General features: G+C 53.3%; 1 protein-coding gene, 1 long non-coding RNA gene and 1 pseudogene across 5 annotated transcripts; 1 reads left to right on the top strand and 2 right to left on the bottom strand.

The window, feature by feature from the left end:
• Positions 1-10,064: 10,064 nt before the first annotated feature.
• LOC119250128 (uncharacterized) lies at positions 10,065-15,364 on the bottom strand. The gene is made up of 3 exons (XR_005126236.2): positions 15,257-15,364; positions 11,168-11,216; positions 10,065-10,294 (listed from the first exon to the last, which is right to left on the bottom strand). It is a non-coding gene; the product is annotated as an uncharacterized LOC119250128 (long non-coding RNA).
• Positions 15,365-24,033: 8,669 nt separating this feature from the next.
• INCENP (inner centromere protein) lies at positions 24,034-46,384 on the top strand. 4 transcript variants are annotated; one of them, XM_054697558.1, is made up of 19 exons: positions 24,034-24,177; positions 26,845-26,999; positions 27,353-27,466; positions 28,275-29,053; positions 31,924-31,975; positions 32,150-32,216; positions 32,297-32,414; positions 33,563-33,614; positions 34,006-34,123; positions 34,194-34,328; positions 34,693-34,704; positions 37,770-37,879; positions 37,951-38,071; positions 38,398-38,520; positions 39,368-39,579; positions 40,890-40,968; positions 41,169-41,276; positions 42,525-42,675; positions 43,558-46,384. In XM_054697558.1, the coding sequence occupies exons 2-19, from the start codon at positions 26,860-26,862 to the stop codon at positions 43,770-43,772; spliced, it is 2,706 nt and encodes a 901-aa protein (XP_054553533.1). In that variant the 5' UTR covers positions 24,034-24,177; positions 26,845-26,859; the 3' UTR covers positions 43,773-46,384. The 4 variants fall into 4 exon arrangements, with proteins under 4 accessions (XP_054553533.1, XP_037373595.1, XP_037373593.1 ...); XM_037517698.2 differs by having other exon boundaries at positions 24,034-24,181; XM_037517696.2 differs by lacking the exon at positions 24,034-24,177 and adding an exon at positions 24,212-24,468.
• A 7,774-nt stretch (positions 46,385-54,158) lies between these two features.
• LOC119248825 (vacuolar protein sorting-associated protein VTA1 homolog) lies at positions 54,159-54,888 on the bottom strand (annotated as a pseudogene).
• Between the last annotated feature and the right edge of the window lie 14,574 nt (positions 54,889-69,462).

The raw sequence follows: 69,462 nt of genomic DNA, 5'->3' as shown, positions 1-69,462 counted from the left end.
TTCTACCACGGGCCACAGAGTGAGGAAAGAATGTGGTGCTGAGTCCATCATCTGGCAGCTTCTGGCGATCAGCTGGGCAGACAGATCCTGACTTGGCGATTAGGAAACAGGGTAGAGGATGAACCCCTGGGCTGGGTCATCAGCAAGGCCACGGGTCGATGCAGAGGCGCGTGGACTCCTTGAAAGTTTAAAGGCCAGTGGGATGAGGTGGACAAATTCGTGCTAACAATGAACATCCACGCGGCACCATCGGGAGCAAGCCAGGAGTGCAAGCCAGGAGCCAGGGCTGCGGCCTCCTAAGGTGGAAGCTGACCAACATGTGTTATTGTTGCCTAACACAGAACAAATCTCCCTTATCATCTCAGGAACATCTGGCCCCAGATGGGCCCCTGGGTGCCAATCCTATTCAACAAGTAGCTCTTGGCTCTGTTCCAGGCTGTTCTCCAGAGAAGTTGCAACACAGGGAGATAATGTACTCCTGTAAAAGGTCACACCATCCAGTTAGTTGGCTGTTGGAATTCTGGAGAAAAGAAAAAAAGGAGGATGGAGGAAGGAGAAGAGGAAGGAGGAAGTGGAGCTACGTGGGGGTAGAATTTGGAAAGGACAGTTTTTTTTTTTTTAATTATAAACGGGTTATTATATTACTTACAATAGTACAATAAAGAATATGTTTTATTAAGACACAGCCAATCATTCCAAGGTGGGTTGCCCCCAGGGCCACAAAATTACCAGAGACAAGGCTGGTAAGTGAGCCATTACCAGTGATACAGAAATCGAGAGAAAAATTTTAGGAAGTTTCATAGCAACACAAGAGAATACGTTTCTGACTGCGGTGTCTAATAATGCAAACTAGACTTGTATTTTGTAAGTCCTAAGTCTTTTTTAAAATTTCATGTACCTGGCCTCCCTGGTGGTTCAGGGGTTAAAGTTTCAGCGTTACCAAGCTATCGCCAGCCACTGCAGCCTGAGTTCAATCCCCGGCCAGAAGCTGACCTGCATGGCGCAGCAGACCTCTCCTGTCTCGCCCACTGCTCCCCTCAGCAATGTATTTCAGTAGATCTGCCTGTTCTGCTCCCCACTCTGTCTCTGGTGGATCTTCTCATCCCTCACGCCTCTGGCCTACACCCCAGTTCTTGTATGCATAAATAAATTTAATTTTTTTTCATGTACCTAGTGAGGAGGAGACAAATTTTCCCCTACGCTCTCTGGGTTTTCAGCTGGGTGTGAGAATTAAATTGACATAAGATAGATTAGCAGGAGAAAATCATATTTTTATAGCAGAGAATCACAGATAGATTCACAGGGGGAAAAGCAGATCTTTCAAATATATTTTACATGACACAGGCGCCCTCACAAGGAAAGAACCTAAAGAAGTGACAAAAAGCAAAATGTTTTCATGTTAAGCTCAGATCAGAGGCAATTGTAGAAAAGTATTTAAAATACATGAAGTGGATGGAGGAAAATAAGCATTAATTTTAACCAAATATATAGAATCCTCTTGTTTTCAAATCCTTATATTTATGGTAAGAGCTGAGGAGGGAGAAAATTAGGAGAGAATATCTTTCTTGCCCTAGGAAGAACATCTTCTACTTGGGGATTTTATCTCGTTTAGAACCAAAGAGGAAGTGCCCGAGCTTCCTGCACCTCCTGTCTTTTAAAGTGCCGGTAGGGTAGACAAAGAGGCTCAGGCTTTTGCATGCAGTTGACGTCTGTGGCTATCACTTGCAGTCTTGAATGCAGGGGGAGCTTGGGAGCGTGGGCGCAGGGCACCTGGAGTTTGGCGTGGGCATGGGTGAGTGGGCGCACCTGAGCCGAGAGACTGAGGCGCAGAGGCTGAGCATATAAGGGCAGCGTTACAGAGGACGCTGCGGCAGAGAGCAATGGAGAGCTGCAGAGAAAGCACGAGAGCCCAGAGAGCGCGTCTACAAATGGTGTAGAAAGTTCACTAAAAGCCTGAAAAAGCCACTCACTTTGGGCTCCAGGACTCTCCATTTCTGCTCTGCCCTACAGTGCCCTCAGCTCTAAGTACTTCCTACACCAAAGTCATATTTTGGCATGGCATGTTCTGCCACCCTTCATGTCCCTCTTTGAAGTTTCTCCAAGAAGTTTCGCAATGCGGAAGCCGAGCAGGTAAATGGTGTCGCGTCTCACTGAATGGGTCTCTTCTTCCTGAGAATGAGCTAGAATATCTGAGATCATCTGTTGAGTGAAACAACTGTGTCCCTTTTAGGAGGTGGTGCTGCAGGTTGGGTACCCCAAAATCAGATTTCTAGGTGGGGTGAGCAATCGACATTGCAGGAGAGGCCTTTATGAAAACAACAACAAAAAATAAAGGTAATGGTTGGAGCAAATGATAAACAGTGTTCTAGTCCAGGGGGCACTCAACTGAGTTATTTATGTATTTATGTGTGTGTGTGTGATTATGTACGTATTTATTGAGGTAAACTTGGTTTATAATGTTGCTTGAGTTTAGAGGTACAGGATCTCCCCTTTAGGTGTTGTTACCCACCGCCCAAATACCCATAGTCCTCCACCTAAATCCATTCGTTGAGATTTTTAAATGCTGGTCTCGTAGCATCTTTAGATGGTGGAGTTAAGACAGGCAGTGGTAGGTTGACGACCTTTCTGGTTGGTGTTTAAATGTCTCCAGTGATGGCATCCGGTGTTCTCAGGAGCTTTGTGAGGGACCTGGAGCAGCAGGATGAAGGGGGTCCCCACACAATCAGCTGTGATGCTTTCTCTGTCTGTTAATTTCTCTGGCTTCACAGCCTGCAGGCCTTCAGGCAAAGGGAAGTTTTGGTTTTTAATGATTACAAGTCAGAAGGATGGGAGAAAAGTTTGAAATGTTAATTATTGATAAAATAAAAAGTGGCAGGAGCAGGTTTACAAAGAAGGCAAAGTGATCATAGCACTGTTGATAACCCACAAAGGTGATACAGACCAGATGCGTGGGAGGGTGAGAGGATTCACCAGAGACAGAGCAGGGAACAGAACAGGCAGACTGATGAAATACACTGCCGAGGGAAGAATCAGGCGAGACAGGCAAGGTTGGCTGCGCCATGTGGGATTCTCACCGGCCGGCCGGGATCGAACCCGCACTGCGGAGACCGTGGACAGCTTCACAGTGCTGCACCAGGGAGGCCCGACAATGAAAGATTTTAAAGGCAAATACAGGAAGCAACATACTCGAGGAAAAACAACTTAGCTCCAAATTGAGACGATTCAGCCTTTCCAAGTAATCAAAGACCTGATAAAGACACCGTGAGATTCGGGGCACTAAAGAGATGATAAAGCAGAGGACACAGCGTCGTTTCCAAGGCAAATCACTCAAAAAGGAAAGAATAGCCTCTAACAGTCTCTTCTTTAGGACAAACCAGTCAGTAGTAGGAGAGAAGAGAATGGATTGAAGACGAAACTTCAATGTATTCGTCTATTACTGAGCTCATTTAAAAAACCCATAAATTCATCTAATCTAGCCAGCTTTGACCTTGCCACGTAATTTCCTTTCTACCTACCTTCTGTAACTTTCTATAGTTATTTAGATTTTCTTTTCTCCCATTTTTTTTGAATGACTAGTCATTGTATTATAGGATAAAATGAGTCTTTTTTTCTTAACAAAAATACATTCTGCATCCTTTGCATACGTTTCATATAAAAACATCCTATTTTCCTCCAACAGAAGTTTGTTTTCTTCACTTCTTGTGTTCCTAGTGGTTTTATTTTTACATATTGATTTTATATTTTAACCAGTAATAGCAAGTTGTTACATATTAACAGGCAATAATTGATTAGCCAATGTATGACTACACCATGTCATGATTTTGAGACATATGCTTTTTCAGAGTGAAGTTTTAAAAGTGGTAGAAAACATGTTTATTGACAAATATCTTTAGCTTCTCTGCACCATCCAAAAGTAAGAAGCTGAAAGTATGTAAGCCTATACTTAGGCTTAATAATGAATGTCTGGGGCCTCCCTGGTGGTACAAGGCATTAAGACACAGCACTATGAAGCTATCGGCAGCCACTGCAGCACGAGTTCGAGCCCCTGCCAAGGAGGTGACCCACATGGTGTAGCAAACCTCTCCCGTCTTGCCTGCTGCTCCCCTCAGCAGTGTATATCAGTAGATCTGCCTGTTCTGCTCTCCTCTTTGTCTCTGGTGAATCCTCTTACCCTGCCACATCTCTGGCCTGCACCCCAGCTCTTGTATGTGTAAATAAATAAAAGAAAAATAATGAATGTCTCAGTATTTAATTTGGGAACGATCTGGTTATTTAACGCACATTCGTTATGTAATTGGACTTATAACTTAAACGGACTTAATATAACTCAACTTACCAAAATGAATTTGGAAATTATTTGTAAGCAGACATATTATAAAACATAATTATAGTTGGAAAGTTCACTTATAAGCATGTATCTTACATCTATTTAATTTACTGGCTTTTTAAACAATTATGCTTGGATGACTCATGGAAATTTAATAAGGTAGTCATCATCTTAAATTATTTTCCTTTTTTTTTAAAGATTATTTATTTATACAAGAACTAGGGTACAGGCCAGAGGTACAAGAGGGTGAGAGAACTCACCAGAGACAGTGGGGAGTAGAACAGGCAGACAGACAGAAATACACTGCTGAGGGGAGCAGTGGGAAAGACAGGAGAGGTCTGCCCCACCATGTGGGTATTCCCCAGCTGGCTGGAATTGAACCCTTGCTGCAGAGGCTGCGGATAGCTTCACAGCGCTGTACTCAACAGCCTGCGCCACCAGGGATGCCCTTAAGTTATTTTTTGCTGATAAATTTTGTAGCAAAGAGGTGACATGAGCTTATGTGAGCCGTAAAGTAAGGTAGAGTTCGTCTGCATAAGCATACTGTGGACAAACTGAAGATATGCCTGCTTTAATCAAACTCACTCAAACCAGCTTTTATTTATCAAAGATGATTCCAGATCACATTAAAAACATTTCAGTTATTTTCTTTATTTCTGAGAGTTTTAGGAACAACAACTACTTATTTTTCTTTAAGTCCATGAAATAGAGCTTTTACAAATCAGCACTGGCCATACCTTATGGAGGCAGAAAAACGCTCCTGACCTATAGATACAGAAACCCTGAGACAGACAAAATGGAGACCTTATAGGTTCATTTGAAAATCGCAGCTGGGGCCTCCCTGGCGGCACAAGGGGTTTAGCTTCAGCACGATGAAGCAGTCTGCAGCACGAGTTCAATCCCTGACCCAGGAGGTGACCCACATGGCACAGCAGACCTCTCCTGTCTCACCCGCTGCTTCCCTCAGCAGTGTATTTCAGTCAGTCTGCCTGTTCTGTTCACTCTGGTGAATCCTCTCACCCCCCACATCTCTGGCCTGTACCCCAGCTCTTGTATGCATAAATAAATCAATCTTTAAAAAAAAAGAAAAAATTGAGCTAGGAGACAGGTACGATGCTACAAGTCTCACTGGTTCAGAACCCCCTGAGCCCCCTCTGAGGGACAGCCAGGCAGTGGCAGACAAGACTGAGGAAATCCTCCTGTTGGGCAGTGGTCATTTCTCGGGCTCTGCCCCACTCTTGTACCAGGACGTGATGGGGCCCGTGTCTGCTGCTCCCTGAAGAGGCCAGCAATGCCATCTGAACGGCCTCCCGACTGCAGGCCCCACTCCAGTAGGCCAGATGGGACTTCCTGACTAGTGTCATCTCCAGGGTGTTGACATAACGGCCCCATTTGTTGGTGCTGGAGCCGCCGAGTTGGGTGGCCGGTCCGGGCGCCGGTGCACTGGACGGTATCCTGCAGCCCCAGTGTTGGTTAAGCAGGAACCTGCCTCTCAAAAAACAGTTCTTCCCTGTGCCACGCTGGGCTCTGCCCTGTCCAAGGCCAGCGGGCTCTGCTGTTTGATCCTCTTAGGCAGGCGGGGCTCTGTGGGGTCACCATCAACCCCCTCCTACCCACCCCCCCGCCCTAGCTGCCTGGCCCAGGCCACACCAGGTGCTGGAGGTGCTGAGCTCTGCCACGAATATGCTTCTCTAAAGGAAAACAAAGATTCTCACTAGTTTAGAAAAGAACAGTTGGATCCAGTTTGTATTTCTGGCAGATGGAACACGTGACAGTTAGCTGCTCAGGTGGCTAACGATTTTCCTAAAGTTTGTGGAGATTTTAAGGATTTTTTTTCATTTGCCAGTTTGTTTCCAAATCGTTCCCTGTTATTTTTTTTTTTTTTCCCCTCAGTTGAAAGTTACCTCTCTGGAAGTTTGTGTTTCAGAGGGACAACTCCCAGATCTGGCTAAGATGGGGGTCAAAGATTTACATCTGCAAGTCACCGAGAAAGAATGGAAGTTTTTTCCAAGGAGTTTTGGGGCATATTTATTATCAGAGATCTAGGATAATCTTTCTTTTCTTTTTTTTCCTTAAGAGTAGGACAGGCCAGTGAACTACTCCCAAATATGGGAGGCCTGGAGCTGAGAAGTTTGATTTGAGGGTCTCAGGAAGTAGGAGGAACTGTGACACGGTCCAGCAAAGCAAGACTGACCCATGCAACCTGCACCTCCTGAACCCTAAAAGCACCCGAGTGTGTTCTGTGCAGGGAGAGGGGTGTTAGAGCAGGCAGCTGGCCATTCAGGGGTTAAAGGAATTTGCTGAGAGAGAAGACTGGATTTTGAGGAGTGTGCTTAAGCTCGCTCCTAGGGAGCAGGGAATGGGGTAGTACAGGATGCGGACTGAGAAGGGCATCTTACTTCGGTTTTCTTTCTGTCTTTTGAAGGGAGAGTCTGGGAGGGACTTGCCATTTCTTTGTCCTCTTTTTTACCTGGTCTTCTTATAGGTCCCCGCCGAGAGGACATTTGTTTGGGGTGAGAGATCTCTATAAAAATTCTTTTCAGGGCCTCCCCGGTGGCGCAGCGGTTGAGCGCTGGGTTCCTCTGCAGCGCCGGTTCAATCCCCGGCTGCTCCCAGGCCACTGGAGGAGGGTCCCACATGGCTCACAGACCTCTCCTGCCGCCCGCTGCTCCCCTCAGCAGTGTATTTCATCGGTCTGTCTGTTCTGTTCCCTGCTCTGGCTCTGGTGAATTCTCTCACCCTCCCGCGCTTCTGACTGTACCCAGTGCTGTATAAACAAACAAACAAACAAATAGAAAGGTAAATTAAAAAAAAAAATTCCTTTCAATATAAAAGTCCAAATCATTACTGACACCCCTTTAAATGTGATTCAATCAAACAGTCTTTTTATACTTTCAAATCAATGAGCCTTTTATGGCTAAACCATGGATGCCAGCGGCACCCCCAAAGAGAGTGCAAAAGAGGCTGTCGTGTCAAGATTCAGACTTGCCCAAAGATAGCTTCAGAAAGCAGACTTCTGTTGATAGAGATGGTAAAAACCCAACCCAGCCCAACTCACTAGTCTGCACCAGACAGCTGGTCCTGGAAATGTCCCCAGCAAACAAGACGAGGGGTGACAGCCAAGGCCTCTTTGGGTCTCCTATGAAAATGACACAAAATGCAGAGACCAGGAAAGCCATGACTGTTCCTGGGAGGCTAGGGACCCATAACCAATGGGCACTCCAGGCCAAAGCTGCAAGTCACATTTTAAAGAATTCATTTTTATAAATGTTTTTCTCCAGCCAGTCTGGACTTGGAAAGGAAGGGACAGGAGAAAGCTTTGCCTTCCTCTCGCTCTAGGCGCTGTCTAGATCCAGGAGGGCTGGCTTCACCAAGAAGCCTCACCTTCAGCCAGCTTTGGTGCGGACTCCCATGGCCCAGCGCCAGGCTCTGGAGCAAGTAAGGCATCTCAGCACTTTAGGGTGTCTTCATGGCCACCAGAGAGTGTTAGCTGAGGCTGAACGGCTGGTAGATGTTTAATAGGGATGTTTGTTTTGTTTTGAACAGAAGGTAAAGCATGTGAGAGATTAGGACTGGCCAGAGTCCCAAAGGTCTTCTGGGTCATGTGTGCACATTACCTGACTCAGGTCTGTATTTCAGCATTATTTACACCCCAAGGGTTGTAAAACCAGACTCAAAGAACACCCTTGGCATTGCCCATAATTGCATGGCTGAGAATTATGACGAAGTCAACCAGAGTGATAACAGTCCTGGTGAGAAACAGTGGAGCAGCAGGAACCTCCACATATCTGGGGAGACCAATCAGTGTCTTTAAGATGAAGGCTAGGTCTCCCCAAGATGCCCAGAACAGGCCTCCCCACTTTAGCATGTGCATTATTTCAAAATGTAGTCTATAGAGGTCCCGCTGTCCCATCTAATCCGTCACCAAGTCCTCTCAGCCTCCCCTTCCACAACCTCTCAAATGCATAATGCGGATAACCAATGAATGGAATGGGATACAGAGAGGTTCATTCTTTTGTTCTCTCAACCTGTGTGTGAGTCTCAGTGTTTCTAAAACAGAAAGTGAAATTTAACAAGAGATAAAAGTTCTCAAATGGGTCCGCTCTCCTTTGTTACACCCTGAGTCCAGACTGACACCATCTCTTGCTGGGATGACATGACCGCTTTGAGGTCTCTGCCTCCTGCCCTTGGCCCCTCAGCGCCCAGCCTCCATCTGCTCCTATCAGCACCCAGATTGGTGACTCTCGCCTCAGCTGTGAATGTGCACGGAAGCAGGCTCTCCTTCTCCTAGACAATGGCTTAAACTGCTTTGAGTTTTATTTTAATTTATACATTTTCTTTTTAAGATTTATTTATTTAGGGGCCTCTCTGCTGGCGCAAGGAGTTAAGACGCAACCTATCAAGCTATCCGCTGCCATTGGAGTGTGGGTTCGATCCCTGGCCAGGGAGCTACCCACATGGTGCAGCAGACCTCTCCTGTGGCCTGTACTCCAGTTCTTGTATGCATAAATAAATAAATCTTTAAAAATAAAGATTTGTTTATTTATACAATAGCTGGGGTACAGGCCAGAGGCACGGGAGGGTGAGAAGATTCACCAGAGACAGAGCGGGCAGCAGAACAGGCAGACTGACTGAAATACAGTGCTGAGGGGAGCAGCAGGCAAGACAGGAGAGGTCTGCTGCACCATGTGGGTAGCTCCCTGGCTGGCCGGGAATCGAACCAGGGCTGCAGAGGCTGAGGACAGCTCCATAGTACAGCGCTCAACCACCTGCCCCACAGGGGAGGCCCTACATTTTTTAAAATGAAAGTACCATTGTTTTATTCCCTTGTTAGTGTTTTTACAGTATAGGGTTTCTCCCCTCAGATGTAGTCACCTTAGGGCTCCCACCACCATGGCACCCATCGTCCTCCACCATAGTCCACTCTGCTCTCCTCCCCCTTCTCACTGCTCCCCCTCCTCCCCTGGATGCCTCAGACCTAGGGTCAGATTTCAAGGGGTGGCTTTAAAGTTTGTCTTCGACCCTTTGTTTGGGTTCTCTATATCCACATGTAAGTAACATTAATAGGTATATATTTTTCTCCTTCTGGCTTATTTTATTTAACATAATCCCTTTTTTAAAACACCATTTAACACCATCCATCTTGCTGCAAATGGCTTGAGTTTATCTTTTTGATCGCTGTGTAGTATTCCATTGTAGACATAGTCCAGGTCTTCTTGATCCACCCATGTGTTTTGGGTCACTTAGGTGGTTTCCATATCTTGGCTGTTGTAAACAGTACTTCAGTGAACCTAGGAGACCTGAGGCACCATGAGGCATCTGCTAGGCATGCTTTATCCTGGGCTGGGGGCCAGGATCCAGGTTCAAGACTCAGCACCGCCACCAGCCAGGTGGGAGGACAAGAACAAAATGCACCAACATGCTACCAGTCCTTGGTCAGGGTTGTCATTTGCAAAGGGATTGGAAGAACAGTTTCATCTTGTTTGAACCTCAAAACAGCCCTCGCAGGAGGAAGGGTGTTTTTTAAGGTTGTCTCACCCGGTGCGTTCTTGGCATGGTACAAAATGAGCACCTTGCCTCCAACCCCTCCCCAGAGAAGACTGACACACGTCTGGCTCAAGCAAATTACTGACCCCCTCTCCACTGACTCATCCGACTGCAACACGCATACATGCCAAGGCCAACAGAGGCGGAGACACCTTATAGGAAGAAGGAAAGCAGACACATATTTCAGCATATAAGGGTGTCATTTTAAAGGCCTGTATTTTCAAACAAGGCAACAAAAAGGACAGATTCTTTGGATGACCAGCCCAAAATTTACAGGGGTGAATCGACCTGCCCAGCACCATCCTTAGCAGTCACCCTAAAGTAAATACCCCCGCAGCCTCCAATGTCATCTGCCAGGAGCCGTGAAAGAGCGTTTCTGATGGAGTCTTTGCAGTGGCCGGTCAAGGGACAGCTTTTCCTCTGCACAGATGAGAAAACAGGCCCAGAGAGGGGTGGACCCCGGCTTGCTGGACGCTGAGGCCCACGTCCCTGTGACCCCCTAGCTGCCCCAGGTCGTTTCCCAGCTGGTGTCAGAGGTGACTTGGGTACCTGCCCAGGGGCCTTTCCAGAGTGCCTGCTGTGCCAAGGGCTTTCTCAGCACCATGACAATCGGCTGGCAAAATCCAGTGGTGGGAGATACTTCAGCCTTGACACTGAGACATTGTAGGGATGGGAAAGATTTCGGGGGGAACCCCAGAGGCTAGAAGGACACAAACCATTAAAAAATGGGCAAGGAAAAATAATCTATAGTGTCTAGTGGTGCACACCTGGGTGATAAAACTAGAAAACGTTCCATTTTGTGATTCCTATGAATGTCAGAAGAGGGGCAACAGTTTGGGGGCAAGACCTGGGTTTGGGGGCACACAGAAGAGGCATGGGGAGTGGCTGATAAAGCTGTGCTCTTAGATCTGGGTAGTGGTTATAGAGTTGCTCCATTTATAATAATTTATTAAAGCCATACATCTGTTGTGTGTGGTTTTGTGTACCCATGTTTTATTTTATTTTAAAATTTACTGTTATGGGTATACTTGTGTTTTGTTAGACAACAAAATAATTTTTGAAAGTTGACCCCGGGGCTAGTCCCAGGCCCCACACAAATAAGGCCACCGGCCCAGTGTCCAGTCCCTCAGCCGTCATGGTCATTCAGGAACTTCCTAAGATAAGCTCAGGCCCGCACAGACGCAGGTAAGCCTGAGTGTGTGTGTGAGAGCATGTGTATGTGTGTGCCTTCGGAACACACACCCCTCCTCACCTCTCAGACTACACCTTCCAGGGCAAATGAAAGCCTCTCACCTCTCAAGTCCATTTTCTTCCATGGCTACTTTCAGTCTTCATAAGGAGGCTGAGAAAATCAAGCCGAGGCGGGATTCTACTTACCAGATGGACCCTCCTCGCGTCCACAGGTGGACTCAGCCACCTGATGACCAGGTAAGTCCCGCGTTCTTACCACCTTCTAACCTTCCTCTGTTTTTTTCTTTCTATATTTTCACTTTTTGCTTTCACACTAAGTTTTGCTCCTTTCTGTGTTTGGAAAGAAAGTGGGGGGAGGGGTGCCCACAAAAGAAAGCAAAAAGAAATGGAAAATTGAGAGACTCCTGTTGCTCTGCCCAGCACAGCCTGCCTGCTTGGCAGTGCCCGCCGCCAAGTCCGGAAGGAGCAGGAAGCCCATGGGCCTTGTCGTCTTCCCTCAGGGGGCAGGGGTGGGGGCAGGGGTCATCCTGTTGCTGGCGGGGAGGGGTCCCGTGTGCCTAGTGGTGTGTTTATCGAGTCTCTTCTCTCCAGCAAAGGGAGAAGAACTGGTCTCAAAGGGGCAGGAGGATCCAGGGACACCTGGACGGGAAAATAAAGTGGAAAAACCCACAGCCAAAACGGGAAAGACAAACAGGTGTGGCCTTAGGAGAAGAGAGAAGAGTGTCCACATTCCCCAATATGGCTGACAGCCCAACCTCGGACTCAGGGCGTTTCTCCCCCGGGGGAGTGCCAGGCTGGAGGACAGTTTTGTGTCTAGCATCAGTTTTCGCTGACTAACCAACTGAGATCCTTGCTTTTTTCCTCGAGCTTCCTTCCATTCTGCTTTCTTTTCCCATCTCCCCCTTGATCATCTCCTCCTCCGGGCTCGGCTGAGTACCCACCCCTGGAGCAAATGTGGGGCTCAGAGCAGAGGCGTCAACCTCCGGTGTCTCACCAGCCCCCCATCAGCCCCCTTCCAACCTCCCCTTTAGCCCCCCTCCAGCCCCAGGTCGCTTTGATCATCCTGAAATTCCTGTCAGAGACAAGGAGTCGAGCTCAGAGGGGCAGAGGTAGCAGGGCTGGGCTTGAGGAGCGGACAGGGCAAGATGAGATCCAGCCCATGTCCACTCAGGGCCTAAGAGGCAGCAGGTCTAACCTGAGGCCGGCGCTGCGGGTGCCTCACACCCCTCGGGGCAACGTGTGCCTGCACCTGAGCCTGCTGCCCCCGAGGCTCTGCACAACAGGGTGAACCGTGGAGCCTCGGCCTGCAGTCACGGCTGGCCAGGCAGCTCGCTCAGCTGCGGGCCAACGGCCAGGCCAGAGGAGTTCAAAGGAGGGGTAGTAGGGGGAGCACACCCGCACAGCTGGAGGGTAAGCACAACCCAAATGTGGCTCTCACGGGTGGGGTGGGGGGCGAAGTCTGAAATGAAGCTGCTGGCGTGGCCTGCTCCCTCCAAGGGCTCCCTCCCGGCATCTGCCCTTACTTCTCGGCCCCAGGTGACGGGGACCCCTGCAACCCCTGCCTGTCTCCACAGGCCTCCCTGGGTGGCCTCTTCTCTTCTGCCAGCTCTTGTCCTTGGACTTAGCGCTCCTCTGGGTCACCTGGATGATCCCGCCTCAAGCTCCTTCATCGAATTTCATCTGCCAAGGCTGTTTTCCCAAACAAAGGTCCCAGTCACAGGCCCGTGGAGGTAGCTCCTCAGGCACTGCATTCACCCCTCCCAGAGGCAGCCCCTGGGTTTGGAAAAGGCGCTTTAGGTCTTGACTCAGTAATGCTTGTGCTCCTACTGTGTGCCAGGCCCTAGATAGGGCGCCGGGGATACAGCAGTGGGGCTCTGGCTGCCCTGGAGTTCTTATTCTCAGGGCAGGAGGTAGGTGATACATCTCTGGGCAAATAAACAAGAAAAGCTCGAGAACAGTAAGGGCCCTGAGAGAATGCAGCAGGGACATATGGCAGAGTGACAGGGGGGCTGCCTGTGACTTAGAAGGGCCTTTCTGCCGAGGTGGCCAGAAGCTGAGGGCTAAGTGGCAGGAAGAAGCCCTCAAGCAGAGACCTGGCAGCAAGAGCGAAGGCCCTGAGGTGGAGAACTGAGCAGACCAAGGAACAGACAGAGGACCACAGCGGCAGGAACACAGAACAACAGAGAAAGTGAGGGAGGATGCAAGTGGAGACCCATCTCGTGGGGTGAGAGCCAGGTGGGGAGCTCGGGTTTTACTCTCAGAGCCAGGGGATCCATTTGGTTTCAAGTAAGGGAGTACTGTGATCTGGCTTTTGGGGGGTGCTGCAGAAGGGCAAGAGTCCATCAGGAGCTGGATTAGGGTTAGGAGGTCACTGCTATGACCCTCACAGGGGGTGATGGTGGCTTGGACCAGGATGTGGCCATGGAGCTGGAAAGGGCTGAGTCCCAAACATCCTGTTAGGGGGAAAGAGAATCAAAGATGGGCCTTGGGTTTTAGAAGCAAGCAATTGAGTTTCTGTTTTGCTTTTGTTTTTAAATTGTAGTGAACTACACCCAATATACAAATTGTCATTTTAACCATTTCAAACAATTCAGTAACATTAGGTGCTTTCACATTGTTGCTAGGCCATCCCTACTGCCTACATCCAGAACTTTTTGGGATTTAAATTCTGGGCACTGGACAATCTGAGCGTTCATCAGAGTCTGTGGAGGAAGAGGCAGGGACAGTTTGTCGACTCTACATACAAAGACCAGTCCTAAATGGCCTCCCGTTTCCACCTATTGTTTTCAGGCGGCTCCTGGGCACTGGAATGTGACATCATGTTTTCGTTTTCTTCTGATTTTGCTTCAGCAGAGCACAGGGAAAACCCTGGGCATGGTGCTGATTAATAACTTCCCCTTGACCTTTATGGGGATGGACCCTCACACTCTGCCTTTCCTGAGCAAGCGCAGGAAGGTTGAGTGGGCCTGTCCTTTTGACATTGGCCTGAAGCTTCACTCCCTCCCTCCACTGGGGAAATCAGATACAGACAGGCCGCTGAGGGACAGAAAAAGAGCTGATGAATGCAGCTGAAACCTTAGAGGAAGTAGGACAGGGCCACGGAGCCCAGCAGAGAGAGAGGGAGGGGTGGGGGTCAAGGGCATCCTCAGCTGACTTTAGAGAAGTCTCTAGTGGCTCAAACCAACCAATCACAAAGGCACCTACGGAGAACTCGGCAGTGTTGAAATGTAGCTCCAGGATGCTACCCCTTCATCCCATCCCCCAAGACTGGGATCCACGGACTTCTGTGGGTAACCAGTAGCAATTACTTCTAGAGGTTAACTCAGAATCAAGACAGTACAGATCTCTATTTTCTAGGTGGTTTGCATTTTCATAACCTTCCAGGTAGGAGTTTAATGGGGTATGTAGATGCCGGGAGAGGAGCAGCCATATAGGTAAGCTAGCAAACTAGTTAAGAGACTGGCCCAGGAGAAAGCTAACCAATTACCTTACTCTCTGACTGCTCCAGGAAACGGGATGTTGTGTGGACACACCTGCTGGGTAAACACTTAGGAGTGTCATTGCTGTACTATTGTAAGTATGTGATGAACTTTATGAGAAACTGTCAAAACATTTTCTAAAGTGGTTGTGTCCTTTTGCATTCCCACCAGCACGGTAGGAATATTCCAGCTGTTTCACGTCCTCGCCAACACTTGGTATTCTTACTTGCTAATGAGTGCCTGTTCAGTTGTAACTAGAATAGAAAGTTTCAACCGAGAGGCTGTGTCTGTGGCTGCCAGTTTTGTGAACCCCTTCACCTTGTCAGGTTCTGTGCATCAAAAACCAGTGTTTTCCTGTTTCATTCTGTTCCTCCACTTGGAATTTCTTCCAAGTGGAACCACAATACCAGGCTCAGCTTCTGGGCCAAGTGTCACCTTCTTCATGGACCTTTCCCTGGAGCTGCCACCTCCCTCTCTCTGCTCAGGGGCCCTGGTGTCTTGCCCAGGTGAGACCCCAAGCTGGCGTCTGTGGACATGGGTGGACGTGTGTGCGAGTCTTGGCTCCTCTGTAAGCTCACTGGCAGCAAGGCCATAGCCCCTGTCTCTCTGCATCTCCCCAGCGCACCCACATGTCATTCCTTGGAGCTGGACAAGCACAGGGGCCTTGTTTTAAAGGCAGGAGCTTGGCTATAACACAAGCAGGTTAACTCACCGGTACCATTTTATTACTCGCTTTGGTGTGCTGTCCTCTGAAGCGAAGCAGGTAGTGGTGGCTGATAGGATCAGTTTGGAAGTTTTGTATGCCCAATGGGAGGGCACCGGGGTGGCTGTTCTGTGCTGCAAGATGAACGCCCGTGAGCTCACAGTAAGCTCAACTCACGTTGCCCAGGAGACGAGCAAAGCAATGGTCAATTCCCCAGTGAAGCGCAAAGGGCTTGGTTAAGCCCTAAGATCAGAATCTTAGTAAACCACTTGGGAAATATTTTAGATTAATGGAATATGTATTTTGAATTTTTTTTTAATACAAGAACTGGGGTACAGACCAGAGGCGCAGGAGGGTGAGAGGACTCACCAGAGACAGAGTGGGGAACAGAAGAGGCAGACTGACAAAATACGCTGCTGAGGGGAGCAGCGGGTGTGACAGGAGAGTTCTGCGGCACAATGTGGGAATCTTCCTAGCCAGCCGGGAATTGAACCCATGCTGCAGAGGCTGAGGACAGCCCCACAGCGCTGTCTGGGGAGGCCCTGTATTTTGAATGTATTTAATGTACTTAAAGCGGTAAGTACAGGATCTGACAAACCACCTCTGAATGCAACCCACCTGCTTGGGAACCTGGGAACCCCAGACAAGCACAGGGGCCTTCGTCTGCCTGACTTTAGCAAATTACAAGCCAAGTTCAATGCATTTCAGTGCCCTTGTCTGTAAAATGGGATAATATCTACTTTATAGAGTGGTGAGGATGACATGTGCTCACCTGCCTGGTCATGTGCTTAGAATAGTAACTCCATTATTACCCACTCAACAAAGGCCACTTCCTTCTATATTAATTTATTAAGCAATAAAAGCAATATATTAAGTATGATGCCAATGTTGTAAAGGTGTGCCTTTATGAGCACACTCCATGTTGGTAGAGAAAAATTTAGAAGTTCGTACACCCAAATTTAGATCTAATGGACACCTAACTTTCTAGAATGTGCATATATTAGTGATGTGATACAGCAAAAATACTTAGGCCTATACTGTGCAATCCAGAAGCCACTGGCCACATATTGTTACTTAAGTTGAAAAGAACTGAAATGAAATAAAATGTAAGATTCGGCTATGGTGTCACATTAGCCACAGCTCTAGTGCTAGTGGCTACCTAGTAGACATTGGGGAACTGTCCATCTGGCAGAACTTTCTAGTGGACAGCCTTGTTTAGAGGGCCTGGGAATGTGACTTTAGTGACCTTTTCCTTCCTGAGCTGTAAAATGGGAAGATTTTCTGCTGACTTGTTGAAATCAGTTATCCCATTTTATAGATGAGAGCACTGAAACGCATCCAACTTGTAATTTGCTAGTCAGGCAGAGGCCATGGGGGACTGGGGTTCCCAGATTCCAAACAGGTGGGCTGCCTTCCCTATCTAAGAGATAGGGAAGCCATGTGCTATCACTTTTCACCAGGCACCAACCTAGCCACATCAGATTTGGGGAGGTAGTAATGGGGGGAGAGCCTTGCTTATCTCCTTTTTTTCTTGCAAATTGTTTTTTAATATATGGTCGTTCCTCAAAAGACGAAAACTGCACTTAATCCAGCAGCAGTTCTGGCTTATGAGCATCCTTGGTTTCAGAAAGAACGAGGCTCAAATTAATTTTCCGTATTCCCACCAACAGAAGAATCACCGTCGCCACCTCAGACGCACTTCCCAAAGCTCTATTCAAATCGAAAATCAGCTGCATTTCAGGGGCTCCGCAAACCACTGCTACATCAAGGCGCGGGCATCGGGCACTCGTCCTGGGACAGCAGGTTCCCCGGGGCCCTCCTGCTGGAAGAACCTCTCGGAGGTGCTGCGCTGTCCTCTTGCGCCCCCGACAGGTCACTTAGGGTTTAGCACACCAGCGCAGTCAAACCCCACGAAGTTTGCTGCTCGGGATAGACCTCTCCTCTCTCCCTCCTCCTCGCCCCCTCCCCTTTTCCACCCCTCCCTCTGCCCCCCACCTCTCTTCCCTCCTACCCCAATCCTTCCTTCCCTCCCTCTCTGCCATTTCTATGAAAAACCAGGCTAATCAGATGAGTTTCACACTGATGAGTACATTGTGGTTCTAAAGGATTAGCCTCCCCAAAATGCTACAGCTAAATTTACATTTTTCAATCATTTTTTATAGTATTTCAGAACATACAAAAACATACACATATTGATAGAACATTCCTGTGCTCACCACTCAGCTGGACACCTTATGTATTCCAGATTCATTTGAAGCCCCAATTTCCTTTCTCAGAGGGAAATCAAACCAAGGGGGGTGTTTGGCAGCTCCGTGTGTGTTCACACCTGGACAGCACACACTTATTGATTTGCTTTTCAAGTATTTTCCAAAAAATTGGTATCCTATTGTATGATTTGAAGGTCTTGGTCAACATTGTGTTAAGGATTATTCGTGTTAACATGGACATATAGGTATTAACATATTACTCTTTTTTTTTTTTTTACAAGGAATGCTTCTAATTTTATTTTTTTAATAAATTTTATTTTTATATTCCCCATACAATTGCAACCCCCTTATTTTGACCCCAATTCCTCCCCTCCCATAGTGTGTCTCTGGTTCATAGTATCTTGTTGATTTTGATTTTCACTTTCCTATAGTTATTCATTCTCCTGGTCCCTTATTTAAGTTTTCCAGATTCCTGCTATGAGTGAGACCATCCGGTATTTTTCTTTTTCTTTCTGGCTTATTTCGCTGAGCATGATCCCCTCCAGCGCCATCCATGTTGCTGCAAATTGCATGTGTTTATCTTTTTAGAAAGCTGAGTAATATTCCGTGGTGTACATGTACCACATCTTCTTGATCCAGTCATCTATTTTTGGGCATTTGGGTTGTTTCCAAAGCTTAGCTATTGTAAACAGTGCTGCTATAAACATAGGGGTGCAGGTGCTCTTTGGAATTGATGTTTCTGTGTCCTTTGGGTAAATACCTAGGAGTGGAATGGCTGGATCATATGGAAGCTCTATGTTTAGTAGGTCCAGAAATCTCCACACAGCTCTCCATAGTGGTTGGACCAGTTTGCACTCCCACCAACAGTGCAGGAGAGTTCCTTTTTCTCCACAACCTCGCCAACATTTGTTGTTGCTAGTTTTTTAAATATGTGCCATTCTCACTGGTGTAAGATGATAGTTTTGATTTGCATTTCTCTGATTACAAGTGATGTTGAACATTTTTTCATATGCCTGTTGGCCATTTGCATTTCCTCTTCAGAGAAGTTTCTTTTTAGCTCTTCTGCCCATTTTTTGACAGGATTATTTTCTTTGTTGTTGAGTCTCATCAGCTCTTTGCAGATTTTTGTGATCAGTCCCTTATCATTAGTGTTGTGTGCAAAAATAACATATTACTCTTATGTATATATGTGAATAGATAAATATTTTTCACTGCTGAAAAAGTATATAACTCCCCATTGTCTATCTGTTCTCCTTTAATAATAAGGAAATGGTAATTACATAGCTCATTTCTTTCTTATTGAGACATTTGAATTCTTTTTTATTGATAAATTCTGAACACAAATGCTTTGGTATGATTCACAAAATGCTTCTACCCAGTGACCTACCTTTTGCTTTGTTGATGGTGTCTATTGAGATGCAAGATTTTTAGATTTCAAAGCCAAATATATCCATCTGTTCTTTTATGGTTTATGCCTTTTGAGCTTATGAAAGTCTTCTGTATTCCAAGGTTATAACATAGTTGTCTGTATTTTTTCTTTTTAAGATTTATTTATGCATAGAAGAACTGGGGTACAGGTCAGAGGTGCGGGTGGTGAGAGGATTCACCAGAGACAGAGTGGGAAGCAGAACAGGCAGATCTACTGAAATACACTACTGAGAGGAGCAGCAGGGAGATAGGAGAGGTCTGCGGCGGCCATGTGAGTCAGTTTCCTGGTGGGGGATGGAACTTGTGCCCCTGCACTACCAGGGAGGCCCTTGTCTGTATTTTCAAAACAACCTTAAAGACTAGCTTTTTTACATTTTCATTCTTGATTCCCTGTGGTTGCATTTCTGCATTTATTCAGTGTCACAAGGTGATATCTCATTATGTGTATGTGTGAATTTCTCTGGCAAGGAGCACATTTAAAGTAGCCTTGGGAGCTTTTACAAGACAGGTTTCTGGACCTTGTCCCAGAAATGATGAAATCTTAATCTCTGAGGGAGCTGAGACATCAGGATGTTAGGAATACAACTCCCCCGGGTGGTTCTCATGTGCAGCCTGGCTGAGACACTCTGGTGCAAGCTCAAATGAGCGGCAGGTCCTGGTGTCTGTTATTCCCTCGGCTCTACAGGAATGGTCAGTCCTCCGCAGAATAAGTGTAAGTATTCACTCGCCTTCCAACAGGAGAGGTCCAGTTGCCTCACATCTTTGCAAACACATGGGCATTATTATCTGAGATAAGTGATAAAGGGCTGGGGGTGGGGGTTGCTTAGGTGATTGAGGGATTTGCTTACAAATCAGCCATGGAGAGCTGCTGTGCTCTCCGCCATCTTTGATCTCCAGTCCTCCCCTATACACATCACCTCTGGCAAATGTGCCTCATAGCCGGCATGCCTGGACTAGCATGCCTGGACCAAAGGCCGTCCTCAGCCTGAAGAGAAGGATTCACCATACAACTGTTGACCCCCACTTTCCACCCGGGTCACCAGGATCCGAGAGGATAACCTGGTCACCTCACCTTCCGGTGCCCGGACCCTCTCGTGTACCTGGGAAGCATTTTGTTGGCCCGCCAGAAAGTCACCATAATAGAAGCAGCAAACAAAAGAACATAGAAAAACTAGTGCTCAGCTTCACTGGTAACCAAAGAAATACAGATTAAACATGAATTATTATTTTTATCTACTTGCTAAAGATTTCGAAACATAACAGTGGGCAGCACAGGCAAGGGCACAGCAAGTGGGCACTTTCACAGCCTTCCAGAGGCTGTATTTGTTGACAACAACAAACACAAAACCTCCTTGTCCTCAAAGTGGACAAGGGAATAGCTGACGAAAATGAGCCACCCACAGAGAATTCCACAGCCAGCAGAGTGAGGCTCACCGAGTGGTGACAAGGCCAGAAATACACTGGCAAATGCCACAGGGAAACACAAGTGGTTAGGGAGCCATGACCCTAAAACAGCACATAGGATGATGAAAAGGAAGAAATATCACCATGGTGTGACCAGGGGGGCAGATTATGGTGATCTCTTTTTCTTTCTATATCTCCCAAATTTTATATAATGGGGATGCATTATTTAAATATTTTCTTTTTTCTTTTTTTTAAGATTTATTTATTTATTTATACAAGCACTGGGTACAGTCAGAAGCGCGGGAGGGTGAGAGAATTCACCAGAGCCAGAGCAGGGAGCAGAGCAGGCAGAAAGACCGAAGTACACTAAGTACACTAAGGGGAGCAGCGGGTGGCAGGAGAGGTCTGTGCGCCATGTGGGACCCTCCTCCGGTGGCCGGGGAGCAGCCGGGGATCGAACTGGCGCTGCAGAGGCCACGGGCAGCTTCGCAACCCAGCGCTCAACTGCTGCGCCACCAGGGAGGCCCAATTTAAATATTTTCTTTTTGTTTATTTTTGAAAACATAATTATATGTGAAAAATCAAACATCACAGCTCTTAAAGTGACAAAAGTTTAAGTTTCAAGGACAGAATTTTCCATCGCATTCTCCTGAGGTATTCTAGAACATTCCTCAGAGCCTGACAGCCTATTTTAGTGAAAAAGGGTTTGCCAGTAATAGATTCTCATCTTTGGGAAAAACATACTAAGCCACCAGAATTTAATATAATAGCAGAGACTGTCATCATAGATAAGATTTCTTCTTATTTCTGTGTCTTTTTCTTTTTCAATTCACCTAGAATGTTTTTTTTTTAAGCTTTCCTGAAGAAATGAGATCTGTGGGCATAACCTCTAGTTCAGGAGAGATGTTATGACAAGAACCTCTCCAGTTGCAAGCAGTTCTGGTTTCCTGTTTCCGGTGAGGTAAAAATCCCTCTGAACTCTTCAGTGTCCCCAGCTCACATGTGGCTAAGAAGTGTTCGAATGTACCTGTCCATATGAAGCAGCCTCCACTGATTTTTTTCATAGCTTTTTTTTAATTAAAAATGTTTTTCTTACATTGTTATTCATTTTTTGTACAAAAAAAATGAATAAATCCCAATAAATCTTCCACCACCTTGTCACCCATGAACCGTCACCAGAGTTCCCTACTTTTTTGCTTTCTGTGTGTTTTTTATTAACTGACAGCGCATGAGGTTAGGCACTCTGCTCAAAGAATGGTGGATCCAAACGCTGATGGTTACTGCCCCCAAGTGGTCACTGCATGGGCTCATTAATGAATCCTTAAACATGACCCCAAAACCAAACCAGAACCTTAACTCCATTCACAACAATTAATTCAAAATGGATTAAAGATTTGGATATAAAAGCCGAAGCCATAAAACACTTAAAAGAAAACATAGATGGTACATTACTGGACATCAACACATCTTTTGGGGACGCATCTCCAATGGTAAGAGAGACAAAAATAAACACTTTGTACTACAGCAAAGGAAAGAGCTTCTGTACCTCAAAGGAAACCATCACAAAAACAAAAAGGCAACCTGTAGACTGGGAGAAGATATTTTCCCATCACACATCTGACAAGGGGTTAATTTCCAAAGTATATAAAGTACTCATACAACTTAACAACAACCAAAAAAACCCATTTGAAAAATGGACAAAAATCTAAACAGACGCTTTTCCAAAGAAGACATTCAGAGGGTTCACAGGCACATGAAAAAAAGTTCAATATCACTTATTATAAGGGAAATGCAAATCAAACCCCAAGGCGGTATCACCTCACCCCTCTGAGAATGGTACAGACCAAAAAGACTGGAAAGAGCAAATGTTGGCAAGGATGTGGAAAAAAAAGAACACTTGTCCACTGGAAGCTTGATCCCAGTTCTTTATTATTTTAGCTATGTTACCTTGACAGTTCACTAAACTCTTCATTCTTCAATTAGAGATAAAACTTTATAGCTTATTGTGAGGAGATAAGGCACTGAACGGTGCCCAGAACAAGGTCTGTTGCTGCTTGGCACTGAGGAAGTGCTAGCCTGGAGACAGGATTCAGGCCCTTCTCTCCTGGTTGCTCCTCCCTTGGTGGATGCCACCTCAGTGATGGGGGGGGACACAGGTCTCTGGAGCTGTGCAGAGCAGATCAAGTCTTCTCTCCTGGTTCCAGCACTTTCTTCCATGTTCACCCCTCTAAGTTTGCTTTCACATCATTAGCTGCCTTGACATTCATTTGGGGGTTGAAACTCTTTGTAGAAGATTAAAGAGAGACTTGAGGGTCAGCACAGAATCTGGGGTGGGGAGGAGCATAGTTATTGTTCCCTTGCGAAAGGAGACAGAGGAACTAGATTAGAAATGAGGACATGCCACAAGAGGGGAAGGTTTATGTTAGAATCAAGCAATGCCACAGACCCCTAGGAGCTGAAAAAAAAATTGTGGTCAAAATCACATGCAATTTACCATCTTTACTACTTTTGAGTGCATAGCATGTTGACTATGAGCAGAAGATATCTTTAAAACATTTTCACTTTGCAAAATCAAAACAATCCTCTTTCCCAGTCTCGCTAGCCCCTGGCAACTGCCATGCACTGTTTCTACGGTTTCATCACCGTAGATACCCCATATATAAGCCGAATAGTGGGGTGCTTGTCTTTTTCTGATGGGCGTATTTCATTCAGCACGACATCCTCCATGTTGTGGCACTCGACAGGGTTTCCTGTGGCCTTAAATGACCTCCCAGCATATGTACACGTCATGGTTTCCTTATTTATTCATCTACCTATGGACACTTAGTGCACTTCCACCTCTTGGCTATTGTGAATAATGCTGCAGAGCACATGGGTGTACAAACAGCTCAAACTTTAATTGTCCAATTTTCCAGGTGATGGCAACTCTATCTCACAAGGTAAAGTGAAGCTTAAACCAGTTTCTCAACAGTGGAGATCCTGGCATTTCCACTGGATAATTCTTTGCTGCAGGCCGCGGTGGGGGTGTGAGTGTGGGTAGTTCGCTGCTCTGTGGAATGTTGAGCAACCTGGCGGGTTTCTACCCGCTAGCTCTTAGCAGCACTTCCCACTCAACACACTGCCAAACTGGGGGTGTATGAGCGGGGGCGCGCAAATGGCCAGTGGATAAACACATCTCTAAGGAAACCCCCAGGCAGCGCTGTGGGACCCAGCTTGCTGCTGCCCAAGGCACAACGCTGGGCTTTGCACAAATGCGAACTCCGGGGCGCTCTACAAAGTAATTTTTTTAACTTTACAAAACCCGGAAGAGCTAAAAAAAAAAAAAAAAAAAAAACCCGTCATCCTGCATGGAGGAGAAAAGTGGGTGAAGAAACGGCAAGTCAGAAAGTTCCAATAAGGAGCCGACTTCCACGTGGGAGAACAGACCCTAAGGAGGGTCCCTCCCACTAAACCAACATGCAGTCTTCGCAGTGCATTCTGGGTCTTGTAGTCCAGTGTGCCAGGTCTGCGCGCGCATCCTCCAAGCGGGTGTCGTCCTCTGTTGTCCGCGGGTAGCCGCTCCCGGAAGTTAGGCCGGTTAAAGTTTCGAAGCTTCCTTTCCCCGCCTCTTAGTCCCGCAGACTGCCAAGCCAACTAGCCAATGGGTGGCTTTGCTGGCACCTTCTTTTACTGGATTGGCTTAGAGTTTTGCAACCTCGCAGACATACTGGCTGGTGATTGGCTAGGCCTTAAGTTTTGAAAATCGTAGGTTTCGCCCGCGCTGCACCGCCCCATTGCTTCCCCGACCCGTGAGCCCTGGAGGCCGGGAGCTAAGGGTCTGGGAGGGTGAGGTTCTCGGCTAGGGAGGCCGCGGGACTCGGATCGGAGCAGCACTTGGGAGACGTCGTGCAGGCGAGTGAGTGCGCGCGGGCGTCCGGCGGGGTGGGTGGTGGTTAGCAATCTGTTACCTCCGCCAGCTTCGACCGGGGGTGTGCGTCACCTTCCCCCCGCATCGCTTGCGGCCTGGGATGGCCTTGGGCCCTGAGATGACCCGCACCTTCCACCTGGGTCACCAGGATGCGAGAGGATAACCCGGTCGCCTCTCCCTTGCGGTGCCTGGACCCTTCGGGTACCTGGAAAGCTCTGTTGACCTGGATGCACACGAAGCGCCCGTCGCCGGGGCGTTGGACAGAGTTATGCCAGGTGGCAGTTCTGTACCCCTCCCTCAACACCTCCCCCACCAGCTGGGCAACCTTTTAAACGGGCCATTTCCAGAGACCAGTGCTGCCCCTTATGTCACTCAGCAAACAGTTTGCTGCCCCCGGGGTCAATTCCAGCCAGTCACCTGTGCCCTTCTCTTGGGGTGCCCAGAGCTAAAACTTGGGTCCACCCCTTCGGGGATTGTAGTCGGAGAGGCTGTGTAGCTTGTGGTTTAAAAGCACAGTTTAAATCCAGGCTCCGCCCCTACCTTGCCGGTGACTGACTTGTCATTTCCTTAGTTTCTTCATCTGCGCAAGGGTCTTTGGAGTCGTGGTGAGAAGTGAATGAAGCAAGGTGCTGCTCCTCCTGAGCCTGGAGTGGGGCTCAGTTAAATGGCAGCAGCTGTGTATGACAGCCCTTCACGAGGTGCCCAAGTTCTTGTACCCTCCTAGGACGGGGGTTGCATAAGAGGGTGTTGGGCTTCTAGTCTGGTGTGCAGTGGGGGAGAAGAAGTGGGAGAAGATGAATTTCCTTCTGCTTTGGAGGGATGTAGGGCGCTGTGGTTTGTGCCCAGGTTGAAGGTGAGGTGTCTGCTGCTCTTCCCAGGAGACTGATTGTGGGAGTGCTGGTTCCTTCTTTCTTGGGGTCCTCTCTGTTCTAACTTATAGGGACCCTCTTTAAGTAGCTAAGCTGAAGTCTGCTGACAACACTTTGCCATGGAAGAAGCCAAACACTTTTTTGCACTTTGCAAAAGAATCTCTCACCCACTTCGCCTTTTTGAACAAATGAAAAAGCAAGCTCTTGCTTTCTGTAGCTTCTCTGTGAACCTTTGTTTTGGTTTTGGCTTCCATAAACAGTTTACTGGTGTCCTGCACTTGGCCAAACTCTGGTGAGAAAGGCTGGGGCAGTCAGAGGGATGGCTGCTGAGAGGCTGTGCCCGAGACTGGCTGGCTGCAGGGTTGTGTGTGTAAGCCTCCATGCATGCTCTAGGAGCAAGGGCTTTGTATGGGTATGTCATGCCCTGACCTGTGGGGAATGAGTTCATTCGGTGTTCTGTGTGTGTTGTGTGGTGGAGGAGGGGGGAGGCAGCTGGAGAGGAGGGGTGAAGGGAGTACTTGTGGGATGTTTGTTTCTAGGTGTAGAGTTGATAAGTTCATTCATTCAACCAGTATTCCTTTCTTGCCAGGCACCGTGCCTGGCTCTGAGCTGTCCGCTCTGAGCAAGGCCAGGGCTTGCCCTCGGGGAGCAGATGTTTAGCGGGCAGAGATTGGCATGAGCAAACAGATGCCCCATCACCCAGGTGCGACACAGAATTGAAATGGATGGGTAGGATGGTGACTGGTGGTCAGGTCTCCCTGCAGAGCTGAGGTCCAAGTGGTGAGGAGTGAGTTGTTCTGGAGACAGAGTGTTCCAGAGGGCAGAGCTTGTCTGAAGAGCAATGACTAGTGTGTCCTGGAAGTTCGGCCCCAGGACAGCTGTAACCTGACCACTATTAAAGGTGTCAAGTGGTCACTGACTTAGCCTCTCCTTCCAGGTTCTTGGTTTTGAATATATAGATCCAGGTGGCGCGTCACTGGCCTGGCGTGAGACTGTAGTCTGTCCTGGCTTGTGACCATGGCCATTCATTTGTTCTTTCATTCATTCACCCGGTCGGGGTATTTCCTGAGCCCTTGCTATGCCTGTAATGGAATTCTTCCTTGCCTGGCACTTTGGTGACGATTTTATAACCAAGTCTTTAGGAGGATACCTGAGCTGCTAGTTTTTTAGGAAATTAAGAGAAAACTGGTTTTGTATTTTTCCTTCTTGATATTCATTTCTAGAGAAGTTCCCTAAAAAAACTATACATTGCTTTCAAGGGAGAGGGTTGGGGGAGCCCCTTGGAGAGGAGCATGTCTCTGGACCCCGACTTTCATGCCGGCTGCCTTGGCGTGTAGAACTGCTTCCACTCACTGGCTTCTAGAAGAGGCAGGTGAATCTGGTGTTCTTTGGCCTGACACTTGGGGTCAGCTTATGTCTTCGCTCAGGGTGACTATGTCTAAGTTTGTTCGTCTGCAGGTAGGAAGAGAGGGGCCCACGGGAAAGTAGACCTGCACCTGGGCAGGGAGGTGGGGGCCTGTGGAAGCCGCCATCTCCCTGATCCACGACAGCAGTTGGCTGTGCCCTGGCACCTTGACCCCAGCAAAGGCTGTTTGTTAGGAGGACTTTTGTTACCAGAATTGACATTTAGAATTCTGCTTCTTTGGGAATAGTCATGAGCAGAGAGGACCCTGATTCAGGCTCTGGGTGTTTTGTGGTGATTGAGAATAGGTGCTGTAGCTTGGCAGGTGCGAGGTTCCAGCCCCCAGCCCTGAGCTCTTGTGCCTCTTGTCCCCGCTTTAGCCAGAGAGAGCCACCATGGGGACGACAGCCCCAGGGCCCATCCACCTGCTGGAGCTGTGTGACCAGAAGGTCATGGAGTTCATCTGCAACGTGGACAATAAGGACTTGGTGTGGCTGGAGGAAATAAAGGAGGAGGCCGAGCGCATGTTCATCAGGTGAGAGCAGGGGGTTCTGGGGACTGCCTGGCCACCATGGCCTTGGGGACATAGCTGCCCCACTTCCCCATCTGACAGGTAAAACAGGCTATCAGGAGTTCCTCCTGATGCTGGGGGTCCCACCTAGAATCATGGACAGGAGGACTGGACTTTGGGGGCTGGCCTAGCCGCCTCACTCCTCTGCCACGACTTCAGGGCCCTGGCAGGTGACTTGCATGTGGCCCTGGAGAGCCCACCTAAAGCCTGTCACTCCTGCTGGCTCTGGCCAGGAGGTAGCCAGGGGCCAGACTGGTGCAGGAGGGAGCCAGCTGTCCCCAGGCCACAGCAGACATCACCCTTCTTGTCCCAAACAGAGAATTTAGCAATGAACCTGAGCTGATGCCCAAAACACCTTCTCAGAAGAACCGACGGAAGAAGAGACGGATTTCTTATGTTCAGGATGAAAACAGAGACCCCATCCGGAAAAGGTGGGAGGGGCTGGGGTCTGCACCAGCTGAGGGACGGTGAGCTGGGTAGGAGTGGGGGTATCTGCAGAGGTTTGGTGCCCATCGCTGATGCTAATTAGGAGCCAGCCTGCAGGCCTGCCGTGTGGCAGTGAGGTGTGACCTGGACCTGTGGAGTCCAGCGCTCATGCGTAGGGGGTGAGAGGTGTTTAACCTGGACCTTGCTGGGTGGAATGTCCAGACGTGGGAGAAGAAAGAGTCCAGCCTCCTGCGTGGGTGGGGTGACCAGAGGTGAGGCAAACCCCCGTGCTTGTGGCTACGGACATAACCGTGGGCTGCCGAGCACTGAGGGGAAGGGGCTGGGTCTTGGGGTCAGGTTGTTCTGGGTGTACACCCCAACTTGGCCCCAGGTAGGTCCTTGGGTTAATTTTCCACCTCCGAGCCTCAATTTCCTCTTCTCCGAAGTGAGGGTAATGGTACCTGCCTCTTAGGGACCGTCTTGTGGGTTAAGTAACAGCGCATTCGAGCCTCCAGTGGGGTGCTTGGTCCAGTGTACCCTCAGGTAGAGGATGGCTTTGTGAATTTAACCTTCCCAGCAGCTCAGTGAGGCAACCGGCCTCATCCCTAATAAATAGGGAGGCTGAGGCTCGGGGAGGGCTGAGTCTCGGGGCTCACCTTGGCAGAGCCTGGACTAGAACTCAGGTCTTCTGCCTCTAAGGCCTGTGTTTCATACTTATCCAAGTTGCTGGTTCCTGGGGAGCCCTGGCTCAGTTTTGAGACACCCCCTTGCCCTGCTGGGTTGTCTCAACTTTTGCCCTGCTATCTCTGGCAGGTTGTCCCACAGAAAGACACGGAGCGGCCGGCTGAGCTCCCGGCGCCTCCGCAGCAAGGACAAGCTGGAGAAGCTGGCCCCAGTGGCAGGGGAGGATGGCCCCGTCTTGCGGCGCGTGACCCGTGCTGCGGCTGCCGCTGCGGCCGCCACCGTGGCCTTGACAGCACCTTTGCCTGCCTCTGAGTCTCCCATGGCACTGACAAATAAGTCTGGGGTGAGCCTCGCGCGGGGCCAGCTGGTACCCGTAGTGGAGATAGGCACCAGTGAGCAACAGAGCGCCAAGCAGCACCTCAGCCAGCTCAGGTCTTCCTCGGCTGTACCCCCAGCCCTGGCCCCAGCCTCCCCCATCACCTTGACTTCGGACGAGGAATCAACTCCCAAGAAGCCAGAGGCAGGGAGACTGGAGTCTGTCATCCTCAGCTCCCTGATGACTACACCCCAGGACCCCAAGGGGCGAGGGGCTGGAGCAGGGCGGTCCGCCTCCAAGCTCAGGATCGCGCAGGCCTCCCCGGGCCTGCAGGACATGCCTGCCTCTCCGGCCTCCTCGTGGCAGGAGCGGGTGCTGGCTCCCATCCTGCCGGATAACTTCTCCACGCCCGTGGGTGCCCGCCTGGACCGGAGGTCGGTGCGGCGCAGCCTGATCTCTCCGTCCTCCCCGGGGCCCCAGCCTTCTCTGGCCCAGAAGTACTCGCTGGTGACCAAACAGACCGCCGTCCGCAGGTCCAGCAGGATTGCCAAGAAGGCCACCGAAGAGCCGGCCGCTTCCGCCCGCATCATCTGTGAGTCGGGGGCCCGGCGCCTTGGGCTGTCCTGGGTCCCTGCTCAGCTCGGGGACCCAGCAGAGCTGTCACTTTCTGTGTTGATGTGCACTTGTGTCGCAGAGTGGTCACACGCCCGAGCCTTCCGCTCACCCGGCTGCTGGGGACCACCGTGCGCGGTGCAGCCCGGCGCCCACCACCACTCACAGGTGGTCTCTGGCGTGGCTAGGGCTCTGGGGCTAGTGGGCCCAGTGGCTATTGTGGCTGATGGGACCGAGCCCTGGAATCTCGCTGAGTTTTGCTTTGCTGAGATGTCGGTCGCCTCACATAGTGGTGCAGATTGGGCAGCACAGATCCAGGTCAATCTGACTTAACAAAAGTAGAAACTGAGGTCAAGCAGTTGCTCAGCTGTTTCCTAGCCAATGGCCTCGGGGCCACCTTGCCAGGGGTCTGAGCCCCTGTTCTGTCAGCTGGGGTCACGACAACATTCCCTCGGAGGGTTTTAGGAGGTTTTCTTGGTTACTCTGGTAGGGTGTTGAGAACGGCTTGCCGCATGGGACGTTAGTCAGCTGTGTTTACCAACAGATCCCTTCTCGGGCCTCATCCCTGTCAGGGTGGAAGGCAGCAGGAAAGGAGGGAGATGTGAAACGTGACACCTAAGCCCTGGAGTCCCACAGTCTGGGTGACCGTGGGATACCCACCGTACAACCTAGACCCCTGTCCCAGAGTGTAGTTGTGGCCAGGCTGACCCTGAACGTGGCGCTGCAGGGGTGTGGGTCAGCGAGGGGAGAGGCCTCCTGGAGGAATTCCTGGCGCCCAGGCTCTGGGAGGCAACTGGGCGGGCAGCTCTGAGATGGGTCTTAGTTTGGGTTCCCCCAGAAGGCGCCCTTGATGTCAGGCTTTGAGTGTAGCTTCTTAGCGTTAGGGAGAAGGAAAGGTCTGCCGTAGGGGAGGCAGGAAGTGAGGCCGGGAGAGGAAGGGGGCCTGGTGCCTCCCAAACCCTCTGAAAGCCACAGGGCTCAGGGCTGGGTGGGGGTATGAACTGCGGAGAGCCACTGGTGCTGGGTGCAGCAGTGGGCGGGCAGGGATTTCTGGAGGCGCCTCCCTGGGGTTTCCCAGCCACCTCCATTGGGGTATAGCTCTTCCATTCCTCTGCCAGGCCTGCTCCGTGCCCCATCGGGCCCCTCCTTAACATCCTCCCCCTCAGGTCGCCTTGGTTTTGCAGTCAGATGTCAAGGGTTTGCTACTGGCTTGACTTTGGCCTTTAGTTTGCTTTCTCTCTAGTCCACGTGCAAGCACGGTGGATTCTTAAGTGCTCGTGGGCCCCAAAGCCCCATCGTGCGCCCTGGTGGTCTGTCCTGTGCTTGGTCATTTAACTGTCCATGATTTTGTAGGCTCCTGCTGCGGGCATCTGAAGTAATGCCCGTCTCAGATGGCCACACCCTTCATTGTGGGTCCCTGCCGAGGAGCACACTGATTTCCTATCTCAGAACAGCAGGGGGTGCCGGGAAGCTGGGACACCCACATGGTGGAGACTTGTTTTCCAGAATTGTTTCGGGCTATCTTTTTGGGGTGGGGGACCTCAATTTCTTATATGGGCAGCCAGTATCGTCCAGCTGATTTGCTGGACCGGACACTCACTTGTTCATTCTTAATAAAATACCTGCCACGCGCCCGGCTTGGGTCACTGGAGCTTGTCAGCCGTTCTTTCCATTCAGGCTCGTGTCCGGGACAAAAGGCGGCTGTGCAGCTGGGGACCCGGACGGGGCGCTCTCAGGGATGGGTGGCAGCAGGAGTTCTGCGTGCCTGCTGCTCCCCCCACGGTGTTAGTGCGCAGTGAACCCCGTGTGGTGCCATCACTGGCCCTCATTTCCCTGCCAGGGACATCCCGTGACCTTAGGCGTTTCTGTCCAGTGAAGGTGCCTTGTTGAGTTCTCGGGCCTGCTCAGCTCTCCCTCTGCTCTGGGCCTTCAGGAGGAATCTCAGCATGCTTAGCACCTTGTGGGGCCCCCAGAGGGCACTTTCACTTTGAGAACCACTGACCTAGACATCCTTCTCTCTCCACCCAAGCCCCACTTTGTGACTTTTTTTTTCATAGTAAGATACATTTATTTATGCATACAAGAATTGGGGTACAGGCCAGAGGTGCAGGGGGGGTGAAAGAATTCACCAGAGACAGAGTGGGGAACAGAACAGGCTAGCTGACAGAGACACTGCTGAGGGGAGCAGGGGGGAGACAGGAGAGGTCTGCTGCGCCATGTGGGTCACCTCCCTGGCCCAGGATCGAACTCGTGCTGCAGTAGTTGCGGATAGCTTCATAGTGCTGATTCTGAGCCCCTTGCACCACCAGGGAGACCCTAAACCTTCATGACCTTCTTATCCCACTCGTCCCAGCCTCCTGACCAGCCCAGCTTCCCCTTAGCGCTGTGAAGTCCCCTGCTCAGTTCTGGCCCACATCACATGTCCTTTACGGGGCTGTGTGCTTTGTCCTCTCCGGGGACCCAGGGCCTGGCCCAGGCCTGGTGTGCAGATGGCGCTCAGTATTTGTTGAGCGAGCGGGCAGTGTGGTGTTGACACCATGCTGTCAGACTTGTCCTTCTTCCCACGATGCCTCAGTCTGGCAAAGGAGCCACGTGTGCCCTGTGATGGGCACAGGCCAGCTCCTAGATGGCAGGAGACATAAAGCCAACAGCTCCACTGGGGACTTCAGAGTGAGGGAATGCTCGGGGCACCAGAACCCCTGTGTCCAGGCAGGGGTGTCTGAGTGGTGGGGAGGGTCTGACTATAGACAGGGAGCCTCCAGGCCCCCCACAGACCTGCTTCCCTGGACCTCATGAGGTGGCACCTGGCTGGCTTCTGATGGCATCTCTGTTTCCTTTGTTTTTCCTCAGGTCACAGTTACCTGGAGAGGCTCCTAAATGTTGAAGTACCCCAAAAAGTTGGGTGAGTTCAGTTCCTAGGCATGGGGACCTTCACAGGGTACTCTGGAGGTGAACCCGGGGGCTCCTGCCTGGGGCTCAGGCCAGCCCATCTGATATGGGCCCCCCTGTGTCTCTCCCCTCTCTGGGGGTCTTGGGCTGGCTGGGTGGCCCCACAGTGCCTCTGCTCTGCTTTCAGCCCTAAGCAGAAGGAGCCGGGCGAGGAGACTGAGCCTGTGGAGCCCGTGGAGGCAGCTGAGCCAGAGGTGAGGCGGGCAGGGAGGAGGGGAAGGTTCTGGGCTCAGCTCCCAGGGGCAGGCTTCCAAAGCTGTGCTGCTTTCTCCAGACCCCCAAGAACGACGGGAGCACCTCATGGCCTCGCAGTGCCACCAAGGTCGCCATCAGCACCCCTGGCTCGCAGCCTGCGGTTGGTGGCCAGGCCATGCCCTCAGAAGGGCAGCCAGGTAAGTCTCCCTGACCTGCCATGTGCATACGCCTGAAGCTGTGGTCGCCTGGTGGTCTGGGCCTGGCATCTCTAGGGGTGAGGAAGCCCCATGTTCTGGGCTGACAGGCCAAGAAAATATGGGGCCCAGGGGTGCTCAGATTGCCTCAGAGTCCACAGGCTTCCTCTCCCGCCTTTTGATGGAACTGCTACCAGGTGCCATGTGAATGGCCGTGGTGCTGGGGGCAGGATGAAAGGGGAAGGACTGGGATCGGGCACCAACCAAAGGTGGCAGATCGGGCCTTGGGCCCCACTCCCAGAGCATCAGGAGCAACTACGCGCTGGGGTCTGAAGACCAGCCTGCTGCCTGGTGCTGTCTCACTTTTCACCATGTGGTCCCTGTCTAAAGAGGGCAGGAGAGCTGTGGGCTTTGGCACCCCGGCACCCCCGTGGGGTAACTCACAACTCCCTGGTAGGAGGAGCACTGTAGCTGTGAGATCTGGAACAAGCTTCCCAGCTTTAGGATGGGATCGGGGATATCAGCCACCCTGATCTGTTGCCCCAGGGACCTGTAGGGTCCTTTGGAGTGAAGAGTTGGGAGGTGCACGCTTCTCCAGCAGTGCATCCGGCCCCACACCCCACCCGCTGACCCTGCCTAGAGGCCTCCCTCCTCCTATCCCAGCAGCCCCAGCTGAAAGGGCTGGGAGGACGGAACTTCAACGCTAGTCGGGGGCCCGTGAGAGCTTGTAGTTTCTGTCTGCTCCCCCGGCCCCAGCGGCAGAGGTGGTGGAACATGGTTGGGGCCCCCTCGATGGGGTTGCCCTGCCATTCTTGTCTCAGGCCAGGCATTGGGATGACGGGTCTACGGGCTGGGCTCTGGATGTCCACACCCTTGTCAAGGCCATTAGGAAGGCCCACCGGGGTGGGAGCCTCTCCTGGGGCTGCTGCTGGGACTTCCTTCCTCTGGGCCCTCTCCATGCTGTGGGCTGACAGGCCAAGAAAATATGGGGCCCAGGGGTGCTCAGATCACCTCAGAGTCCACAGGCTTCCTCTCCCGCCTTTTGATGGAACTGCTACCAGGTGCCATGTGAGTGGCCTTGGTGCTGGGGGCAGGATGAAAGGGGAAGGACTGGGCCTCACTGGGCCTCACTGAAATTGCTCTCTTCACAGAGGCCAAGACTGATCGGGCAGCCGGCCCCAAGGAGCCACCCCAGAGTGTCAGGTGTGCATCTGGGAAAGGGCCTGGAGGCATGAACCTCATCTCCTGGGTGTGCAGGCGGGGACCCATGGCCTCTTGGCAGGGACTAGGGCGCTGACTTAACGAAGAAGGTGGCTTGATGCTGTGGATGAGCCTGGCCTGGGAGTGGGTGACCAGATCTTGGACCCACCCTTCTGCATGTGACCCCCTGGCTGTGTGACCTTGGTCTTGTCACTTCCTCCTCTGGGCAGCCGAGGGTCATCAGGGAGACCCCACCTCTGCAGTGCCCTCCGGCCGGGAGTCCTGTGGGCCAGACCCAGTTTCCTTCACTGGGCGACCTTTTCTGTAGCTTGGCTGGGGCTGTGGGGAGGGCCCTGGGTCAGCTTGGTGACACAGCTGCCCCCCGCCCCGGCAGGAGGAAGCGCAGCTACAAGCAGGCCATGAGTGAGCTGGATGAGGAACAGCTGCTGGACGATGAGGAGCTGCAGCCCCCCAGGAGCAAGACCCCGTCCCCGCCCTGCACGGCCAGCAAGGTGGGGAACCTCCTGCCCTCGGTGCCTTGCCCCGCCTGCCCTCCAGGTCTGACCCCGGTCCTGTCTGCAGGTGGTGCGGCCCCTCCGGACCTTCCTGCACACCGTGCAGAGGAACCAGATGCTCATGACCCCGACCTCGACCTCCCGCAGCAGCACCGTCAAGAGCTTCATCAAACGCAACACGCCCCTGCGCACTGACCCCAAGGTGAGGTCCTGCCAGCCAAGCATGGTGGGAGCAGGCTGGGTGGCAGAAGGTTCCAGTCTGTCCCCTAGGCTACTAGGAGCCTTGGGGGTCGGGCCCAGGCACTTGTGACCTGGTGCTGGCCCCAGCCTGCTCAAGCTTCAGTGGCCATGGGCTGCTCACATTTGGGGACTGACCTGACCTCCTGGCCAGCTTGGTGCCACCCTGGGCGGGTACGAGGAGGTGGCAGTGGTGGTGGTGGTGTCGGCCAGAGGGCACAGGTCCCCAGCAGACTCACTGGCACAGCCAGGAGCCTGGCCTGCTTTCCAGGCCCCCTCCCCGCATGGCATTAACTCTTGACTCTCTCCTTGTCTCCTCTCCTCCACAGAGCAGCTTCGTTGTAAGTAAAGCCTTTTCCTGTCCTTGTAACTTAGCTCCACCTAGCGCTTCCCGCTGTAGCTCTGCCCCCGGCATACTGACATCACCTGTAGCAGCACTAACACCCCAAGCGGGGCGCCGGGGTGGTGGGCGTGAGCCGGAGGCTGGCCTCCTCCCTCTGCAGAGCCTGTCCTCTGCCGTGACTGCTCCCAGGAGGATGCGTCTCGGAGCCTCTCTGAGGCAGGTGGACACAAAGGGGGGGTGACCTGCGGCACTTCACCGGGCCACAGCTTGAAGTGTTCCCCGGCACTGCCCTGCCCTGCGCTCCCCTCGGGCTGGGCCTGAGAAGAGAACAGACAAGTCCCATCTGATCCCCAGACCACACAGATACTGGGTCACAGACCTAAGCAACTGCCTTAAGGCAGCAGTTCCAAGTGAGGGAGGGGGTCCACACCTGACCCCTGGTTGAAGGCCAGGGGTGCTGGAACTGCTAGGGGAGCTTCTCAAGAGAAGGTGCAAGAACTGTTCTCTTCTCAGATAGCCCAGAGCTGAGCTGGGCCACTGGCCATGAGCAGGACCCACCAAGAACTGGGGCCTGCTCACACAGGCCTGGCTCCCGCCTCCCAGGGAGATGCAGGACCTCCCACCGGGAGTGCTTCCTCTGGCCCACGGCCTGAGGGCCTGAGCAACACCGCAGGGCTTGGCAGATCAAGGGCTTCCCAGCAGCTGGACAGGTGGGCTCTGAGCTCGCCTCTTCTGAGGAGGGTTGGGAGGCTGGTCCCCTCGGGGTAGAGGAGGCGATGGTGTGCCTTCAGCCAGCCAGCGGGCTGTGTGGCCTGACACTGTGGCACAGGCCCGGGCCCACAGAAGAGAACAAGGCTCAGCTTCACCCTTCCTGCAAGGACTTCCCAGACCCCCAGAATGAAAGAGCTGCACCTGCACTTTCCTGCTGTGGTTGCCCAGGGCCCTGCACAGGCTGGTGGGGTGGGGCCGGAACAGTACTCAGTGAGGCCAGAGGCCTGGGTGGTGGGCCCAGGGGCCTTGGCCTGGTTTCCTGACCGTGGGGCCTAAGTTTCCTCAGCTACAGAATTGGAACAGGTTGCTGGTCAGGTGGACTCGAGAGTGACTGCCAAGCCCAGGACTTGGTCAGGATGGCTCCCTGGGAGCCTCTGGAGGCAGAAGGGGCTGGCACACTTGGTTTTCCCCCACCCTCTGCCTTGAACTTGAGGGCCATCTTTGGGGAGTAGGGACAACCCAGCCCACCTTGGAGGGTGGGGGCAGAGAGCAGATGCGGATTCTACGATGTGTACAGCTCTCGTGTTCCTCCCCAACATTCGCGCGCCGGGGTGAGTGCCCAGAGCTGTGCAGGGCATGTGGGCACGCAGGCTCTGGGAGGAGACTTGTTTTGCTGAGCCCTGTTGAAAGTAGAGTCTGCTCAGCCCTTGAGGGTGGTGGGAGTGCCGGGAGCCATTAGACCTCTGCTTCCAGGGTGCTTTTCTCAGGGAGAGCAGATGGGAGGGGCTGGGGGGGCAGGGAGCTGGAGGTCCATTTCCACCTTTGTGCCTTCAGATTTTTTTCAGCTCTGTGCTCTTCCTCCCGGAGTGACAGGCCGTTCCGCGGACTCTGCCAGTGCTTCCTCGGTGTCCTTTCCCGGTGTGCTCAGGCGGGGGGTGCTTTTAAAGTTCACCTTCCCGTTTCCTGGCTTTTGTCTTCTCCATTCTGCTTTTGGGCCCATCCAGAGTTTTTAATTTTTTATTGTACTTTTTTCCATTTGGTTCTTTAGATCTTCTCCTTGCCGAGATTCCGTTTTCTGTTGTCGTGAGCGTGTTTGAGGTTACTTGCGGAAGCATTTTTAGAGCAGGTGCTTGAAAGTCTGGCGCTGAGTCTCGGCGTTGCTGCCTGTGGCTGCCCTTCCCCGTGGGAGTAGAGATTTTCTCGGTCCCTTAGATGTTCAGTCACGGCGGGGTGTATCGTATCTTGAATATGCTGTCTGGAGACTCTGGGTCTTGTTTAAATCATGGGGAGAAAGTTACCTGCCACCGGCCCCTCTCTCCACCAGGTGACCAGAAACTGCGGTCAAGGGCAGAGGCCAAGGGACATGGCCAATAGCTAGTGCAGGGAGAGGGGGTGCTCTGGGTGCTGAGTCCGGAGATGGCAGTCCGATGGGAGCCAGGTTGGATGTCGGGTGGGGGACCCTAGACTCGTCTCCAGCCTCCATCCTCTTCCTCTGCCCACTCAGGGGTAAAGCATCCGTGTTGTCTTCGGCCAGGGAGGGCTTGGCACCTCCTGGCTAGCCCCCTGGCTGCCTACTGCTATGGCTATACCCCTGGCACTTTCTGGGCCAGAGGCAGAGGGGTATCCCATCATGGGTCTGTTGAGCAACCAGCTAGTACTTTTAAAAAAGTTTTTTTGGTATTTCTTGTGTGGTCACATCACAGGATGTTTGGGAGTAAAGGAAGTCCAGCCCGCGTCTGTCTCGCCAGCAGGTGGCGACCTCGGCCAGCGTTTGGCAATGCCTGCTTTTGTGTTTTTTGACGATTATGAAAAAAATAGTTGATACACACGAAAGAGAGAGAGAGAGAGAGAGAGAGGGAGAGAGAGAGAGAGTGTGGAGGCACATAGTATAAAGGTTACAAAGCACAATAGTAGTGAGTTCACACCTGCGTGCCCACACCTTAAATGGAGCCTTCACCATGACCTCACGGCTGCCCCTCTGCCCCTCCCCGAGTCATTCTTTTCAAGTGCCCTTTCCCATAGTTATGATCAGAGCCTCCATCCAGTTCTGAACTTGGTTTGGAACGACTGACTTGACAGGGCTTGGTGAGGACACTTGTGACTCGGGCCTTTGGGTCCTCGGCAGGAAAGACTGCGCGTCGTAGGGCTCGGCTGGGTGGGGATGAGCTGTGGGGGGTGCCTGTGCCCTCAGTTGCAATCCCATGCTGGCACCTGTCTGGCTGCGGGGGGTGCCTGTGCCCTCAGTTGCAATCCCATGCTGGCACCTGTCTGGCTGCGGGCTGCAGGGGCCGCAGGGCAACCCTGGGAAGGCTTGTCCTCACCCCGGCCCTCCTCCCCATACCCCACCCCCAGGAAAAGGAGCGGCAGCGCCTGGAAAACCTGCGGCGGAAGGAGGAGGCCGAGCAGCTCCGCCGGCAGAAGGTGGAGGAGGACAAGCGGCGGCGGCTGGAGGAGGTGAAGCTGTAAGTGGCTGGTCCTTGGCCCCTGGCCCCCCACCTTGGCCGGGCTCCCCGTGACTGCCCTGTGCCCACAGGAAGCGTGAGGAACGCCTCCGGAAGGTGCTGCAGGCCCGGGAACGGGTAGAGCAGATCAAGGAGGAGAAAAAGAAGCAGATCGAGCAGAAGTTCGCTCAGATTGACGAGAAGACCGAGAAGGTATGAGCTTGGGCTGGGGGACGGCCAAGCTATGGCTGTGCTGGACCTGGTGGGGCTCTGGCAGTGCTAACTGGGCGGCCTGAGGGTTAGGACTAGACCCTCAGGAATTACGGGTTAAGACACCCTGTAGCCTCTTGTTCGTCCCACAGGCCCTGGGGTCTGTTCTGAGCCAGGCTGAGGGTTGAAGGTGTCTGCGCTGAACTGCACAGCAGCCCTGTGTGAGTGGGTGGGCTGAGGCCCCCCAGGGCAGGACAGGCTTCTGGTGTCCCCATCCTGTGGGGCCATTGAGGAGGGCTGCTCCACGGCACCTTGGGTGGGCTCTGCAGGCCAAGGAGGAGCGGCTGGCTGAGGAGAAGGCCAAGAAAAAGGCCGCGGCCAAGAAGATGGAGGAGGTGGAGGCGCGCAGGAGGCAGGAGGAGGAGGCGCGGAGGCTCCGGTGGCTGCAGCAGGTGCGGGGGGTGGGGGGGCAGAGGGACCCGGGCGTCAGGGAGGAGGTGGGCAGGACAGGCACTGCCTCGATGCCCCACTTGTTGGCTCCGTCCTGGAGAACCTTGTGGCTTCAACCCAGAAAGAGGTCCAGGCAATGCCTTGGAGTCTGGGAAGGTGACAGTGACCTGCCTCCTGTTTTGGCAGTTTCTGGGTTAAGTGCAAGGACCATGGAGCCAGACTCTCTGTCAGCTCTGCGGTGTGACGCTGGACATGTCACTTGACCTCTCTGCTTCGGTTCCTTCAGATAGCACCAGTGCCTATTTAAAAATAGGCTTGTGGGATGACGTTTTTTGCCTGGAAAAGGAGGGGCCTGACCACTTCCTGGGAACTGTCAGCCTTACAGCTGCAGGGAACACAAACTGGCTGTTAGGGGCTAGAACACTAACGAACATTTACTGAGTATTTCCTACGTGTCAGGCACTGTTCTCAGTGTGAGGTGTATAACCTCTGCAGCCTCGTGAAGCGTAGGAATTACTGCTGTGCCCATCCCAGCTTACTGATGAGGAGACTGAGGCCTGGGGCTTGAGCAAGGTGCCCAGTGCCATGCGGCTCATGGGTCTGGCCCCGGTCCGTACCGCTAACAAGGAGACCTGCTGCCCCGGCAGCTGTTATAAGAGGCCCTTTTAGGCGGATCATGGTGATTCTCACCAAGCTTTGTGTGGGTGTCCCTGGCTGAGCCCTGGTGGGCACTGATGTGGTGTCCCCTGAGAGGAGCAGGCCCTCCCCTTCCAGGCCCCTCGCCCGGACCTGTCTCACCTCTCTGGCCCACGAGTAGCCGAGGGCACTGACCTTGTGCTCTGCTCGCAGGAGGAGGAGCGGCGGCACCAAGAGCTGCTGCAAAAGAAGAAGGAGGAGGAGCAGGAGCGCCTGCGGAAGGCGGCTGAGGCCAGGAGGCTGGCAGAGCAGCGTGAGCAAGAGAGGCTGCTGGCCGAGCAGCAGGAGCAGGAGCGGAAGAGGGAGCAAGAGCGGAAGAGGGAACAGGAGCGGAAGAGGGAACAGGAGCGGCTCCAGGCTGAGAGGTGAGGGGGCCAGGCGGGTGGGCGCGCAGAAGCAACAGGGGTGACACCCTGCTGCCGCCCATCCCACCCTCGTGTGTGTGTGCACGCCCAGGAGAGACAGAAGTAGCTTTGATGTGGCCCCACCTCCCTTGGGGGTTTGCACACGGTTGACTCCTTCTTGGCTCCAGACCCAGAGACCCACAGCAGGCAGCCCCCTGAGCAGGGGCCTTGCTGCCCAGACTCCAGGCGGCACAGGCCGATCGCTCGGGAGTTTGCTCTGGTTCTTCCTCTGGTTGTGTATGCTCGCCCCCTCTGGCAGTCTGTTCCTCAGCTGACATAGCTGGGACGCAGGGGTCATGGGACAAACCAGTACTTCTAACATGGGTGCTCGGGAGCACACCTGCAGCCTCTGGGGGTGCTGAGGTGCCAGGTTGCCCCCAGCATTGCTGCCTGCCCCTCTGGGAAGCGAGGCAGGTGAGCCCTGAGGCCTTGCCGCTCTCAGGGGCAGTGGGCTCTGCGGCACCTCCTGGGAAGCACCAGGTTGCACTTCATGTCCCAGCCCACAGGGTGAATGGCTGCCCACCCAGTGGGAGAAGTGGGGAGTCCCAGGCAGGTCACTGGCCAGCTTTGCGACCTCCCCGTGCTTATGATTGGCACACACGTCCCGGGCCCTGTGGTGGTCAGAGAGGTGACAGCGAGGCTGGTTGGCAACCGATGTGGGTTTAGAACTGATGGTGCCAGGCAGTGCCGGGACTTGGAGCATGAGGGTGGCAATGTGTGGTGGCCGTGGCAGGTGCCCAGCTACACACTTGCTTCCTTGAAGCCCTGAGTCTCATTTGAAGTCCCCTGGGGTGTAGGAATCAGCAGCTCTACTTCTTAGAGGAAGAATCAGGTTCAGAGAAGTTGAGCAACATGTTTAATGTCACAAGCTAGTGAATGGTGTTGGCTCCAAACCCATAAACGTACCTTTTCCCCTTCACACCAGGCCGGAGCGGGGTGCCCGCCCTGTGGTTGGGATGACTGCAGGCCACCCAGATTGTCTCCCTGTGTTCTTGTGGTGACTTTGGAGGGCAGGTGTAATGAACCCCACTGTACAGCCAATAGGACTGAGGCTTGGAGGCCCAAGTTGTGTGGGAGAAATTGGGGGACCACAGTTGGTGGGCTCTCCTGCTGAGCACTGCCTGCAGCCTCTGGGCACGTTCTCCTGCCCTAGACCTTCGGGGCGCAGGCACAGCCAGGCTCCTAGCTTCGTGCCCGTCCTGCCAATACACATTGTATGGGGTGGGAGCGGGGCTCGGCTTCCAGGCTGACAGGCTCTTACTGGTCCCCAGGGAGCTGCAGGAGCGGGAGCGGGCCATGAGGCTCCAGAAGGAGCGGCTGCAGCGGGAACTGGAGGAGAAGAAGAAAAAGGTAAATGGGCGCTGGGTGTGCGGCGCTCCCACAAGTCGTGGGAGCCTGGGCTGGGGAGGCCTGACCTGGTGGCTTCTGATGTAGAAGCTGCCTCATGTGGGGTTAACCTGGGCGAGGGGAGCATGTGTGCAAGACACACATACACACACACACATACATACCCCCCTGGTTCTCTGTCACCCGACCCGTGTCTGTCTCAGGAAGAGCAGCAGCGTCTGGCCGAGCAGCGGCTCCAGGAGGAGCAGGAGCGGAAAGCCAAGGAGGCAGTGGCAGCCAGCAAGGGCCTGAACGTGACCGTGGAGGTGCAGGTGAGGCCGGGGCACCCGCAGCCCTGATGACTCTTCCTGGTCATTGGGGCCCGCACTGTATGATATAGGGCCCGTGAGAAAGAGGGCGGGGCGGCTGGCCAGTTCTTTAATTCTTTTTGCTTTTTTATGTGTATATATTTTTTCTTACTCTAAAAGTAAAATTTGCTATAGAAAGAAAAAGTAGTTATAAAAGGTTATAAAGTAATAGAAAGATATTCTCAGAGGAAAACTCTAGTCTAGAGTACATTTTTCTGTATTATATATGAGCACTTTACACACACACACAGAGCTTTATACACGCACACACAGCTTTAAATGGGCAGAGGCTAAACTGTCCTGGTCTATCCCAGCAGCTACCAACCATGCAGCCTGGGCGCTGTTACTTCCCACAGTCCTGGAAGCCAGGAAGCCAAAGGTTAAGGCCGCAGGTTCAGCAGCCGCTGTGCACCCTCTACTGGGCTCATGGCCAAGTCCTCACACACGGAGGGGAGAGAGGGCTCTCCTAGGGTCTCTCCAAGGGCACAGATCTCATTCATGAGGGCCCCCCTCATGCCCTACTCCCCTCCCAAAGACCCCCGCCTCCTAATACCACTGGGGTTAGGGTTTTTTTTTTTAAGATTTATTTATTTTTATACAAGAACGGAGGTACAGACCAGAGGCGCAGGAGGAGACAGACCAAGATACACTGCTGAGGGGAGCAGTGGGCGAGACAAGAGAGGTCTGCCGTGCCGTGTGGGTATCTCCCTGGCAGGCCAGGAATTGAACCGGCGCTACAGAGGCAGCGGACAGCTTCACAGTGCTGCACTCAACCCGCTGCGCCACCAGGGAGGCCCTGGGGTTAGGATTTAACAGGGACGTTGGGCTACTGGGGAGAACAAACATTTAGCCCATACCTGTTAGTCATGCCAGAATTTCTTTAACCAGGTCCTAGTGATGAACATTTCAGCAACTTCCAGATTAACACTGTCACAGGCACAGTGTGGAATGAAGAAGGGTTACTACTACCACGTACTTGAGGCCTTGGAAAGCCTGGGGGTGGCTTGATGCTCTTCTAACGGGTGGTGGGAGCGCCCTAGACACACAGACACACTGGCTTGGAAGTGATTGCGCACGCTGGAAACCCCAACCATGTGTGGTGTGATGTTTTAAGCGAGAAGGTGATCCCGAACCTTTTGCTTTTTCCTGTGAAAGGAGGGAGGTGGCCAAGGAGAGGTGCGGGGGTGCTGATGGCTGTGTTATCTTCTCCAGTCTCCAGCCTGCACCTCATATCAGATGACTCCACAAGGACACAGGGCACCCCCAAAGATCAACCCAGATAACTATGGGATGGATCTGAATAGTGACGACTCCACTGATGATGAGGCCCAACCCCGGAAGCCCATCCCTACCTGGGCCAGAGGTAAGCAGGGCCTGGAGCTCTGCAGGACACTTGAGTCCTCACTTGTGGTTTCTGGAGGCAGCGCCGTGGTGGGTATGGGAGGGCTGTGGGCTTGACCACTTGACACATGATTGTGCTACCTCAGGCCGGGGTGCAAGGCCTGCCAGGTGTGTACAGTGTGCTCAGTGGGGAGTGAGGGCGAGTGCAGGGAACCCCATGGAGGTTGGTACTTTGCAGGAGATAGCTCCCTTTTGTGAACTTCACCTCATTTGAACCCTGTGAGAATCAGAATCTGACTTCGTCTCCTTAACTCCCAGTGCCAAGTGGGAGGGGGCAGCAGGCGAGGCCAGGCTGGCCCCAGAGCCCCACAGCTGGAGCTGACGCTTGCCAGTTTTCTCAGACTCTCAGTTTTCTCAGTTGTGAAATGGGGGGTATAAATGGGACCAGCTGAGAAGGTTCTGGAGGGTGGAACGAGTTAGAGAACAGAAGGTCTGGTGCTGGGTGTGTGGTGCTGACAAGATAGGAGCTGACTGAGGCAGTGAGGCTGGAACACGCACCTCAGTACCAGAGCTGTCCTGGCTTTCATGCCTACTGTGCCTGTCACTGGCTGTCTTTGAGGGGACAGAAGATCTGTTCCCAGGGGGTTCTTGTGGGAATAATGGACCCCACTGGCTCCTGTGTGCTTTTGAGGAAACTATCCAGGCCGAGCTGCCAGAGCCTGGCTGTGTTGTGTGCAAGAGTGTGGACCCTCTCAGGAGAAGGAGGCTCAGCTGAGAAAGGCTGACAATGGCAGGGCCTGCTTGGGTGGGGGCTGGTGAGGCCTCCGTGGGTGGGTGGTTGGGTGGTGGGGGATAGGGCGGCCCATGGAAAGCCCCAGGCAGTAACCACGCCTGTCCCCTGCAGGTACCCAGCTCAGCCAGGCTATCCTCCACCAGTACTACCACCCCCCAAACCTTCTGGAGCTCTTTGGAACAATCCTCCCACTGGACTTGGAGGACATCTTCAAGAAGAGCAAGCCCCGCTACCATAAACGCACCAGCTCCGCTGTGTGGAACTCACCCCCATTGCAGGGTCCCAGGGTCCCCGGCAGCCTGGCCTACAGCCTGAAGAAGTACTGAGGCGGCCCGGGCCTTCTCGGCTTCCCCAGCTCCTGTCTGTCTGTCTGTTCACCTCTTTTGGTCGGTGCCCTCTTGCCCAGCGTTTTGTCGCAGAGGGCTTGGTCCTATGTATATAAATGTTCTCTGTGCCGTGGGTGGAAAGTGGCCCGGATCTGTTTGGAGGCTGTGCTTCAGGCCCAGCCTCGCCCAGCCCAAGAGCAGCCCTCTGTAAATAGATTGTTATAATTTAGCTGAATTTTAGCCGCTAGTGTTTGAGCTAGATTAATAAAGTCTATTCCTTCAAGCCTGTGGCAGGTATTGTGGAGAGGAAGCCTGAGCAACAGGCCCTGGCCCGGCCCTGCAGAGTGCTGGGGCTACCAGATGGGCGGGAGGACCAAGGCACTGTTCTGGGTGTGATTGAAAGTGTCCTGGGCCGCACCCCCAGAGATGCTGGTCCAGCCTGTCAGAGCAGCCGTCACAGTTGACCTTCCCAGCACTCATCACCTTTAGCCCCAGAGGAGTTGTCAGCCTCCCTGTTCCCTTCACCTGGGTACTTCTGATGGGGTCAGTGTCCGGCACTCATTGGGACATCTTCAGGACAGGAATCACACTTCGAAGCAAGAGTTTTAGTTAAAACGTCACTAGTCATGTGTTGTCATGTGGTGTGTACATGCAGCTTGAGCTGTGTGTGGTGCCTCCCCCACCACCCCGACTCCAGATCCCTGTTCTCCATGCAGAAGGCTAGTGGGAACTAAATGAGTTAAGAAAGCTTTGTCCATTTTTAAAAAGCTATGATTTGCAATGGCAAATGACATCTTTTATATGAGCATAAAAGATCTGAAAGGTTTGCTTTTCCCCCTTGATATCAGAATGCAATACCTTTTGAAATACCTCATATAAGGCTTAACTTTGGGTCTTTGGAATGTACCTATGGGTCTGGAAATTGGACACAATTGTTTGGTTGAATGATCTGTTCTCAAGGCTGAGAGACTGGCTATACGAACTAATTAAAGAGATCAGCTTCTGGATTGTGGAACTTCTGGGGAAGTTCCAAAGGCAGAAGTGTAGGGCAGCTAAAATATCCCTACATATGTCATTTTTGGCAAAAGCAACCTCCCACCCAACCTTCAGATGCCCTCCCATAAAATCAACCTTTTGCCAAGTCTGTCATCCATTTTGAGTTGATTTTTGTGTATGGTGTGAGATAGTGGTCTACCATTATTTTGCATGTGACTGTCCAGTTTTCCCATTTTTTTTTAAGACACTTTCCTTGTTCCAGTGCATATTCTTGGCTCCCTTGTCACATTAGTTGTCCATATATGTGGGCTTTCGACTTGATTCCTTTGGTCTGTGTGTCTGTTTTTGTTCCAATACTGTGCAATTTTAATTTTTAGAGCTTTGTAGTATAGCTTGAAGTCTGGGTGTGGAATGCCCCATTCTCCCCATTTTTAGTCAGGAGTGCTTTGGCTATTTTGGGGTTTTTGTAATTCCATATGGATTTCAGGAATATGTGTTCCATTTCTTTGGAGAATTGCTATTAAGATTTTTATTGGAATTACATTGAATCTATATATTGCTCTGAGTAGAATGGCCATTTTGGTAGAGATTTTTTTAATATGTCCAATTGTTTCAAGACAATTTGTTGAAAAAATTATCCTTCCCACACCGAATTGCCTTTCCGCCTTTGTAAAAGCTAAGTGACCATATCGATGTATCTTTATTTGTGCACTCTATTTAGTCCTGTGGCTCTATCTTTATGCCAATAGCATGTCCTGAGTGCTGTAACTTTGTGCTAAGTCTTGATGTAGTCTAAATGTGCTCATATTTTTAGAGTTGCTTTGGCTGTTGTAGTCATTTGCAGTTCAATATGAAAATTTAACAGTAAAAAAGCCCAGGAGAAGTCTAACAAGTACAGGCACCGCTCTGTCTGTGTGGGAGAGGCCCAGCGTAACTAACACGTGGCTTCAGATACCATCTTAAGCAGAGGTTTAAAAAATGGGCCAGAAAGGGAATCTATGCTGGGTCCCCACCCAGACTTACCTACCTAATCTCATTACCTCTCAGCCTCTCCTGAAGTGTCACCCTAAACTAGTCAATCTGGAGTTCCCTGTTAGCCCCCTTCATCCCACCCCACTCCAGCCTGCCCCAGCCTTCCCTAATGGAAAACAGGACAAAATCTTAGTGTTTTTGTATTTGGCACAGATTACTTGGCATGCGACACTAAAAGTATGAGCTCTAAAAGAAAAAGTTACTCAAAATTTAATTCATTTTGCTCTTTTTAAAGTTACCTACTCAGGACCTCCCTGGTAGTCAAGGGGTTAAAGTCTCAGCGTCATTGAGCTGTCCCCAGGCACAGCAGACCTCTCCTGTCTCGCCTGCTGCGCCCCTCCGCAGTGTGTTTCTGTATTTCGGTTCTGCTCCCCACTCTGTCTCTGGTGAATCCTCTCACCCCCCGCACCTCTGGCCTGTACCCCAGTTCTTGTATGCATAAATCAATAAAAATAAATTTTAAGTTACCTACTCAGTAAAGTCAGGAGGAAAAAAAATGTCAGATGGTTTCATGTATGTGGAATATAGAGAAACCAAAGTGTCAGGAAAAACAAAAAAGACAAAACTTGCAAGCTGACCACGGATCGTAGGCCTAGGGCTGGGGAGGGGGGAGAGGGGTACAATGGGAGGGGAGAGCTGTCGGGCTGTGGGGATGGGTCACGGGTACCCTGGGGGTGGGAGAGCTACGGGGACCACACCAGAGGGGAGAAATCAAATTCTACTCAATTAACAAAGATAGAAGAATTAATTTAAAAAGTTACTTATTCAGCATCTCATTCCCCACCATGGGATGGTGCAAGTGGCTTATCTGCCATATTCCCGGAAATAGAAGCGGGGATGATCTTCCTGCCTGTGAAGATGAATGAAACAGGTGCAGGCTCTTCCATAGGACTCGTCCGTGAAGCCAACCCCCCGCTGGAGCTCACCCCCTGCCTCCCTGACCCTGGCTAAGTACCTGGCCTCTGAGGCTTTCCCTGCCTCCCTCAGGTAGACTAAAGCAGAGGCGCCTTCTCATGTAGATGCGAGCCCATGAGCCGGGGGCACCCCTGAGCTCAGTCAGCTGAGCCGCAGGGAACGCTGGGAAAACTGCACTTGGGCAAGAGCCATGGGGTCCCTGTCCCCTCCTGGCTTCCATGACGGAAATTCGGAAGGCTCGAGAAAGAAGAGCAGGCAGGAGAAGGGAAACTGGCCCTCACCAGCTTCCCCCAGGTTTGCAAACTACCCAGGTGTCAGGTTGCCCCCTTTCTGAGTCTCTTGGTGCTTAAGGTGCCCTTTGGCAGCTACCAAGCTGGAGGACAGCTCCCAGAAGGATGGAAGCTGAGTCCCTAAGACCCCAGACACCTGCTTCAGAATACACCCTTGGAGGTCTCCCACCAGCAGAGTAGGAAAGAACGTACAAATCCCTGCTCCCGCCCAATAACTACGAACTGTCCCTGCGTGCTGGAAGGAGGAAGTGACTCAAAACAGCGCTTTTAAAATAGTCAATTTCATTTGTCTTGTGTAAGGGCAGGATGGCCCTGTGCAGGTTTCCTAGGATTGCAGCAGACCAGACCAGGTAAAGGAGGAGTCCTGGAGCCCTCAGTGGGTTTCAGGCTTTTATTGGGATTTACCAGGTACACAGCAGACAGGGGTGCTGGGGGGCCGGGAGGCTGGCAGGCTCCCACCCCCCAGCAAGTCTTCACTCTTTCTGGGCTCTCCAGCATTCTCTCGTGGCCATTTCTTCTCTGCTCCTTTTGCTCTCATTCTCTATGCTTCTCTGATCTCATGGCTCTGCTTCTGCTGGTAGTTCTGTTCTGCTGGTGTCCCCGTGACGCAACCCTTATAAGCCCAGTTTCAGCCCAGGTGTACCCACTTACGCATGTCCACACCCCACTCCAGGTGCCCGCCATCAGGCATGCGTTCGGGGCTGCAGGGATCCATCATCCATCCTAATGTCGGGAGGGCAGAAAAGCCTGATGCTTTTTACCTTACCCTACACCTTGATTACATTAAGCCTGAAAAAATGGATATAAAGGTTGCATTTTCATTCAGATTCAATTGCCTGAATCCTTGAAGCTTTGATCTGATTTGCCCCCACAAATAAGGTGGTGGGGGAGAGAGGGATCCTAAGCTCGGCCGTGATGGTAGCTTGTTCTGGTCACTGTTTTATCAGCGGGCCCCTCAGAGCTAGAAACCGGGCTCAGAGCCGGCAGCCTGCCTCTGAAGTTGCTCACACCTGTCTGTCTTACTGAGCTAACGCTTTGCTTCGCAGCAATTGCTTGGTAAGGGGGCGTTCCTACGCGTTCCAGTAGGGGGCGCTACAGCACAGGTTTTGGCTTCCTCTCCCTGTGGCGCCGGGGCTGTGCCTGAGCTTTCCTGAACTTTCCACTCTCCTGCACCCCTGTCAGCGGATCCTGCCTGGTCTTCAGGACGGTAGGCGCTGCCACCGTGCTGGGAGAGGGTGGGTGCTGACTGGCGTGAGCGCAGCCTCTGCTAAGCCGCGATGGTAGCTTGCTCAGGTCACTTTGTGGGGTTTTTTGCTTTGTTTTTTAAAGATTTATTTATTTATTTATGCATACAAGAGCTGGGGTACAGGCCAGAGATGCGAGGGGCGTGGGAGTGTGAGAGGATTCACCAGAGACAGAGTGGGGAGCAGACAAGCAGATCGACTGAAACACACTGCTGAGGGGAGCAGCAGGGGAGGCAGGAGAGGTCTGCCGTGTGCATTGCTCCCTGGCTGCCTGGGGATCGAACTCGTGCTGCAGAGGCTGCAGATTGCTTCATAGTGCGGTGGTTAACCCCTTGCGCCATCAGGGAGGCCCTCTGGTCACATTCTTATCACAGATCCTCTCAGGGCTGGAAACCCCACTAGGGTTTCAAGGCCCCCAAGTTGTACGAGTGGTGTGGGTTCCACTGTGGGGGCGGCAGTGGAGGCTTTGGGGTCCTGCAGGCCGGGCTGCCCTCCTTGCTGCAGTCCTGGGTCTGTGTCTCTTGCCCGGGTGCGACTGCTATGAGGAGCCCTGGGGCCAGGCCACAGGCCCAGTGCTGCCTTGCCTTCCTGAGGCAGTTGTTCAGGTTTATGGGCCCACCACCCTGTTCCCCTGCTTCTATCACCGCTACGAGTCACAATACAGCTGCCTCAGACTCTAGACACCTGGCGCTCTCAGGTATCCAGGTGTGAGGAGCAGGGGCACCTTTGTTGAGTTCTGCTGTCTCGGTGGTTGCAGATTCAAGGGGAGCACAAAGAGAAGTCCCATGTCGCCAGGATGCCCCTGTCACCCTGGGCATAGCGTATTCTTATCTACCCACCAGGTGAAGGATATTTGGGCTGATTCCACTCTGGGGCGATTATGAATATGAACATTCATGTAGAATTTGGGGGTGGACAGATGTTTTCATTTCTCTCGGGGCAGTCTCTTAAGTGGGATTTCTGGGTCCTGTGGTCACCCTTTAACCTTCTGAGGATTGTTTTCTAAAGTGGTTGCACCACTTCCCATTCCCATCTGCAGTGTGGGGGTGCCACTTCTCCATACCAGCCTTTGATATTTTCTGTCATTTTGTTTACAGCCACTCTGAGTGGAATCTCTGCATTTCCCTTGGTTAATAATGATGTGGAACATTTTTTCATGTAGGGTTTTTTGCCACTTATAAGCCATCTTTGGAGAAATGTCTGTTCAGATCCTTTGTCATTTTCCAGCTGGGTTATGGATTTGTGAGTTATTTATGTTATAGCAATGTCCTGAACATATCTGCTCTTCCCAGGCATCTTTATTTTGGTCTTCGTTAGCTGGAGTGAATTTCTCTTGTGATCAAGTGTCCTGACTGGCATTTCAGTATGACTGGCATTTCAGTATGAGGTGTGCAGGTCACTCTGCGTCCCCTGGAGGGGTGTGCAGATTATTCCAGACCGTCAGCAAACACCAGCCCCTGTCTGTGGGCAATAATACGGGTCTGTCTCCAGGACACTAAGGATGGAAATTCTGGACTCTGTTCCTGGTGTAAACATACTGCTGCCCTTGGCATCATGGATTCAGTCTGTGGGGCCAGAGGGGCCGTTTCAGAAGGGAGCCTGTGTTTTTGGCTAAATCCAAAGCTGGTGGTGGTGCTGGGGTCCCCTGCACTGTTGAGGGGGCTGTCTGAGCCCCAGGCCTGTCAGCTACTTCCAAGCAAGTTTCTTTCAAATAAAATGTTCATTTGCAAAACTTTGTAGATTTCAGGGATACATCTTCACCTCCATGTGTGTATATGCCTCACCCCCATCCCCAGTGCTAGTTCCCGCCCTCCCTCAGGTTGCCACCCTCTGCCTTCCCTCCCCACACCCCCCAACTCCTGCTCTGGTGACCACTCTACTTTCTTGGAGTCTGAGTTATTTTTGTTGTGATTTGTTAGATCGTTTGCCTGAGCACGTTTCATCCTTCTCCTTTTGACTGGAGGGAAATGGAGTCTAAACAGTCACATCATTCTCACCAGAGAAATAACTCAGGGGCCTGAGGTATGTGGAGGATACCTGAGTGCCCCCCACTGCCCATCCCTCCCACACAGTGGGACCACAAACCTGGGGTTGATGAGGCTGGGGGACGGAGGGGTGACGTCAGGACGAGACCTCTTCACTGAAATGCTGCTGGCCTGGGAAAGGCAGGAGCAAAGAGTAGGGCTTGACTGGGGCTCAGCCCAAGTTCCCCGAGGCAGACGGGCTTCGGAGGGTGCTGGGAACACTGGCCAACCTTGCCCACCATGCACGGAACCCAATCTATAAGGGATGCATCCTGGGGCTCAGGTCTAAAGTGATGGTGGGGTGGAGGCTGATGGCCCAGTCCTGCCTTGGGAGAGAGTTTGCCCTTGGGGGGAGTCGCTCGGGACTCCTCTGGGCCAGGGTAGCTGGGATGGCAGAGGTAGGGAAAATGAAGATGGATGGGCAGGAAGCAATGGATCGGGAGATGGATCTTTCTGGAGAAGTGGCCTGTGGCTAGCCAGGGCTGTCTGCCCAAGGACTTCTTCAGAAAGGTACACCCCTTATACTTTGCTTTTGCAACTTTGGTGTCAAGGTCCCAGCACTGGTACCCATATCCTCTGGGTGACAGGCAGCACCTATGGGCTTGGGTCCCTGGAAAACAAAGCCCAAGGGCCTTAGAGTGAGATGTCCGATTCTGAGGCAGTAGTTCTCAAGCTTTGGTCTCGGGACACACTTGATATTCTCAAAAATTATTGTGAGCACCAAGAAAATTTCATGTGGGTAATCTTAACAGCTAACACCATAGAAATGAAAATATTTACTTACTCAATCATTGCAAAAGTAAATCAATCCATTCCATGTGGACATAAAATCATTTTCATGAAAAAAGAATGTATTTTCCAAATGATAAATAACGACAAGCTGACATTGCTTTCTGTTTTTGAAAATCTAATTTTTATTTTTACCCCATTTTAAACAGTTGGAGGCTTCTAGGTGCTTCTGTAGTTAATCTGTGGCCCTTAGACCTCTACATTTGTCAGTTTGTTTTTGAGCATAAGGCCTTCTCCACCAAGAAGACGGAAGCTGTGCCTTCATAATATATTTTGAGTCAGGAGGTACTTGTCAGCTTTGTGTCTAGAAATAAGCCCAAACTTAGAGAAACATCACATGATGCACGCACTAGAAAGTCCTGCACACCTTTACCCAGATCCTCTGTTGACACATCATTCCACTGGCCTCCAGGTGCTATGGCTTGGGGAGCTCTATTCAACGATGACTCCGGTCAAAGGTCTCAATTTATGGGACAGGCGTCCCCACAGGTAGGCAGAATGTTAAACACAGGTCCCATCCAACTCCAGAGCTCAGGGGCAGTCACACAAACTCCAGGGGCAAAACCAGGACTAAGAAAATGTGATGAACAGACCAAAGCCCCCGCTGCACACACGCGCAGGCTGCGTCTAAACTGCATGGGGCTCTGTCCACAGCAAACTGTCACGGACTCCCGGGGAGTCCTCCGGGGATGTTCTTCCACCAGCAAAAGACCCCTGAATGTCAAGGACTTCCCTTCCACCCGGAGCTCCTTTTTGGCCAGGCTCTTGTTCATAGGTCTTTCCTGGGAACTGGGTTTCTGTCCTACAATTCCAGAGAGAGCTCAGGCAATGAGTGCTGCTGGCATGTCTCCGAGCATCCCTGAGGCACATGTCCTCTTTGTAAGTCAGCCACGTGGAAACATGGCCCTGGACACAGGCCACCTGTCCCAGGTACTTCTGAGAAATGGGATGTATGAGTACTGTACAAACAGGTAGATGGCATCGGGTGCCACTTAGGCTGATGCGAACAGGCAGATTTTCTCATCTTTAGCCTCAGGAGGAAAGCAGTGCCCTGTGGCATCAACGACAGGTTGGACGGAGCTGGCAATGAATTCTGGATCAACTGCACGGAGAAGAGGCCAAATCACCTGCAGACTTGAAAGATGAACAGGAAACTGCTGAGCTAATAGACACTGTAGGATCCTCTCATCCTTCCTTCCCTGTTTTCAGCTTTACTTATCACTCAAGTCCTTGATTCTCATTTACACAGAAGCTCCTCATTCTAAAGGACTTTCTCCAACTTGTGCTTGGACTTTAGTCTGCTTTAGCTTGTGTCTAGTAGATTCCATCCTGCCTGCCCCGTGCCTGCCGGGAGAGTCCATGCTTCAAGTCAGAGGTGGAGTTAATAGTGTTAACTATTAACTAGTTAATAGTTAAATCAATAGTGTGAGTTTTTCTTTCCCCACCACGCTGCGGGGCTTATGGCTTTGTTTCTGTTGTCATTGTTATAAAACTATTTTTATGTACACTGGGATCATGAAGGAAGATGGGCAGAGATTCAATTTCAGACAAGTCTGTGTCTTGATCCGATTTGAGGTCCAGGGCTTTATTTGTGGATTTCTTTGTGGTCAGATTCTTTGGAGGTAAGATGAGAATCATGGACTTGGTGAGCAAGGGAAGTGTTATTGTTTGTGTTTTAGCAAATGTAACTCCTAAATTTCCTTCACCCTTGGTTTCACACTGAGGAATCCACGTTGCCTGGATTGGGCAGCAGTGACCAAAAAGTAGCGTTCTTGTTCCCGATACTGTTCCCTAGGGGAAGTCAAGGGGAGTTTCCTGGACTGAATTCACCTCCTTCCAGATTCCTGCTGCCTGTGACCAGCACACAGTGTGACCTGGTCTTCCTCTGTTTAGGCCCCGTCTGGTTGCTGAAGTTGACTGTTGCTCCAGTCTGCATGCTGCTTTATTTCTCTTTGTGTGGTGCCCTCCTGGAAGCCTGCCATTGGGTTTTGATGGCCGTTTTCTCTGCCCCCATGACTCCTAAGCACAGTTCGGCCCAAGCCCTCGGGACCCCTAGGTCAAAGTCCTCATCCAGTGGTTTTCATACACACTGGTGGTGAGGAGTGTGTCTATGGACTGCTTTCACCACAAGACAGAAAGAGCCTTTTTAAATCTTTTAATCACTAAGCCTTACACAAGAATAGTGTGAGTTTTTCTATTTTAAATCTAGAACTTTAAATCTAGAGCTGGAGGTCTTCCGGCTCTCTAGAACTTTCTAGAAATCCTTATTAAAAGTTAAATTTAGACTTTTAGAAGTATAGTGAAGTAATAGAAGTAATATGGTATATTTGTCCAAATTATAGATTAAAAATTTCTTAACCCTTTGCACTCCGCTGTCCCCTCTCAGGGGACATTGGTAGCCTATGTCCAGAATGGTTCGGAGTGCAAAGGGTTAATATCTACACATTAAGATCCAAAGCTAATTCTCAATACATTTTATTTTTTTTATTTTTAAATTTATTTTATTTTATTTTTAAGATTTATTTGTTTGTTTGTTTATTTATTTATTTATTTATACATACAAGCGCTGGGTACAGTCAGAAGCGCGGGAGGGTGAGAGAATTCACCAGAGCCAGAGCGGGGAGCAGAGCAGGCAGAAGGACCGAAGTACACTGCTGAGGGGAGCAGCGGGCGGCAGGAGAGGTCTGCGCGCCATGTGGGACCCTCCTCCCGTGGCCGGGGAGCAGCCGGGGATTGAACTGGCGCTGCAGAGGCTGAGGGCAGCTTCGCAACCCAGCGCTCAACTGCTGCGCCACCGGGGAGGCCCTAATTCTCAATACATTTTATAGAAGGTTTTTTTTTTTTTTGAGGCAGGGTTCAATTTGCTTGAACCCTGGATCTTGCTCATATCAGCCTTCTATCCCCAGATGGTCTCACTAACTGGACAGTGAAAACTGATGGAGGCTGCTGCTGAACAGGAATCTGATTGCAGAATTGTCACCCCCAAGTCTCCCTTGAAACTGTGATCCTGTGATGCACTGTCATGTTCATAATGGATTGTTAGTTCCTTCAGCCAACAGTGCATGAACCTGTCATGCAAAGGCTCCCTTCTCTGTGTGGTCCATCACTTGAGGGCCTTCTGTGGACTCTGCACAGCCATACTTACATCTTCATGATGCAAAGCACTGCCAGCATATTTGCAGTATTTCTGAGCTTTAGCCAAGTCCTCTGCTGTCACATGGACAGCCCCCCGGAAAAGCACAGGCGGAGGGCTGGAACCATCTGTGAAGCAGGTGGGGAGTGTGACACCTGTGCTGGGAGGCTCTCCTGCTGATGCGTTAGCTGGAGCCGTGACCGCAAGGTCCTTGTATTCCAGGGCAGCTGGTTGATGGCACATTGCTGGGGTCATACGTGGGCGATGGTGGCTGGGGCAGTTGAATGGGCAGGGAGGCTGCTCCAGCAGCTTCATTTTTTTCAACATCAGCTTGAGGAATCTCTCCATTCTCTAAGCAATGATAGATTTCTTTTGCCTTATATCTTGCATGCTTTTTGTTTCACATTTTCATCAGTGAGTTCCCCAAACACTGTTATGGTGTCTGTTAAAAGACTTGCAGTGGAGAAGGACTTGCTCATGTTTTTATGAAATTGCCCAGCACGATCTTTATAGTCTGCAACAAAAATACTTCAGAGCACAATTCTCTGAATGGGCACAACCAACCATTTCTTGAGGAGTAGCTTCATTATCATCCCACTGTGTCTTAAGAGCCCATCCAGGCCTCCGTGGGGACTCACCTGCGTAGCAGAGAGCAGGGAGAGCGACCAGCATGAGGACCGTCACCAGCTTCATGGTGGAGCAGCTGTGTGGGCTGTGTGGACAATGTGCAGGAGGAGGATGCACTGTGGACGGAGCTTCCAGGCGCCTCCTTTTATGCTGCAGGTGCCACCTCCCCTCCCCGGAGGAGGGATGAGTCACGGGACTGGCCTGGCCCTGGACCAGGAAGCCACAACAAGATGCCCACAGGATCCAGCCGGCCTGTGCCCGGTGGTCGGACGCCAGGAGACAGAGCCTTCGTGTAGAAGATAATAATGATCCCGGGTGATAAAATTAATGCAAAAGTGTGCAAATGGGTGACTCAAATGACAACATTTTCCCCTTTATAGCTGTCCTGGCTTTCATTTTATTGTGCTCTGGTTATCTTCATTTCCCTTCCCCTTCTCCTGGTTCTCTGTGCCCAGGTGGTAGGACACCAAGAAGACACAGACTTTGGAAACTCCCAGATTTGGGGCTGGAAGATAATGATACATGACTTTAGGTAAAATTAATGCAAAACTGCTTTCTGAAAATTCTGGCAAATTACAACAGTGTGAGGATACATCCTTCGCTTTTTTTTTTATTATTGTGGTCGTCAGTATCTCCTCCCTTCCTGTGCCTCTTCTTCCGCCTGCTCCTCATCTTCTTTTTTTTTTTTTTTTGTAAAGGTTTATTTATTTATTTATACAAGCGCTGGGTACAGTCAGAGGCACGGGAGGGTGAGAGGATTCACCAGAGCCAGAGCGGGGAGCAGAGCAGGCAGAAGGACCGAAGTACACTGCTGAGGGGAGCAGCAGGCGGCAGGAGAGGTCTGTGCGCCATGTGGGACCCTTGCCCGGCGGCCGGGGATCGAATTGGCGCTGCAGAGGCTGCGGGCAGCTTCGCAACCCAGCGCTCAACCACTGCGCCACCAGGGAGGCCCTCTCTCCTCTTTCTTTTTCAAACTGCAAACGGCTTGGCATCCCGTGGCCTAGCCCTGGCTAGGTGCAGTACCACACACCACCTCTGGGAGGCAGACTTCCTCGCCCTTTGACTTGTTTCCAGCAAAGTGCTGGTAGTTTTGTGAATGTCAGTGTTTCACCATCTCTGCATAGGGTTTTCTTTTTTAAAGATTTTTTTATTTATGCATACAAGAACTGGGGTACAGGCCAGAGGTATGGGGGGTGAGAGGACTCACCAGAGACGGAATGGAGAACAGAACATGCGGATCTACTGAAATACACTGCTTAAGGGAGCAGCAGGGAGACAGGAGAGGTCTGTTGCGCCATGTGGGTCACCTCCCTGGCCGGGATCGAACTCGTGTGCAGGGGCTGTGCACAGCTTCATAGTGCTGCATCTTAACCTCTTGCGCCACCAGGGAGGTCCCTGCATAGTTGTTTCAATGAATATTTCATTCACTTTACTCAATTTTATAAACTCAGTGCCTATTAAAACTATGAGTTAGTATTAATTTAGTTCTTTATTATCCATTTAAGGTTTTTCTGCCACTGTATCAAAGAAAGGTGTAAGGAAGCAGAATGACTGGTTTCTTAGGGGAGGCGGCATGATCTTGTAATGGTGATGAGACTGGGGGTCATGGAGAAATGGATTTGAACCCAGCCATTAAAAGTCCTTGTGCAAAATGAGGTGCTGTTGTGCTCAGGTGAAGTCACTATAAATGCATGAGACCGGGTGTGCTGATTTTGTGGGGGTGAGACTGTAGAGATGTCTCCATCATTTCCATCTCAGGGCTCTGAGCCACCCGCACATCCCCTCTGTCGTTACCTTCAAACTGTGCTTACACAAACCAGGAACATAATCAAACATCATCCCCATTTTTCTGCCCCCACCTCACCCCCACGATGGCAAACACTAGTCTAGGCCACAGGCTTCTCCCTCTAAATGTTCACCATAGCACGTTGACCAGGGTTTGTCTCCTGCTCCATGATGGCGTGAAACCCGATGAGACAGCTGGTAAACCGTCTGCTACAACCTTGCAGTCCTTTGTGATCAAGAAGAGAAGAGCTGGTTCCCCATTTTCAACTCATGAAACCTCCAAGTAACTTCTATTTCCTTGTAGTCATCCTGCGCATTGTGAACAGCAGTGGCACTCAAGGGCTCCCATGAGACCGAGGGTGCCTGCCAGTGCTCAGCTAGATGTGCGGGGCAGGGGTGTGAGGGGGTGGGGGGTGGAGGGGTGGGGGTGGGGAGGTGGGGATGGCTGGGGAAATGAGCCACATGGAGGTGCAAAGGCCTCCTCCATCCGTCCATGCCGCCAGGTACACCCAGCAGCTCCGGCTCTCTGGGAGCCCACAGGCAGCACTGGTTTTTGTGACAAGCTGCTGCACCGGTCGGTCATCATGTCCGAGTCCCTCCTTGTTGTACAGGTGACAAAGTCTCCCCAGGCGATGGACACTGTCATGTTTATCCTTTTCCAGTTTCTAAATGGCCTCCCTTGGAAACTTTTAGATTTGGCATCTTCAGAGCTGTGATGAAGAGCTAGAAACCGTACAACAATGTCTACGTAAGATCAGAGATCGTTTCTCATGGTGAGGGCGGCACCTGCCGGTCCCTGGGTCCCCCGCTGTGCTCCGGGAGGCCAGTCATTGCTGCTGATGCCCTTTGGCGGCCTGAGATGCTCTGTCGATTCTTTCCATGTCAAGTACAAGATCTTCCTTCGTGGAGCCATCATCTTGGCTGCGGCCTGGCCGCGGGCACAGCGGGGGCATCAAAGCGGCCGCACGTGGTTGCGGTTCTTCCCGGCGCTACCATTATTCTTCCTCCTCGGTCGTCGTGGAGGCAGGGACCCGAGAGGGAGCTCAAGTTTTACTTCAGTGTGTGGGAGAAAGAGATCTTACAGAGAGGGGCTTGAAGTGGACCCTCCAGTGAGGCTGTCTGCTGAGCTGTGCAGGGAAGGGTGAAGAGGAAAAGGGGGTGGGGGCGCCCGGGGCGTGACTCGGCACAAAGGGCGAGGGGTTGGCTCGCCCAGCCATGGCTGAGCTCCAGTCCGTGGTTAGAGGGGTTCCCAGACAGGTTTGGAAGTCCCTGGGGGCGGCAGTGGATCCTCCCCCAGGGACCCCAACCTGGGGTTCTCGGGGCGCTGCGAGCTCCTGATTCCTCGCGTCCACCAGCACAGAACACAGACTGGATACGCAGTGTTTCCCCGAATCCGGAGGAACCAGCGTCTGGAGTTCCTCACTTGGGGAGAAATGCACACTGAGGATGATCTGCCCGCGTGTCCACAGGGCGGGCTGGCCGCGGGCTGCCTCCTGCTCTTCATGGGTGTGGAATGTGCCGGGGGCAGGGAGCGCGAGCACCATCATCACTCAGATGCCCCCTTTGTCAAATGGATGCCATCCGGCCGGTGCAGGAAAGAGGACAGCACTGCCCCCTGCTTCTTGAATGGCCCCGCAGGGCCATGTCTCTTTTCTGCCCAGGTCTGCCCAGCCCTGCCCTCGTGGGTCAGACGCGAGGCCAGAGAGGAGCCAGCAGGGTCAGGCCAGGGACATGGAGAGGCACCAGCAGGGCCTGGCCTGGCCCCTCCAGAATAAAGGCCCAGGACTGCAGGCATGTGGGCAGGAGAAGCACTTTTCTAGAAGCCCATTCTGGGCTCCAGGAGGGGAAGAGAAGATGCTTTTCCAACTCAGTGCCTGCCACGCTGCTTTATGAGACAGGGAGATGTGCCCAGCCCGCCTTCCCTCGTGCAATCAGATAGCAATAAAGAACTTCACTGTGCAGACAGTTTATTGAAATGAAAATGTATTTGAGGTTTCAACAATGGTCTTGCGGGTGAGAGATTCAGAGACAAGGAGGGAGGAAAGTGGAGTCAAGCCCAGGGGCACTGCGTCGACTCCGTGGTCCTCGGGGGTCCCGGGGAAGCTAGAACAGGGTGCACTGAGGAGACGCGTACACGTGTTCTGGGAGACACAACAAGACACGAGCCAGGATCAGTAGCCAGTGCAGTGACCGGTGCCCGGGAACTCTCCGTGCGCCCCGCGGCCGCGCCCATGCTGGATAAACGCCCGCCCGCGTCTGCAGGGAAAGAGAAGGCTCCTCGGGATCCTGCAAGTTGGATCCCGCAGCTGGCCCAATCCTGGTCCAGGTCCTGCACCTGCTGCCCTGAGGGTGGGCTGGGGCCAGCAGCACCCATCCGGTCCTCACCAGCGCCCTGAGCCCCATCAACCCTTCCCACCAGGGTGGGCGGGTCCCCTCGGAGGGCGGGTCCTGAGCTCTGACTAGAGCAACTGCAGAACCCCTCACCCACTTGCTGGTGAGCAAAGGCACTGCCCTCTGAGCTCTCCTACCCTGGGGGGCTGCTGGAGATGGGACTTTTTCCCCCTTGGGGGTGTTTGTGGGAAACGTGTGCGTAACAGGGATTCCAGGAGAGTGGCAGAGCCCTTGCCAGTAACCCTTCCTCTCTGTTGTCGTCCCTGGCTCATACCTACAGGCCCCCCCAGGTCGGGAGGGCGCTCAGCACAGCTGCCCGGGGCAGGTGGGTGTCTATGCCCAGCAGCACCCTCCTGCGGGCAGGAAATCATCCCAGCACGGCCACACTCGCTCAGGCATCGGGGCTGAGTAGACACGGGCTGCCTGTCTCGGGCCCAGCCTGAAGCACTAGACAGAAGCAGCACGTTACCATGAAGTCCTGGAGGGGGCCCATCAAGGCCGGGTATTTGTTGAAGCAGGCCTTCATGTTCTGGATGCTGGTCCCGGCGACCGTGTTCGGCACCAGGCTCCCAAGGGACGCAAGGTAGGCAGCGGGGGTCATGGTGCTTCCAGCGTGTTTTTCACCACCGTCTCCAGCGCCGGGCAGCCGGACCCTGGGAGAAAGCACGGGAATCAGGCAGAATGACGGAGGGAGTAGCCCGCCTTGGGGCGCCCCGGTGGCTGTCTTCCCTGCACCCCAGAGGAGATGCGCGTTCAGAAAGCCAACGGCCAATGCCATTGAGTTCTCGGGTTTCTGCGGCCACTGGGGCTGGGGTGTCCCTAAAGTCTGGAGCACCCAGCCTCCCCTCCCTCATCCAAGATGCCGCCATGAGCCACCAGGAGAGCACCCTCAGCATGAGCTGCTCTGACAGCACAACCTCTCCCACACCGTCTGGCCGCACCCCGCACAGCCTTGGGAGCTCTTGCAGTGAGGGTCGGAGCCCCGGAGAAGCGCCCCACACTCGGCTTATCGAGTGGCCAATCCTTCCTCGAAGGAGTAGGCGAAAGACACGCTGCTCCCTGTGGGCCTGGGTGGCCCTGCTGCTGCCCAGGGCCAGGCCTGCTGGGCATGAAGTCAGATGCCAGGCCTGCTCTCAGCCCTGCCATCCTGAGGCCCTGGCCCCATCTCACCCACCCCTTCAGGAGCTCAGAGAGTGGTTGTGGAAAGAGTGTGAAAATCAGGGTGTTTTCCTCTAAGTGGGTGTCAGTGCTGCAAGGAAAAGTCCCAGGGGGTGAGCGCTCGTGCCCAGCCACCGCTGCTTTGCGGGGACGAGGCTGAGGACATTTGGGAGGGCTCCCATCAGCTCGCCAGGCAGAGCAGCAGCACGCGGTGTGGACGCTGCCCCTGAGCCAGCTCTCCGGGGTTTCCTGTGTCCCCCACACTGAAGGGGACTCTGGGGGATCCTCCTTCAGGAAACCCACTGGACATAAATAGGAGAGGGTCATCACACCACGCTTTGATCTGCCCTATGGCAATACCCAGCCTCACATGCAGTCCTGCATCCATGTGATGTCACGGCCCCTACGGCCTTAGTGACGTGTCGTGCTGGTGGGAGGCAGCTCCGGGGTTCTGGGCAGAGCAGGCACCCAGGAGGGAGGACGCTTCAGAATCCGGGGCACATGGGAACTTTGGGGTGAGGATGGGGTTTCTGCTGTCCAGGGCCGGGGTACTGGCATCTGCCAAGGGGCCCAAATGCAGCCCACCCAGGCCTCCGTCAGGACTCACTTGCATAGCAGAAAGTGGGGAGGGCCACCAGCTGAGGACCGTCACCAGCTTCATGGTGGAGCAGCTGTGCGGCTGTGCGGACAACGTGCAGGAGGAGGATGCACTGTGGACGGAGCTTCCAGGCGCCTCCTTTTATGCTGCAGGTGCCACCTCCCCTCCCCGGTGGAGGGATGAGTCACGGGACTGGCCTGGCCCTGGACCAGGAGCCACAGCAAGATGCCCCCAGGATCCAGCCGGCCTGTGCCCGGTGGTCGGATGCCAGGAGATAGAGCCTTCGTGCAGAAGATAACAATGACCCCGGGTGTTAAAATTAATGCAAAAGTGTGCAAATGGGTGACTCAAATGACAACATTTCCCCCTTTATAGCTGTCCTGGCTTTCATTTTATTGTGCTCCGCTTATCTTCGTTTCCCCTCCCCTTCTCCTGATTCTTCTCACCTGTCCCTTCTCCTGCTCTTCTCTTGATCCTCTTCTCCTCCATGAAGGTGCCCTTTCCTCTCCTGTTGCTCTGGTTCTGCTCTGGACCAGAGGCCGGAGGTGCAGTGCCGCGCACGGCCGCTGGGAGGCAGGCTTCCCCGGGACGCCAGCAGGGGCCTGAGGTTAGGAGGACTTTGCAAAAGATCCTCTGAGAGCAGAAAGCGCGCACTGGGCAGCAGTGAGCACCTGTGGGAAGTGTATGCACGTATAACTACATCTTTAAACGGGAACAAAGGCCATCTCCCCGAGGTCACTGGATTTCAGAAGTGCATGGCCAGTGAAAGGATGGCGCGACTCAGTTCCTTGCAGTCGTTTTCCCCCCGACTGAAAGGAGAAGCAAGGGCCAGGGGACTGGTGCCGGGGCGGCCGGTGGGGGCTGGAGGGCAGGTGGAGGGAGGCGGCAGAGGCGCAGAGTGGGTTGGAATCTCGCTTGTGTCTCCTGGTCATGAAATGTCCTGGGCTGGGGCCAGATGCGGGGAGCCTGGTTCCTTCTCTGCGGGAAATTGTGGGGGGATTCCGTCCCGTTTGGTGAGGACGACAGAGCTGCCCCGTGAGGCCGCAGCCAGGCTCACGACAGGATCCCCGTGAACAAGCAGGTGCCTCGCCCTTCATCCTCCCACATCCGTCCCCCCATCTTCCGCGGTAACCAAGGGCCCCCGAGGACGGTTAGTGTCCCGTGTGCTGCTGCTCCCTCTCTGGGAACAAGTGAGAAGAGGACCCCGCTCTGGTGGGCCACCGTGCCCTGGGGAGACATCACCAAGCCCACATTCCTGGGAGTGATTGAACCACGAAAGCCCCAGCAGGCCTGGCATCCTGTCCAGGTCTGGGCAGTCTGTCCACATGACCTTTAAGTGGATTTGGGGAGAGGAGCATCCCGGGCCGAGGGGAGAATGTTCTGGGCAGAGACAGTAGCAGTCACGGGAGCCCGAGGGCACATGGCATCCGCAGGTGAGGCGCTGAGGGCAGCTGGCCTCGGGGTGTCCCCAGAGTGACAGGACAAACTCCCGTGCCGGGTGCGCCAGGCTGGGGAGGGCGAGGTGAAGGTGACAGGCGAGGAGGCCCAGTGACCTGGCATAACCTGAGGTCCCTCAGGCACAGATGTGCAGAGAAGAGCAGGTCCCAGACCACGACCCTGGTCTTTCCTGTCCGCCGTGTGTGTGAAAACTCTTTCCACCTTCACAAGAAGCAGAACCGTCGCTCACTCAGCAGGAGGCTGAGCTAGGCACACAAGTGCTTTAGGAAGGAGCAGGACCAGGAGGCGGTGGCGACCTGCCTGGTGTGTCCTGCTCTCGGCTAGCGCGGCCCTTCCTGCCCCAGCCCGTGGCAGCCGTGGCGAGGAGCTGAGCCCGTCCCCTCGCTCAGCACCGTGAGGACCCGCCCGGCGCCCACCGAACCCTGCCAGCTGGGACAAGTGACCCCTCAGAGCTCCCTGAATCAGCAACTACTTGTTCCCTCCCCGCGGGCGCAGTGCCCTCGGCAAGCACAGGGTTTCTCTGAACAAACCGATGATGGTCACTGGCAGGTGACTCTGGAATAAGATCTCCGCTGCGAGAGGACTCTCGCAGGCAAAGTCAGTGGAGAAATACAGGATGCCACCGACTGGGGTGTATCTTTGGGCCTGAATTTTTCATTTCCGATGAGCTTGGCCTGAGGTCCCAAAATGGAGGTCAGAGACCAGGTAATGAACTGACCAGAGTTTCCGTGTCTGTCTGACGATGGCCAGTCCCTGAGTGACAAACCACAGTGGGACAATAAAGCTCGCTCAGATCCCGGGGGTCTGGGGAGCTGGGAGGCAGAGCAGTGGGGAGAGGGTGCCCAGGCCCCGGAATCCTGAGATGTGGTGGCGCTGCCCTTGGTCACTTGATCTCCTCACCGCCTCGTTTACATCAGGATGACCAGTCCGGCCCAGCGGCACTCGCGGTGGAGTCTGCGCTGACCCACTTCTCCCCGAGGCCCTTGACTCTGGGTGTCCTCTCCGCCAGGGTTTTGTCTCAGCCCCGGGGGCCTGACTCCTCCTTCATCTCCAGGCAGTCAGAAACCAGCACCTCCTGCGGGTCCACACTCTGGGGGCCAGGAGGGGACGGAGTGTGCAGTGACAGGGTCCTGTGAGTGAGGTGGTCTGGGGTAGGTGAGCCAGGGCAGCGGGCCTGGCCAGCCCTCGGGGGAGCTGAGGGAGAGCACGTGAGGGGGTGCAAGGTACAGACCCGCAGAGCAAGTGGGTGTGCAGACTGCGACAGAGACCTGATGCCCGACCTTGGTGTCGACGGGAATAGAGGAGTCGAGAGAAAACTGATGGCGAAGGACATTTCATCAGAGTCGAGCTGCGGCCAGGAGCGGGCGCCAGGCGGGGCAGCTGCCGCTGGTGTGGGTGCAGTGGAGGCCCCGGGCCACGACCACTCCCACCCCCGCCAGGGCACACAGGCGGAATCATCACTTTCAGTTCCGGCCACGGGAACAGGGCACCTGTCCAGTCTGAGTGTGTCCCCTGCGCAAACTCTGCCCTTGTCATCCCCCCGCCCCAGGCCACCCCGTAACTGGACTTGTTCTCTGAGACCCGCCTTGGAGATGGGCAGGGGCCACATGAGGCCCCACCAGGGTCAAGTCAGGGCCGCGTAATGACGACAAGACAAGCCAAAGTGCGGGATGTGTGATTTACTGAAGCAAGATGTTGAAACCTTTACATTTCCAAGGGGAGATCAGGGGATCGTGCAAAGACAGGGGGCTGGTGCTCCACTACGCTCCATTGCACTGGGCCAGTAATTTCGTCTGAAATGAAAGAGGGAGTTAAAGGGCAGGTGAGTCCTGCTGCTCCCGGAGGTGACGTGGTGGCATAGACGGGGACACAGTGGGGAGACAGTTTCGCCCCCTAGCCAAGGGCCAGTGTGGGGACCCGGCAGGCCACATTCCCCGTGATCTCAGGAGGCCACACGTCGCCATGAGGCAGGCGGTTCAGGACAGACCCATTTCCACCTGCCCGTAGGTGCCCCAGAGTGACCCGGGTTTCCCGTGGAGGAGTAGAAGCTGAGGCTGGACAGAGCAGCGGGGCCTGGGTCTGTGTCAGGATCAGGCCTCCCCTTCTCACTGCCACTGGGTTGCAGGGTAGAGAGGTTGGGGCGGGACTGCAGGGCCTGCAAGTGCCAGGGTAGACTCTCCGGCTGAGGACACCTGGTCTCCTCAGCCCGAGTCCAGCTTCTGTGGACATTTGTGTGGAGACTCGGGACCTGAATCCAAAGGGGACTCTGGGGGGACCTTTGAGCATGTGATTTCCACATGAAGATAACATAAGTGGGGGCCCTGGGAGTGCAGGAGACAGGACGCGGGTGTCTGGGCACTGGCCGCCAAGAGGACCCCGTGGGCTCTGGTGGAGGTGGACGCTGGTGAGGAGGGGCCTTGTCCCCTGAAGCTGGCAAAAGCCAGCAGAGCCCCAGCCAGGGGCCTCATCCTGACAGGGGGCCGGTGTCTCCTGGAGCCCTCTCCCCTTCTACACACCAAAGTCTCCCAGGAGGCTCTTTGGGGAGTGTGTCCGGGACTGAGGGGACTCGCCCTCAGTACAGCTCCCTGTGGGGCCACCGTAGTGCTGGGGCCCTCAGACTCCCTGCCTGGGGCCCGCTGGACCTCAGGACCCCCTGGAGGCGGCGTCAGGCAGGTGGCCTGAGAGGGGAGACAAGCCCCCACTGACGCGGCCTCTGTCCTCCCACTGGATGTCAGGTTATCAGCAGCAGGTGGCTCGGGCCCCCCCAGCAGAAGGAGCTGGGCCAGGTCTCCCCTGAGCCACAGAGCAGCAGAGAGGCTCCTGCTGCCTGCGCAGATGAGCAGAAGCGTCTACGGGAGAAAGAAATTACCAATGTTGCCATAACTTCCTCTTTGTCCGGCTCTGACAGAGCATCCGTGCAGGTCTTCACCATCATCACGGCGTTCGTGTCCGGCGGGGGCGCGTTATACGTCTCAATCTCCGCAGCGTACGGCACTGCATTCATCGTGAAGTAGTCACTCATCACAGTAGCCAGAGAAGGGCAGACCACTGCGTCAGCTGGAGCAGAGCAGAAAGACAGTCAGTGTCACGGGGTGGAGGTGTCCTCCCGGCTCCCCGGGGCCCGGGCGGGCCTGCCGGGCTTACTCACCCCCGTAGCAGCAGAGGGCCAGAGCCACCAGCAGGGCAGACAGTGACAGCTTCATGGTGGATCTTGCTCTGAGTCCTCGGCTTCAGAGAACGACGAGCAGTGAGCGGCTCCGGAGCCCAGGGCTATTTGTACCCGGGGAGCTGAAGGTGCTGCCCATAGAGACCTGTGGCAGGGCCCGGGCCTGGCTCCCTGCCTGTCTCTTCCCTGAGCCGGGCCCTCCCCCAGCGTGGACTCCAGGGATGAGCCCGGTGCCCTCTGCCAGGCCTGCTGGGCCACTGCCCGGTCTCTGAAGAGATCTCCAGGTGATTGTCTTAGTCTTATAGTCAGTTCCCTGACAGTCAGCCCTGTGTCTGTGGGATGCGTCCATCATGACACGCGGTAACCAGAAGGGCCACATAAGTACTAAGTCAAACAAAGGAAATCACCTACTCCCAAATTTAAACATGAAGTGCAGCCTGCTGGCCCTGCTACAAGACGTATCTATTCATCCTAAACGGTAACAAGATGTGCTTCAGAACTGGCTCTGACCCCATCGGGATTATTCTGCTGACCTGGGATGACCACTCTCCACACTGAATGGTTGTTGGCGCTCACGTTGAGTGCTGTGCCTGTGCCTCCAAGTTCTGGTAGCTGGCGTGGGACCTGGTGGCAGGGGCTGGTGGGGGACAGGCGCTGTCTATGCCCACAGCACTCAGGGTCTCCGGACGCTCGTACTCAGCTGGTGTCCTGGCCACTGTGGGTCACAGGACACTGCCAATATATCTCAATCTTTTATCCTTGCATGAATCAATATGAGGCTGCCAGGACTTGGAGGCCCAGGCACAGCAACCAACAACCATTGGTTGTGGTTGTGAACACCAACTACCATTCAGTGTGGAAAGTGAATGGTTATCCCAGCTCAGCATCATGGCAGATGCGACCCACAGACACAGTGCTGAGACTGACCCTGTCTGGACTCATCCACCCGAACATGTAGTTACAGGGGTGCTGCAGCCCTCCCCGGTACTGGCAAGCGACACGGGCTTTGGGTCAGGCACGCGAGGGCCGCGGCCCAGGAGTGAGGCTGAGCGAGCCAGGCTGTCTTGTGTTGAAAGGCCAGAGGGTGCTTCGGAATAACAGCTGGGCACCCGTGGGCAGCCTGAGAAACACGGACAGCCCAGAGCTGAGTTCAGGATCGAGAGTTCAGGACATCTCTGTCCTGGCCCCCTCTCCTCCCGCCCTCCAAGCTGTTGTCTCAACTGCCTTCAGTGTCAGGGCACCACCGAGTCGCAGCATCCCTCCAGGGCCAGACGTGTCCCCTCCTCCATCACCTTCCCTGTGATGGCGCCGGCCGTCCCTGAGGGCGATCAAGTGCCCTGTCTGAGCACCCCTACGTCCTACACAAACCCAAGACCCACACTTGACACGTGGTCGCATTGGACCCTCGGCACCCCAGGATGCACACGTTCAGCCACAGGCCACCCACGTGCAGGGTGGCGGTGGCCCACAGCCACACACACGCCACCGGTGGCCCAGGTGCCTCTTCTGCTCCGCCCTCCGGGAGTCACGTCCACACGCACATGGCGCCGTGGGCCTGGAACACACGATGGTCACATACAAAGTGGGAGCAGCATTATCAGCACCCTCGGGTGCCACCTGTGCATGCCCGTGTCTCTCTCCAACATGTGCGGGATCAGCAGTGACAGCAGACACTGGAACACCCCCACAGGGCCAGTGGGAGGAGGGGGCACCCCGGCCCACACTCCAAGTCAGCTCCACCGAAACGCCGCTGAGGCCTCTCAAGCCAGGGGCCCACAATCATCCACACCCACAGAAACCAGGTGGGTGTTGAGGGCCAGGGAACGTCCCTGACTCCACGAGATGCTATTGGACCAGCTGTCTAATGAGGCGCTAAGAGTCACCGGTGTGGGGATTAATATTCTGACCAAACATTTTTGGAAATGTCAGGCTGTGTAAAGTTCAGGCTTTTGGAGAAGGCGCCAAGGAGACCTCACCCGGGCTGACACCTGACGTGGGTCTGCTCCCAAAGCCGCAGCCGGGCCACATCCGCGTGCCCGACGCAGCACCTCCTGGATCCGGGTTGCGTCGGGTCACGGTCACGGCCGCCCCTGGGGGCGGGATCGAGCGGCCAGTCCCGGAACTGTGGACTCTGCTTCTTCCTCTCCCCTTCGGGTCCTCTCTGTGGAGACCCCAAACTCCTCGTCCAGGGGCAGAGAGAGGTCACTCCGGGACCAGCTTGGGAGCCTGTGGTCAGTTTCATTTGTCTTGTCATGTTTTACTGAAGATTCAAGTTCTGGGGAGACTTTCTCCTAAACAGACCTGACAGGCAACCATGGAGGACTATCAGAGAATTCTGGTGAAACTCAAAACCACCGACAAGGTTCCCGAAGACCCGAGAAATGACCCCCCTCCTCCCCACGTGCCCCTGTCCTCAAAGCAGAAGCCACGAGCCTCACCCTGGAGATCCACGAGCAGGGAGCAAGGGCCTGGACGCCAGGGTGCAGAGAGCCACACGGAGGAGCCTGGGGCCTGACGGGTCCTCCACAGACTCCGCGGCCAGAGGGCCCGCCGTGCTGGTTTCTGACTGCCTGGAGATGAAGGAGGAGTCAGGCCCCCGGGGCTGAGACAAAACCCTGGCGGAGAGGACACCCAGAGTCAAGGGCCTCGGGGAGAAGTGGGTCAGCGCAGACTCCACCGCGAGTGCCGCTGGGCCGGACTGGTCATCCTGATGTAAACGAGGCGGTGAGGAGATCAAGTGACCAAGGGCAGCGCCACCACATCTCAGGATTCCGGGGCCTGGGCACCCTCTCCCCACTGCTCTGCCTCCCAGCTCCCCAGACCCCCGGGATCTGAGCGAGCTTTATTGTCCCACTGTGGTTTGTCACTCAGGGACTGGCCATCGTCAGACAGACACGGAAACTCTGGTCAGTTCATTACCTGGTCTCTGACCTCCATTTTGGGACCTCAGGCCAAGCTCATCGGAAATGAAAAATTCAGGCCCAAAGATACACCCCGGTCGGTGGCATCCTGTATTTCTCCACTGACTTTGCCTGCGAGAGTCCTCTCGCAGCGGAGATCTTATTCCAGAGTCACCTGCCAGTGACCATCATCGGTTTGTTCAGAGAAACCCTGTGCTTGCCGAGGGCACTGCGCCCGCGGGGAGGGAACAAGTAGTTGCTGATTCAGGGAGCTCTGAGGGGTCACTTGTCCCAGCTGGCAGGGTTCGGTGGGCGCCGGGCGGGTCCTCACGGTGCTGAGCGAGGGGACGGGCTCAGCTCCTCGCCACGGCTGCCACGGGCTGGGGCAGGAAGGGCCGCGCTAGCCGAGAGCAGGACACACCAGGCAGGTCGCCACCGCCTCCTGGTCCTGCTCCTTCCTAAAGCACTTGTGTGCCTAGCTCAGCCTCCTGCTGAGTGAGCGACGGTTCTGCTTCTTGTGAAGGTGGAAAGAGTTTTCACACACACGGCGGACAGGAAAGACCAGGGTCGTGGTCTGGGACCTGCTCTTCTCTGCACATCTGTGCCTGAGGGACCTCAGGTTATGCCAGGTCACTGGGCCTCCTCGCCTGTCACCTTCACCTCGCCCTCCCCAGCCTGGCGCACCCGGCACGGGAGTTTGTCCTGTCACTCTGGGGACACCCCGAGGCCAGCTGCCCTCAGCGCCTCACCTGCGGATGCCATGTGCCCTCGGGCTCCCGTGACTGCTACTGTCTCTGCCCAGAACATTCTCCCCTCGGCCCGGAATCTCCTCTCCCCAAATCCACTTAAAGTTCATGTGGACAGACTGCCCAGACCTGGACAGGATGCCAGGCCTGCTGGGGCTTTCGTGGTTCAATCACTCCCAGGAATGTGGGCTTGGTGATGTCTCCCCAGGGCACGGTGGCCCACCAGAGCGGGGTCCTCTTCTCACTTGTTCCCAGAGAGGGAGCAGCAGCACACGGGACACTAACCGTCCTCGGGGGCCCTTGGTTACCGCGGAAGATGGGGGGACGGTTGGGGGGGATGAAGGGTGAGGCACCTGCTTGTTCACGGGGATCCTGTCGTGAGCCTGGCTGCGGCCTCACGGGGCAGCTCTGTCGTCCTCACCAAACGGGACGGAATCC

Source organism: Talpa occidentalis, unplaced genomic scaffold, assembly GCF_014898055.3.
Source record: "Talpa occidentalis isolate TD23 unplaced genomic scaffold, MPIMG_talOcc4v2.1 talOcc4.17, whole genome shotgun sequence".
Classification (NCBI taxonomy): domain Eukaryota; kingdom Metazoa; phylum Chordata; class Mammalia; order Eulipotyphla; family Talpidae; genus Talpa; species Talpa occidentalis.
The sequence above is the reverse complement of the archived record's forward strand: the minus strand, read 5'-3'. Positions and strand labels throughout refer to the sequence as shown.

Bases quoted from the DNA above. Each gene is read 5' to 3' on its own strand.
- INCENP (XM_037517696.2), top strand. From the start codon at position 24,343: ATGCGAGAGGATAACCCGGTCGCCTCTCCCTTGCGGTGCCTGGACCCT. The intron at 33,615-34,005 runs GTGTGCATCTGG...CCGCCCCGGCAG, and splicing joins GAGCCACCCCAGAGTGTCAG to GAGGAAGCGCAGCTACAAGC. The intron at 38,521-39,367 runs GTGCGGGGGGTG...CTCTGCTCGCAG, and splicing joins GGCTCCGGTGGCTGCAGCAG to GAGGAGGAGCGGCGGCACCA.